We start from the raw sequence: 55,232 nt of genomic DNA on the forward strand, positions 1-55,232 counted from the left end.
AATGAAATTGTTAACATGTCAGTTGTAAGATAGGAATTTCAAAGTGTCAATCTTAAAGTTTGAATACAGTACATTTTGAATGAGCTGTGAATGTATTTCACACTTTCTATGCTTAACCAGATGTCCTGAACTGTTGTACAGAAATGGATGTCAATCATAAATATCAAAGAGGAAAAAGCAGTGAATCAAAAACTTTGATGGATGTTAAGACTTGCCAACCATCCAATTAAATCTCCTGAGGAGCCCGGAGAGAGCTCTTTTAGCCAAATCTGATATGTACAGTGTCTGAGAGGACCTTTTCTTGTAACATTGAAACCATAAAAGCACAGCTAATAATGACAAAAACTGCCTTTTTTAACTGTTATTTTGTTCATAAAAAAGCATCTTTCTACAGAAAACCTGTGACACAAAGGAAAATAATTGCATCACTGAGAAGGCATTTTTCTATCTCTAACATAAGTCACTGTATCAAATATATATTGTGAAATATTTGTGCATGTTGCTTTCTCATACTGAATTCTCATAGAGAGAACAGAAAAGTATCAGGAATTTGTCATCCTTTTCATATGAAATGCAGATTTCATAATGTACACTTTCACTTTGCAAACATCAAGATGTCTTTGATTTTTTAAAGTATGGCGCCCGATGGGCGTGCCGAAAAATATGAAACATCCTGATCTCTCTGATATATATGCCTTGTATATTAAAGCATGCACCTGAAGGGCATGCTGAAAAATGTCTGATAGGAGCTTGAAGAGCACGCTGAAAAATATTGAACATACAGATATCTCTGATGTGTATGCTTGATATGTTAAAGTTGGGCGTGCTGAAAAATATGACTGATTATTAAAGTTGCGCGCCCGAAGGGCGCGCCGAAAAATACAACTGAATGATGAAACTTGTGGCTGACACTAGCATTTTAGGCAATGATGAGCCTGTGTCAAAATTCAAAAACACACTGACCACCCTATTGGGTATTTCAAAAACATGGTGACCCCCCTATCACCAAAGTCAAAAACAGGGTGACCCCCCATGAATCCATCGCCCCCCCCCAGGCTGAAGAAACTGACCAGTCCCTTACAGACTGTTATCCAACAAAGAGATGTTCAACTGTTTTTTGATCATTTCCAGTCGGTCTCTGACAAACTCATAGAATTCATATTCAAGACTCAGGCGCGTTTTCATTACGGCCTTGGCATTTGAGTGGGTTTCTATCTTATTTGAAGACTTGTACATGATAGCGTTGTCTTTGACTTGCTTGTACACTAGGTGAAGACCCGTGAAAAACTGTGGGAATATTTTCTCGAGAACGAGCAAGGTACTGTCGAAATCTTCCAGAATGCCGACAAATGCATATTTTACTATCACATTTCTTTTAGCTCTTTCGAGTGCCCAACGACTTGGCACGTGACAGGCAGGTTCGTGGCCACAAAAATATGGAATGATTATAAATCCACCTTCTACAGAACATTCATGTTTGTTTAACAAAACACAATCCTCAAAAGATTGGTTGAATTCTTCTATGGTGCCGTTGAATCCCATTCGGGGACCTGGTTCAAGTTTGTCGCCAAACCGCTTATAATAATACCTGGAAGCGAGATGTGGAACAGGCTCCCTTATCAGATTGATCCATGAGGGCGCTCTTACCCCAAAGGTGCTGAAGTCGATGTAATATACATGCCGATCAAAAATGAACGGCGGCTTCAAAGACTGGATCTCTGCGACCAGGTCCCTCTGTTCGCTTAGCGTTAAAGTTCGTTTCAAGAAAATCCTGCTTGAATTGCCAGAGAAACCATTCACGGTGCAAAGTTGTTTGTAAGCGTTCATGAGACTACGGCTACCACTCTTGTCGACGCGGTTGTAAATGATGCGAGTCTCACTCAACGTCCTTCTCAGGTCAAAGGGCAGGGATGAGCCCGGATTCACAGAGTTCAGGTTCTCTCCGGTGACATTAATTTGTCTAAATGTGTGGTTATTGTACAGAATTGATGTCAGTTTGGAGCATATGATGATGACGTTCTTACTCACATCAATTTTACCGGACTTCGACAGGATTGACAGCAAGAGAAACAAGAAGAGCGAGGAAGCTGTCACGACAACTCGCCGACCCCTCAACAGTTTCTTGAATCTTAGTCTTAGGATTGATATCATTGCTACGACCAATGAAAGACACACTTCACCTGAAAAGGAGCATGAAAATTACTCTGTCAGTGTACCGTAGAATAAGGAAAAAACTCACGAAAATCGGCCGCACACGGGAGTAAACTAGCTGAGCAAACAACCTCGAATGAAATTTTGCCAAGCTAATTTCTCTCGTGTATGGCAGGCTTTAACAGTACAATGTCGAACTTGAACATTAGTTCTGTAATGAATAATATCGATTATATTCTCATAATTTACCCACACCTGTATTATATTGTTTTTTCCTTCCAAATTTAAGCACAGCGATTTCGACTGTTATTTGTTTCATCTTTGTACAAAGAGTCGCGCCCATTGCGTTGACAAGTGCATGGAGTGAATAACTACTCCAAACTGTTGCAAGAAACAGTGAATTTTTGTTTCTAAAAACAACCGATATCTGTTTCTTAACGGCATCTATTTCTTGTACACTGCAATATTATCAAAGTTGAAAAGGCATATATGATAAATTCTCACCTTTTTTGCCTCCTTTATAACAATGATTTTTAGTTTTCTACTGCACCCAGATGTCGTGTTCTGATCAAATATGGCCTTCCAATACGCCTATCACTGACCTTCAGACTCATTTTCAACGTGACACCTTGAGGTCAATAACAAAGATGACGTCACAATAGTGCTTAAGATGGTTTTGGTCTGTGTTGGTATCTAATACAGACTGGGCAGGTGACCCTGGTCTATTGTGTTGATGAGATGAAAGACTTTGCGACTGACCCAAATTCTACTTTTACTGAATATAGATTCTCCGTGAGGGGAAAAACGAGAAGCATTGGGATACCAAGTTCATTAATTAAGCACGAGTAATATCTCTGCGTACAGTGTTATTAGCAACTTTTTAAGAAGAAACTATGACAGTTCGCCGAAGTTATTCAAACACTGAGGAGCTTTAAGGTTTTTAAATACAGAAACGAGTTTTCTGTTGAACTAACATATAAGTTAGTTGGCCGACGCGATGGCATAATAAACTCCTTACAGGTTTGTTCCATTCTGACAATGTCCAGCTTTGCACCTTCCCTTTTTGCCCATTTCCGTTCATAATCTTCCACCGAATACGTAATTATTTTAATGGCTCTGGTTGATGCATCTCATCCTGAGTAAATAATCTTATAAAGATGTAAGTGTTATGCCCATATCGCCACTACAAAATTGTATACAAACACTATATAAATGAGTTACGTATGGTATAGCGTATTTTTCACAATCGCCATTTCTAGGATAGAGCAGATTTTCATCGGTGTATTTGCAAATTAATAAATATCTGGATACGTCGCCGCGGAGAACTTTTCAACGTTGCAAAAAATACTTATTTTATGATTGTTATATCATGATTCTCAGCTGGTTTGTACCTTGATGAGCAATCTCACTTAAACACCGCCTGAATGTCCCCGGGCCACTACATAGGAAGGATATACCCATAGTTACCACTGACTTACCCCCCTTTTAAATGTCGCCTCATGCAGAGTTTTGCTCAAGAAAATCAATAAAATGTGGACTTTTGACTCCTTGTTTTTCACTCTGGCACAACTTTTGACCGTGACCCTAATTAAGTACCTCAACCTATAACCTTGTAGATAATGTAGTTTTTGACTAAGGAAGTTGGCAAAAATGTAGCCTTCTACCCCCATTTAACGGAAGATTGTAAAGCTTGTGCTTTGTAGTTCGAACTCTCAAAGGTATACTTAATTCGGGAGTGAGGCCCAACTCTTCGGGCTACAGCGATGGAAAATTTAAGCAAGTCTTAGACTGCATCATGTAAGTCAGTTATTGAAGTTTCCTTTGCACAATGCGTGGATACTGACAAATAAACAGAGTTATGAATTACTGTTTACTTGAAGTTGTTGTTTCTCATTTCATTCAAATTCTTACATGTGCATGACAAATGAGGCGTTTTGGGGAATGTTGATGTAAATCGCCGCCAACGACAGAAACTACAATTTCTACTTGGTGGCGCTCTTATGATGTCGACGGATTGACCACTTTCCAAAATCAAAGCATACGTAGATACAAGAGCGATAAAACATGGGAGAGTCTGATTGAGTAACCGAATAATTCTGTGATGTCGTCTTAAATGGCAGGAATTCCCCTCTCAATTATATTTTTTATCGGTTTCTTACGTAGGGAAAACAGTTGTAAATTATATTATTTGTTTACATGATACCATAAATTTGAGTAGGGACTTCTACGTTCAACTCATCACTTCAATAATTGAGCTCTTGCATTTATTGGATCGACTTTGCTTTACCGGATCATGTAATATTTACCGTTTGTAATGTGCCACTACCTCCAAGATTGTTGATAACAATTTTTATACACATCCAATGGAGGATAATATTTCTGCTCTTAGTTGGAGCATTCTGACATCCTCATGACGTTCAGGAAACTTCAAAGTATACATTCGAACCATTTTAAAAGACCTGAGCTTACATTACCCTAGAAGGAATGAGATCAAAAAGAATAAACGTCTTTCTTCGTAGAAAAGACTCAAGATTACAGATAACAGAAGAAAACACACTGCCATCGATCATTAGAATTCTTTTGATAATAGTAGTTAGTAGATGTAGACAGTAGACGGCGTGATAAACCTCCTCACATCAAATACATTTTCATCAATTGACATTAGATAATTTTAAAACAAAATAGATTTATGTTTTATAGAACCCAAGAGGCTGGATGGGGCATGTACCGTTTATGTGAACTGACTTTGTTTGTCATTATCCGTATACTACAAGACTACAGATGATACATTAATAAATAATCTCAGTCTGTAGTATATGATACAATGGACTGAGTGTATTTATTAATATGCCATATTGGAACATTGACAGATTAAATGGCAAACTAATTCAAAGTGTGATCACAGCCTTTGCCTAACTAACTACTCTCATCGAAACCTTCATGGTTAAAAACGTCACCAGCACCCATAATGCCATTGTTTTAAGAGAGAGGCCACTATATCACAGACTGTTGACATCTTACCTAACAACAAGCATCATATCGACGACATTTTGAAAAGTCTTGCAAAAGCGACATTTTGCGAGGCTAATCGAAGAATTTTGCGCACAGAATCAATACTGGAAACAAGACCTGAATGTGTAGCCTGCCCTTCCTGTTTGTGTGTGTTTTTCGAAACGTTTTTATTTTAAAAGCGTGATGGTAGACATGTCCACTTTATGACAAATAAGATACAAGAGAATTGAAGTACAAAGAGTGATTAAAAACCGATGTAGTAGGCCCATGAAATATCTGCCTTTTGATCGAAAAAAGAAAGAAACAATGAAAGGTTTACTGTAATACTGGTAGTATAAGTTTTAACATGTCATGGCCATGTTTCAGAAAACGTTGCTCTGAGCGCCCTCCAGTGTTTGACTTGTCTGAAGTGAATCGAAGCAGGTGCCTCAAATATCCCAGTCTTACCAAAGTTGGCTTGCTGCAGCCATCAACGAGCAAATATAACATCTCCTTCATTCTGAGTGACATGTTTTGTCTGTTTTCAATATGAACTCTGATTACAGAAGCAATCTTTCGAATAATTGGTGTAATTTGTTGAAGTGGTCTTAATTACGGTTGTTACAAGGACAAAAACCGCTTCGCATAAAATTAGCATGGTTGATTGGTTGAGTATAAAATGTCGAGAATATATCAAACAATTAAGCACTTGTTTAACTAAACCAAACAGTTCTGATAATGCTGTCGCGTTACTCCATACTATGAAATGTTTGTTTAGGTGGAACAACATGGGATTCCTCTTTCTTTCATCTCAGTCTTTCTTGGTCTTCCCACTTGTCGCCCCAATCACTGTCACACAAGCAGGCCCCCTCCAATTTGCCCCCTACCCCTGCCTCCTTTAGCTTTATCTCAACATCTCTCGTCTTTCTGTTCGTTTCTCTTACCCCCTCCCCTTTCATGCATTGCCAAGAGATTACACCAGATGTTAATGAGTCAAACTTGGTTACTGCAGTGAACGATTGTGTACTTCCAATTTTCACAATGGCTTGTATCATGTGTTTGAGTATTTGTCAGTTAAGCAAAACTTTAAGAGTTTTCTTGTAACACATGCCGAACATTAGAAGGTAGGTCAGCCGGGTACATTGTGCTCGACGGAGACTCCGAGAAAAACAGAAAAAATCTTGGTAAAATCTCTTCTAGATTTCTTCAAAATATGCAAAAAATGTCGTGAATTATAACACGTAATGTTCGCGGAAAGGAAAGAGACATAGTTTTGTATTTTCCTTTTCCTTTTCAAATTTTAAAGGAGCCATAGCTGTAAATTTTGGCGATTATTTCATTGTACTTGTTTTGTAGGTTAATTGCAGGCTCTTGTTCTACTCCTTCAAACATGTTGAAGCACCAACTACAGCTTGTCAACACAGCGTCTATTGTGTAAACATGAGTGCATTCTGGTCCGGAATACAATTCTCTTGTCAACAATTAAGTATGTAGTCTACACATGTATAGGCTGAGTTGACAAACTGAATAATGTGTATCTAAAAAAGCTTTTGGGGGTAAAATAAGGAACAGCAGTTGCCATTAATAACGAAAATAGCGAAACAAATAATCAAGTTACATGTACAGCTACTGGTCCTTTAATTGTACACCAACAACGACAAGTTTGTTTGTAGGTATCTCCTCAGTATATTTGCATTGAACCACCTGCTTCCTAGATCCTGATTCACGTGAGGTTGCTCTGTCGCACTCGACCATTTTCTTCTGCCGTCAATCGCCCCGTGTACGGTTGACTGCAAAACAAAACACTTGTCAATATTTTCATCATGAATAGATGAGTCTTGTCCAAAATCCAATGTCGAGTAAGGAGTCCCCCGAGATCTGATATTAAACAAAAGGGGAAATCATAAACGGCATGGGTTCACTGTATGTAATTAACACATCGAAACGCTAATTCAGTTAATGACACGCAATTATCACTGATTGTGCTAATGATGTCCTCTCCACCAGCACTGCACATTTACAATAGTCTAATACGAAAGCTTTATGTCATGATGTCAAAAAAATCTAGTAATCAATGTTTTGGGTATCTTAGTTCGAAACCTACCACAAACGATAATTTCTTGAAAATCTGCGTTGTATAAGATCGTATTTCGTCTTCTTGTCAAAATTGTCACTTTTTCTCAATTCTCTCCGTTTGAATGCGTGGGGACAGTGGTGTTGATTTAGGGACGAGCAACTAAATATTGAGGTCAAACGCTGCGTTGCAAATATTGTCAAGATTTTAGCTCAAAACTGGAAATAACATGGAATTGTTGTAAAACACAAGTATGCATGCTCAGTCTGTCTCGAAAGGAAATCATGTTAAATCCGTGAAAGATAAACAACAAAGCATGTTCACATTCTCACCAGGCCAAATGTTATGTCACTGGGTATCCCTAGGCAGGTCAATAAAGACAAAAAAATCAGCAATTCTTTGTGATATTTGACTGTGCTTGTCGTGTAATTTTCAGAAATATCGTTTCTAACACTTCCGAATGATGTCAGGTGTCCGACATAAATTGATAAATGTTGAAATGTTTAGGAAGTTGTCAAATACTGAACGTTTGCATTTAACTGAACAGTATAGCTAGGTGGATTTAACCACTGCAGCCGAGCAGGCAGTCTAACTCTCTTAAAGGATTTAAGGAGGAACCGGAATTTGCACTGGTGGAGTAGTTGATGCGCATTATGTACTGTAAAGTATGAAAATTTTGGACAGCTGTGCCTTTCAGTGCAACGTGAAATAGGTCACCTTTCTCAGTTTTCAAAGCAAATTTATGTTTTAAAAAAACGTTGATATTCAGAGGCAGCCCATTTCTATACAAATCTATTACAGTCTGCAGCTATGCTCGTACATACTGACTTCGTGCATGTTACGGAAACATGGACATAAAACAGAAATACCTGAGTAGAGAGACCTTTGAAAGGAAAAGAGAAAACGGGGATGGGGGTATTTTAGGCGATGGGTAAACCTGTTGTTGTGCAGACTAACAGTCTTAAGGCGTGTAATTGTTTCTCGTAAATAATATCGAAGGGGACAGTTTTCATCCCTGGTTCTAACATGAGTCTCTGTTGACATTGACAATGGTCATGGTGTTAGTCATTTGTTTCCCATCGAACGTTTTATCAAGTTAATCATTGTGTTTTGATGTTAAGCTGCTTAACAACCCGCGTCTGTGAAAATAAGTTTAAAACGTGATTGACCAGTCTTGTCAATGATAATTTAAATTTATCCCAAAACACTCTCTAAACGAAAGCATGGGCACTTTATATCATATTATATTTGCTTCGTTGCAAACGATAGTCTTGCTAGCCGCAGACAAACCTTTTGGAGACACGAAACATTATCGAGATACAGAACTGAAACAGAAAACTGACCTTTGACTTTACGAAGATCCGATCTCCCAAGTCTTCTTTTTGTTAGTGAATTAAGAATCTGACTGGTTTTCTAAGTCAACCGTTATTTTCATCGTTTATGAAACGCCGCTGGGCAGGTTGTCGCGTTTCTTAGTCCACCTGTTTAATTGAAGTTATTGTGCAGGGAATAGTTCAGTAAACACCGGCTACCCATCGTTGGTGCCATTTTCAGTGACGTCCCTTTCACCCAAAACAGCAAATTTTATTTTAACACACATTATGGTACAAAGTGACAGTCAGTCTCATCATGTTCCACTGTGGCTTTTCTCACATAATTATTTAATTTACTTTGAATTAATACGATATTCTATAAAAGTCAGGTAAACTGATGTCGGGCGTCATACGCGTCACGTGATGCGATTTCTACAGTACAATATCGTTTTCAAGCAGGCAGCAATTACATAGTGTTGTCTGTTGTTAATCTGTTGAGATTATTTAACCTGATAGCAAAACAAAATTTTAACTTTACTATTTTAATAACATAAACACGACCCTCGTCAATCCTATGAAATAATTAACTCATGGGTATTATCAATCACTTTTATTCACATTTTTATCAATTCCAATGCGCATGCCTGGCTAAACACGTAAATTGTCTAAAGTCGAGGTCATGTACAAGAATTATACATTCACCGGTAAACCTCGCAGAAAGTGTGAAGAGATTAATGACGGGCAATGGACAAAGAAAACTGTAACAGTGGATGAAAATTATCATTTTTACGTCGGAGATTATTCGGTAGAAAATTGAAATCTTCGGAGAGCAAATGTCAGTAGATTTTGAATGACAACACAAGCTTTGTAAATTCTTCTGACAACATGTAAGTTAATTATGTTAAGGTGTATATGATACAATCTTCTGGTGTTAGTTTACAATTGTTTCACTAACGGCTATTTTCATCATAATATTATAATACTTATCAGGGTTGCCCAGGACTTTCTTACAAAAATAAATAATCGCCGAATGCCTGTTAGTCATGGCAAACCGACGGACTGCTCGACAGACTTCAACGATATGGTGATGAAATCGAAAATTTCCTCATATGTCATAGAGACGAGAATCAGGACACTAATGACAAGAATTCCCATTCTGAGTACTGGATGTCGTTTTCCGACACAGCACATTATCCCCTCAATGTCACAGCTGACGCAATTTCGGTTTCATAATTTTGTTGGATAACGGAGAAGTTTTCCCATTTTACGTTTTGCCCTTTTGCGGTTTGGAATTTGGTTTATTTCACTGGTCATTAATAACTGCATCATTTTATGCATTTTGATAGTACGACAAGTGATCACTGAAATTTCCAGATACCTGTACATGTTATTGTGACTGAGATTGCAGAAAGCTTAAGCAGAAGCCGCCACGCGAACTCTCACAAAAGGCGTGACCGAGCGTGTGCCATGGCACGTGATAAATAATTTAAATCCTGCAATTTCTTAAATTTTATTAGTTTAAGATGATCTCATATTATTTATTTGTTGCATTTATTTATTCATCTCTCTCTCTCTCTCTCTCTCTCTCTCTCTCTCCTCTCTTCTCTCTCTCTCTCTCTCTCTCTCTCTCTCTCTCTCTCTCTCTCTCTCTCTCTCTCTCTCTCTCTCTCGTAAACCACAGATTCGAACATGAATGTTACAAGAGCCATTGCCGCATGTATCTGAGATCCTTGAGCAGGAAACATCATCATCTGGTCAAACATCAGTGACGTATTGACGTTTCACCGGTTGTATTGACAAGTAGAACATTTTTGGCATTTCGTCACAACAGATTATGATCAGACAGTCAACGTTCAAGATCAAGGTGAAGTTTCACTTAAGATGATGAGTAAAAGCTGAACAGGCTGATATTATGATCTCTGTTGCTCTCTGTCTCATTTGATATGGGAATGGCTGCTGCAGCGAAAGTGTAAATCCGAATCGTTCGTTGGAAAGAAACGCTTTCTAGTAGTTACAAGTCGTAACACCAAAGTAATCCAATCGTCACTGATCCCACAGCACTCTCTGATTTGCATCTATCCCGATGAGTTGGTTGCACAAACCATGTTGTAATCAGCCAGGGCTATTTTTCCGCTCCATAAAGCTTTCAATTTTCTTGTCAAGCGAACAAAAAGGATGCGCGGGAAGGGTTTACACGCTTCGCTAGATTTGTTTCAATCTCCGCTGCGAAAGGACAGGGCGATGAGTTGCTGTTCGCGCATGACTTGTAAACACACTCCTTTTTGCATCGCCGAGTGCTCGCTTGCGAGTACATGTACGTTTTTTTTCACAGCTTAAGCTTGTCCTTCGTGACGAAAAAAATGTACGTCATGGCTGAGTACAGCTGCCGATACGCGCGTCTTGGAGACATTACGCGCGCGCGAGATTTAATATCACATTGTAAATTTCATAACAATCGTGACACCACAGTAGATTTTACAAATAATATTACGGCAAACTTTATTATTTTGAACAGCGATCTATTCTTAAGAGCCGGGATCAAGTTGATGAAGCCTCTAAATAAATAATGCTACTTCAGTGCGTTCCTTCTCAGGCGTGATCAAATCAAATGTCGTCTCCGAGAATTTGTTTTTTTCACAATCCGATGAAAGTGAGCATTAACCCCTACACATTCTCCTTCAGTCCAAAGGCCCGATCTCGCACAAGTAATGCCGCGAACCCCCCGCTTTTTCAAAATATTTACCTTTAATGATGAAGTTATCATTTTGTGAAACTATAATCGATTTTGGTTTTTACACGCATTGTGTTTGGCACCAAAGCGTGGACTGGCCTGTGTTATTATGAGTCAACGCAATTTGCTTTATGTAAAGTCTTCATTACGACTTGATTTCATTACAGGCGTGTGTGCATGTTTAAATGTACATTTGGTGTCTGTGTGCCCTTTTTATTTGAAAATGCATTGTGTGTGTGCATATATATATATATATATATATATATATATATATATATATATATATATATATATATATATATATATATATATATATATATACAGAGATCATCAGATCGTCACGATCGAAGTAACACGTGTAACTTTAGTTATGGACATTAACATTACTTTTTATTTGTAGTAATTTGTACTTAGCATAGAGAACTTGACCTGACCAAGGAAACGTCTGAAAGTTTAAACAATTTGGTTAATCTGTTTGCTTGTTGGCGCTATTGTCGTTATTATCCATACAAACTATTTCTTCTAATGTGCCTCAACTAGATTGATTTATAAATTTTGCTGAACGCCGCTCCCCCCCCCCCCCCCCCCCCCCCGAGTACTCTCATCTGGACTACGCTTACATTTTGTCACGTGATATATTTCTATGTGGTTGTTTTTGAGAGAAAACCAAATTCGACTTCTGCAAAACGGTAAGAGAGATCACTGACTATCTAATGTTAAAGTGATAGGCTAACTTTTGATAACTTTTTCCCCTTTGGTTTCTTGCAATGTTTTTAGCCTCGCCCTCAGGGCATTCCGACTGTTTCTTTTCGCTGAAGCCATCGTTTATTTATCGGCTCGGAAAGTTACGACACGAACGTATACGTGTTTTCAAGTCCGCCCTGGGATGTTCACAAGTCCTCTGAAAATGTTTGAAGTGGAGTCAGTACACACACAACAAAGCGAGTCCGCTAGCGCTTTTTCTCTTTACAACGGGGTTTTGACACTGTGCTGGGAGATTTGTGAGAGCCGCACTCGAGACTATGGAGTCTCACTCGCGCGTCCACTGGGATTCTAAATGGAGCGGTGTTAGCTTTTCATCGTGTTCATGTTCAGATCGACATGTGTGCACGCGGGGATAGATTCTCCAACATGCATATACAATATTGTAGCTTTCGTATCGACCACTGCATTCCAATTGAAAAGCCATGTTGTAACTTTTTAACGCCTGTATATTGAACAGTTTCACTGTTGGCCTGTTTTACGCTCCTTTTTTTGCGAAGTAAACTTTCAAATCATCACCATTTAAAGTGTGTTATTTAGGTTTGCCAAAATATTCAAGTTAATTTGTGAAAAATAACTAACTTTTCAATTGAAGTAATTTGCGTTATTATTTATAACACTCTGGCGCTCTGCTTTTAGCACAGCACTGTAATTTCTCTCAAGGACATCTGTAAACTTAGAGAGAGGGGGAAAGGGAAAGGGAGAGAGAGAGAGAGAGAGAGAGAGAGAGAGAGAGAGAGAGAGAGAGAGAGAGAGATTGTACAGTGATATATATATACACACAGTGATATATATATATATATATATATATATATATATATATATATATATATATATATATATACCCTTTATATATGTTTGAATTGCACCGTGTGAAGTTAAGATCTTTGATAGAAACACTTGGAAAATGTGCAATATTCATTCATCTATACATATTGCCTGTCTTAACTTTATTTCCGACCAGAAACCACTAACTTGAATTCTTGGAAATCAAATTCTCTATAGTTGGATGATTGAGTGCATTTTATTGGATTCGCAACGTGTTTCCGAAACTACAGTTTTTCAGTGGTTTATCAGACGAATACGCGAACCTCTTGTGTTTTTTCATGCCGAGTGATACGCCACTGGTGTTTGTGGTGCAATTGAGAATCTTCCTTCACTTTTTGACGGACGAGGATGATGCCTTCCTGGAAAAAATTAAAATCACTGGCATGTCGTACTATACTTTTTGCATTCATCAACTAGTCCGTTTTTGCAATTACCGGAAACGATTTGCATGTTTTCCTTTCTGGGGTTTGACCTCGTGGCTTAATATGTTGGTTGATGATGACTGCTTCATTGTCTGTATTATAATAATAGCGCGACAAGTATTTCATCATCTTCATTAAATTACCAAACAACTTCACGTGATACCTGTATAATACATGCAGGCTCACTCAAACAAACATCGGTATTGTCCTCCTTTTTTTTACAATTCAAACCTGTAAAACGCTGAGGAAATTGCCGCTACTCAAACCTTCAGAAAAGGCGTGACCGTGCCTGTAAGATGTGATAAAGCTATAATTTTTGCTGTAAATTTCAACGTTATCAATGTCAAAGAAAAGTTATTTCTTGTATAATTTATATTAGTTCGCATATAGGGCCTATATATATATATATATATATATATATATATATATATATATATATATATATATATATATATATATATATATATATCGTCTTATCTCTCTCTCTCTCTCTCTCTCTCTCTCTCTCTCTCTCTCTCTCTCTCTCTCTCTTCTCTCTCTCTCCTCTCTCTCTCTCTCTCTCTCTCTCTCTCTCTCTCTCTCTCTCTCTGCAGTTCGGATTAATGACTTTATTCGAAACCCAGTTTTACGATTTTTGAAAGTTTTAAGCCGAACTGTGTCTGTGCATTGGTTAGTAAAAAGCAGCGCAATCTTGACAATATTGAATAAACCTCTTGGTAGGCGATTGCATAATGTCCATAATGCGTCATAGCAAAGTGTAGACAATTTTGAGCTCATAGTAACTCACAGTGCAGTGACAACTGCAAAATGTTTTAAAGTCGTGCTGTAAGATTGCTGGATATCATCTACAAAACGTTTTGGAGGAAAAAAAGAAATTTGTATAAAACACTGACAGCTTTACAGCTGTGAATTGTTGGAGGGGTGGGCAATGATGGTCATGAGAAATCGAAAAATGTCATGAAACAATTGCTGTTGCATGTCGCTGTCAATGTAGTCGTAGTTATACTTGACGTTGGAAGACACAAATCATTTCGATACGCACTAAATAAAACACAACCTGGAGCGATATTTCAGACAAAAAATGTTTAAATTTATTCACAAATACATCATGGGCATAACTGTCATCAGATTGGCACTAGACTTTGCTAATATACTACCTACAGACAGAATTATTAGTGCATTTTTTGTAATAAAGTGAATTCAGATTACACAATACATCCATCAGGTGACCCAAAATTTATTTTCACAAAAGGCTGCCAATGTCTATTTCCAACTTGGAATGCTCCATCGGGATTATGACTGGCACAATTAAGAAGTGTGTTCGATATTTCACAGCATTAAATATTCATTTAATACCGAATGAAACGAAACCGCGAGGTTCCACTTGTTGAAAGTTGATACGCCGATATTCAGATCTCCAAATAAGGGATGGATTCGATGACGTCATTGCTTGCTTTCTGTTCGAGTATTCACCATCCTTCGACGGGTTTTCTTAAATGACTCCTTTCCTTGTACTCAGGGCCATAGAAGGAAGTCAGTTCGACAAAAATCGGAGGAACGGAATTCAATCTTTCATTTTTGCATTTCTTAAAATTTACCATCTCCGCTAAATGGGTGGTTCGTGTTTTCAGTGAGTGGTCGTGAATCCGTAAACTTAGTGTTCAATTTGATTAATATACTTGATATTTGAAGTAATTTGTGACTCTGTGAAAGACAGCTCAAATAAGGCCATTGTTCTGACGTATAAATCACCAAGTTGTTACGATTTTAAAAAAAAACACTTTCGGGTCCCGACCCAAACACATCCTTTTTTATCAGTAGCGTTGAACAATGAGTATTTACGATATTTCAGTTTGTTTCAAACATACATTACTTTAACGCATGGTTGGCAGCTTAGGGAAAATATTTATGTCGTTGTTTTAAATCAGGGCGTTTCATCAAAATGAGCAATTCCAGCCGCTCCCCTCCAAACCTGTCGTTCTGTGACCGGTTATCTGGAATCAAATCTCTGTGGAAGCGGGAAGATTATAATCTGAATGAAGCAACCTTGCTTCAATTCTCTCCAATTCTTAGAAAGAATTCGAGTTCTAGTTTGTCTGAGAATAATCTATTGCTGTGAATCATATATTCATTTTAGTGGTAAAGGAGGCGTCTTTGATGAAAGCAATATCAACTGGCACTACACCTCTGGTTCGAAACAGTTCCCTATTCATCACTCGCTGAAATTTAACAGGCGAGAGTCTTTAGTCGTCGACCCTTATGCAGTGCCGAAACGCCGATGAAATAAACAAGGAGCCAGAGATAATTGAAATGTACAGTTTACCATAATGAGGTAGAGGTGGTCTGCGCAATCGTGTCAAAACAGACTCAGACACAGAGAAATAATTTACTACACCAAGGAAAGGTTTTCAAACAATGATAGAAAGCATACATCAAGTTACAACTGTACACGGAAAGTTCTCCCCACCCTCAGAATTTCGGAATAAATTAATAGCAGTCAGGCATGCGGGAATCGTCATGGATACGGCAGAAATCAAATTCCGATGGAATATGATAATCCATTTGAACAAAACCGTTGGCAAGGAGAAATAATTATAGTATCTCATTGCATCGATATTGGACGTCATTTTATCACGTAATCAAGTTTGTGGGCATTCAGTGAAAGTGACACGGGCTTTCCGTAATCACTGCAACAAACACTGTTGAACCGCCTTCACACCTGATCGAAATTAGGCCCTCAAACGGACCGGACAAATGAGCCAATTTCGTTGGCCACAACTTCGTGTTTTTCTTTAAACGAGGAGCTTTCACAACGACGGGCATGTCGTCGCATCAGCGGTAATTGCCATCGCAAACCTCGCTTTCGGTGGCAGAAGCGAAGGACCTGAAGGGGCAAAGGCTAGTTAGATAGGCCACCGAGTCATTTCAGGAACCAGCGCGGCGATTACAGCAACGGAATGAGGCTTGTTAATGTTGCAAACTACACAAGCAAACTACTTCTTGCCCGTTTTAGCGAAAAGACTCGATTATGAAGGTTAAAATGCAGCTCTTTGCCGCACCTTCAATAGATATATATATATATAGATAAATGTTTATTGGTCGACCATATACATCAAAACGGAAGTCTGGTGACAAAATCCAACATCGGTGTAAGAAATTGTCTGGTGCGAGAAGTCTGAATAATTCCAACATTATGTTATATACATAAAAGATGTTTCCGCTTGTCAAAAGTTCTTCGAATAGTCAACGTGAATTCTTGTAGCTAGTGAAATATACTATGCAAGCTGGTGTTTACGTCTGGTACTGGAGCATGGGAGCTGATAGGTTGTGATGTGAAGAAACAGTGGAGTTCATCCGTAGTGCTGATAAGCTTTTGTTGTACCACTCGTCCTCGTGTGACATGTCGTTTCTCATTCCCATGTTGGTGGCCGGGGCCATCGGGGAGAATTGCGCCACCGGTGCGTAGGCCGACGACGTCATCTGTGGGTACCGGGGACTGACCGTGTTCATGTTGTGTGGGTATTGGTAGCCGCGCGTAGAGGTAGTCGGGTAGATGTTTCGCATCATCCCGTTGCATGTCGGGATGACTGGAGACAATGACTTGGCAAGTTGTTTCTCTTGTTTGCGATACTTGGCCCGCCTGTTCTGAAACCAAACCTGCAAAGAGTATGAGAAAAGTTGTGAGTTTTCTTTGTGAACAGCTTTATCGTTTTCGTTTTGTTTATTTTTGTTTGTTTTTTGTTTGTTTGTTGTTGTTGTTGTTGTTCGGTAAAAAGTCAGTGTCATTCAAAGAAATGACTTACCCCATAACATGGATCACAAGTAATGAAAGATCAATAAATTTGGAATTACGCTGCGACAATGACGAGCAAAAACAGCGCATTGAAATTGATCTGGTAAAAGTTGGAACTTGTTTCTGCATCGGTAACTTTAGGTTTTGCATATCGCATATTGATTTAGTCAGTTTCCTTGTATTTTTCTCGCGTTCTAAACACCACGAAACGTGAGGTCTGGTGTTTGCGTTCTCATATGACTCGCAAAAAAGAAATGCTAGTTGTATTTGTCAATTGCAACTGTTATGTACAGTGAGTTGGAATTCGTGAATACAATGCCTGGAGTCAACTCTGACATATACCCCGTCTCAATTTTTGACAAATTAACATTTGCCATTTAATTTTTTTTGGTACAAACTCTTTTAATGGGCGACAGACCACAAAACTCAAATATGGAAATTGAACATCGCCACGAGATCGTTCTGTAAGCTTACGTCTAATAATAAAAGCATTAGCAGAAAAATGCAATATCCGATTTTTACATACTTAGGCAATGTATAAATGGAACAGTGCCATTTGGAATGCACCTTCTCTAGACCCGCGGGAGATGTCTACTTCAGGCAAGGGCCGCGATATAGACGAGGAATGAAAACTGTTATTTATCAGACCGGACAATTAGAACAGGGCACTCCTAAAATCAATGCAAACGAAGACGAAGGTCGCGTCACTCAGAAATTACAGGCGGGAGGCTGCCATGTGTAAAAGTTAGAGCTTCAATGTGGCACCCTCGGGCAGCCGCTATATCGATCATTACGCCTTGCAGGGAAGGGGTCTCCGTAAATGGCTTCGGTTCGGTTTGTGGCCATGCCCGGACAATTTGCGCTGATTGAAGGGCAGAAAGGGCAACACAAATTTGAATCAAGTTCATGTTTGACAGCGTTGGATAGTCAAACACATTATTGGGATGAATTGGGGTTTTCAGTATTCGTCACACTGTATTTCATTTTACTAATATGTTTTGCAAAAGAAATATTTGGAACGACGTGCGTCTTGCGGTATAATTTAAAGTATATGTCATGTATAATAAACACAGAATGCTGTCGTTTATTTTAATAATGATACCATCGTTACTAATGGCAAATCGAATTGTTGACTTTAATATGCGTAAACAAAAAGATTGAATATGAAAAAAAAAATACAAATTGTGAATATCTAAGGAAGCCGCGATGAGAAAATACCCTGTGATCACGTTGTCGAACATTTGGCTAAATTTGAGGTATTGCGATATCTGACCTTTGTCATTAATTGAAAACAAAATTATGTAATAAAAACAATTTGTGAGATCTGCCCTCGATAAAGATTTTATTACATTGCTGTTCGACACTACATTGCTTCATCTGATTTACGACACGGTTTCATCGAATGCGAGACTCGAAATGTCACGAGCGTCTGAACAAGGTTGGCCAGAGAGCGGATCAAGACAAGATATCCCAAACTTTTGACAGTCAATTACAACATGCTGACAAGTTTCAAATGAGAACACCTGTAAAATCCAGCTCCTATACCTTATTCCGAAATTAATATTGCACAAACCTATGTTGTTTATTTATTGATTGATATCAGTCGACTGATTTGTATGCTGACTCTACCCTTTAACAGGGTGAGGTATGAGAGAGGGGATCCTGTACACGTATATATGCCATCTTTGAGTTCGTTAATTGTACGGTAGAACACTGGTCACTGCCTTATTAAAACGAGCATTTCCGAATATCGACTTGTAATGAAATGCTGTCATTTCTGAGTAATGAATATCATCACCACCATCATCATCATCATCATCATCATCATCATCATCATCATCATCATTGCTATCTCCCTTTTTTTCTCACTTCCGACGGATGACTCTATCATCATCATCATCATCATCATCATCATCATCATCATCATCATCATCATCATCATTGCTATCTCCCTTTTTTTCTCACTTCCGACAGGATGACTCGGGTAAATGTTCATGTGAATTACACGACAAAAAGCGTTCGTGGTAATATCACGGTAGAAATGTTCGTCGTCACATATGAATTATGCGTCCAGCGAAAGCCATAACATAACCCTGATAGGACAGATGACATTCACCTATCAATTCTCTGTGATGGCGACACAACCTATCTACACCTAGTCTCCTGGGCACGTTCTGACGTAAAAAAAATACGTCGCAGCGTTCACGCTGTTTCAGTTGTTTCGATGTACCTTCTGCAAATGTTTAGCTAGTGTTTTATTTTCCGTGAGCTCACCGTTGGTCGGCAATATACTGCAGCTCAGTCAGTTTTACCGTTCTATCACGCAGATTTGACGCTGCGTCGCCGCTGAGCGAAGGTGTCGACGTTATAAACGACGAGGCGTGTGCTGTGGTACGAATCGTGTCACTTGACAGCGGCGATTTGGTTGTTATTAATGGTGAATTCAACTAAAAATGGCACAATTGTATTACCCATTTGGCTGATACAATAAAAGTGGAGGGGAGACGGGCATTGATACTTACAAGTGGGCATGGCTTGCATTGATAATGGCAAGAAAAAGAGTGATCACTGTAATAATACCTCTAATAACAACTTATTAGATTACAGGTGAGATAGAGATGCAAGCGCGACCAGTCAAACTGTTTTTGAAACAGAACGCACAAGCTGAGGTGCAAAGGGACTCATTGCCTATTCGCAGCCCATTTATGGTTTTGTCATTGCACGTCGAGTGGCATTCAATGTCTTTGTACATGACGGTACTTTCTCTTAACCCCCCCCCCCCTCGTCGTCTCTTTCCTTGAATTGCACGATGTCAGTTGCGAAGAAAAGCTCGGATAGGAGATCAACAGATTTTTTAACTGCTAAAAAAGAGACAGTTTGAGACTAATGGAGCCATTGAAGACGGGACAATGGCAAGGGGTCTCAAAAGTGGCGGTGTTTTGTAGCATTATGGCTTCCTTTGTTCTAACCTATTTAGGAACACGTCGCGCGGTGTAAGCCAGGCTACAACTTGCCACGCGACATGAAGATCAAGTTTTCAATCCATTCAATCATAATTTACAACAAGAAACAAATTTGAACATTCTGGCGGATACATACCTAACTTCTCAAAATCTCGATTTTTTTTCCTAGCTGATAGACAGCTGATAAAAATCAAAGGCGGTTGTGAATTGCTTCTCCTCTCTACTATACACAATTCATATGCGGACTGCAATAGTTTTTCAAAGCTATTATCAAATAAATATATCTTAAAGTCTTGACCCGTTTTATTTGCACATACTTTTGCTTATTAAATTACGAAGGCAATTGGAGCTTGTCACACTCATACATAACCTTACAAACACATTCGACAAAAAGATGTCGTCGGTATTAAACAAGAATTAAGGACGTTTAAAAGACACCTGTGTTGGAAACGATTCTCGTCACGAACATTGTTAAGTTGGCCAGCAAGAATAAACACTGCTGGATTATTCTTATTTCATCGGCCAGTCTCTTTTTTCTCGCTTTTCCACGGACGAAAATTCTTTTGTTTTCTCTGTGAAGTGCCGTTCAAGACGAACGTCTGAGAAAGAGAGAGAGACAGTGTTTGGAGTGGGATACGCCGGTGCTCAGCCTTGCTGGCGATTAAAAGTGTCTAAATGGGGGTGGGGAGAAACAGTGGCACATTCGGTAAGCAGTATGGATCGGAAAAGCTTTTTAGCCACTCCATTAGCCCGTCTTCCGAAACCATCGCAGAGAGATACAAAATCTGCCGACTGGGAGTTGTATTTACATGAAAACGGCAGACACGTCAGCTTTTTAAAAGCTTTACCGATCAGGGGCCCCCTCCCCTTCAATTATGCAAATGACGCGTAGAGAACTGCGCGGTGGTCGCCAGTAAGGCCTGCGCGAACAGAGAGGGAAAAAATACTCGGGATGAAGACTGCTCGGAAAATCTGTAATTTTTGGACTAAACATTAGACAGCGCCCTTGAGAATTGGGTTGGCAAATGAAGAGTGGCAGCTCGCTAATAGACCCAGGCTCTGTTCAGTTTTTCTTCCAATTACCACAGTGTCAGCCTCATCAGGAGCATTCAGTCTTTCATCAAACTATTAGTCATGCAATGCATCAATTATCCCCCGTGGGCTGGCAAGTCGAATATTAAACAAGTCTTAAACAAATAATAAACGAAGATATCGAAACATCTACGCCAAAAAATCTCCCGAACTGACCATCACGCCGTCGAACACCTTAATATCGCCAACAGGTTTAGACAGCAGCTACGATCAAAGCTGTGCTTGAACACGGCTATCCGTTCACCCAAGCTCTGCATAACCACGTCTAATTTAACCCTAAAGTGACTTGATTAGGCTGCCCACTGTTACTTCGTTTACTCAGCAAAGTTAAACGGCTATTTTCCTAATTTCGCCCAAAAGAGACCCCTTTACAAATACACTTAAATTCTGATTTGGTTACTTTGGTAACCCGGCGAGCACGCGCCGAGTTAGCCGACCGTCGCGTTACCGTAGGAATGTTACTTCTCAAAAGAGTCGACAAGCTCAGTCGTGGCTGCTAGCTCTCGCGAAGAAAGCAGTTTTGCTTTGACCAAGAAGAATTGGCGATGTCTATGTCAATTAAACGATATGCACATCCCACGGTACTCATTACGGCTTTCAAAGCGTAGGTCATTCATATCTTTTTCCTTCCTTTCTCTTTACACAGAACGTTGTTCTAGTCTATCATATCTTGTAAAGATGAAATACAAGGTTAGGTAAAAAGTGACATTTTCGCTCATATCTTCTCTTTACAAATAAATGGGCGAATCATGAGCGAACTTTCCCAACATTGCATCATAGACAGTGGATTTGAATTATAATAGCATCGATGATATTTTTATACAAGAAATCGGTTAACAAAACGATGAAAGATCTTCAAGACCAGTTATCTGCTGCTCCGTTGACTCGGTACTGTCCCTGCCTACCGACATGGAAATTTTTTGCGCGACTTTTGCACACAATTCCCGATATGGTTGGCAAAAAATACCACAGGTGCATTGCAACGCCGCTTTGTACACTTCTTTGGTTTTAAAAGGGAGCAACGATAAAAAGAGTGGCCGATAATAGATATACAAAGGTAACATGATTCGTATCTCGTTATCGTTTGTCGCGTAGCGTGACTAAGCCCCTGGCTATTCCACGCGGACCGGCGACGAGCAACTCACCGGCACACTTCATCATCAGGGTCAGGGGTCACCCGATCGGTAGACCAGCCTTGTACACTTCCTCTGCCACAATTACGCGCTCTTCAAACCGTCGGATTGTTCTTTTATGTTGTCATGGAAATGAACAATATCAAGTATGACAGTCATGTCTGAGACGCGGTGATTCATCCAGTTATCATCTCATGCATTGGTGGTGTCTAGATTATGACACAACGATCCAGACCTTCATTTATTGGGGTCAACATTTGCAAGATTTTATTTTCTTCGACCGGTTTGAGCAAGCTGCCGACTCTCTAATGCACCACGACTGCAAGCTGGTTCGATAGTGTCATATGTTATGTGACATTTGTATGGAAGTATACACAAACACAGAAAGCAAGTTGGACTATCAGGGACAGAGTTGTAGCTATAGACTTAAATACAAAAATGTTCGTTTTACGAATCATGACAGGATAGCTCGCAATTTGCCCACATTATGAATCTATACTATTATTGCGATTGGTACATGACCACTAGGAAACAAAATACCATATGTGTGTGTGTATATATATATATATATATATATATATATATATATATATATATATATATATATATATATATATATATATATATATATATATATATATAGACTGGCGTTACCCTATAATCATAAATGCCATCATCGTCATCAACGCTACCATTACCACCTGTGATATTCGACACAATTTGAACTACCTTACTATGGAATGATTGTTTGTGGTGAAAACGCTATTTCATTTTTCTTGAAGAATACTCGTTTTTGTACCAATATGAAGGGAGAGAAAAAAAGGAACGAATCACTCGTTTTATCTTCCATCGCCATACGATCAGAGCAAAATAGTCCATCGTGTTTTTATGAAACTTGTCAAATATCACCATCATCGCCGCCGCCGCCGCCGTCATCATCGTCGTCGTTATCATTATCATTGCCGTCTTCGCCATCCAAAATTACCGGACAAAATCTTAAGGTAAAACTCCTCTGCTAAAACTGTCATGAATGGTGAATGTAAACTTTACTTATCATCGTTCTGAAAACTCATGTGTCGTGTCGTTCGTGCAAAATGCCAGTTTTGTTCTATCAATGTCTCGCAGTATTCGGGATCTATACTTTACAGATATGCATATATAAGTGTGCGTCTAACTATGTATGTATTGAGGTTTCTGTGTGCATATTACATGTACAGCCAGATATACACAAACATACAAGACCAATGCTAACAATTAAGACAATATTAGAATAAATCGTACCGGTATATTAACGTCACCGAGTAAGTGAATAATTTGAAATTATCAACTTCTTCAACAGCAAATTTAGAAAGATTTGTCAAAGAATTTGACTAACTTCATTAACTTCTAAGTCAACAATGGCTCGTTAATTCGATTCCACAATGTCAAAATATTCCAGAGTTCAGCATTTAACAAACAACTGATGACCATTCAGAAATATGAAATAGATAGACGGTGAAGATATTTTGTTATTCAAGTGGCCTTGTTAAAAATCGTTGATTTCACATTATTTGGCGAAATTAGCAGTTAACATGCGCCATTACCATCGTGGAGGGTCTGCTCTCAGTATACGAGCCATCGACCTTGCAATTTCAGTAAATTGAGATCGACCAAGAACTTCAATGCAACTGTCTTTCCCTCTGTTCAAAGGACCCTCAAAATTTTGGCGGGGAATCTGGAAACCCGGTCTGTATGCCGCTTCTATCGATGAAATTCTAAAGCCAAATATTAATCGAAGAGCTATAACTTTGAAGGAACACGCTACAAACGTTTTGAAAGATATGGTCGTAGCAAATCAGTATTATCGGCCTGCTCCTAAGAACAAACAGTACTATTCGGTCCGAACGTCATTCAATGAAGCTAGTAAGAAAAATGAATTACTTCGACAATTTTAATATTTGTAGGTGTTTGCTTTTATTCACCATTGCTGAATAACATTTTTGGCGCGATTATTCACTTCTCTCGAAATTTTCGTCCATTCGACATGAGCGACGGGTCAGCTTTTTTAAACAGTTAATCGATTTGTCCCGGACAATTTGGCATGAATCGCGTGTGTGTCTATTTCATAAATGTTGACGCTCCAGCGATTAAGATTTCCTTGTTAACGGTGATTTGCCCAATTAAAACAACAACATACAATAAACAGCGCTGGAAATCAACAAAAAAAAACGTAATTAGCGCCAAGTGATTATTAATTTGATCTCTTAATCTATGAAGAGGTGGAAGGTCAATGTTGCACATACGACGATAATGGTTTTAAGAAACTAGCAAGAAATTGTAGTCATCCTATTGTCAGTTGAAGTTGTTAATAAATTATTAATTATTATAAAACAAATATGAGAAATGTATTTTCCACTACTTGCAACGTAAATATTGTTATGGAGTCGTTGTTTTCATATGAAAATGCATTTCACAGTGACTTCAAATACGCATTCGCCCATGTTGGCTCGAAAGAATTTACTCTTGTATCATTAGCAGGGTGTACAGAGTTTTTTTCTCTAGGATTTGGAAAATTGCACTATTGTCCTGAATGCGGTTAGTCAGTAAAAGTGTACTTATAGCGATAGCTGTGGGAGACAGAGAATGAGCTTATCGAGCGAATTGTAGTGGCAGACAGCGCGCAAGATTCTTCGTCTGTGGTGAAGTGAACGGTAAGACTCCAGCGGTCTTCTTTTGTCCCAGGGAACAATGGCCTCAAACTAACCCCACTTTTTGTGCGCCCATCGTGTATAGGGAGGCATTTGGCAGACTTTACCCTCCGCACGTGGGCACAGTTTTTGTTCAGTGGCGTGAACAAGAATCGTTGGGCCAACCTGTCAGGAACTACATCGTGTACGTCCGTACTTTCAATGTCGATAAGAATAAAATCTGATGAATGAAAAAAAAGGGGAAATCCTGTCCACTTCCTTTTCAAAACAAATCCCCTTCCTTTTGTTAATCCATTGATAAATATGCGTATATTTCAAGAAATCACTGAAAACTTTTGGACAACAAATGTAACATGAATTTCAGAAACTAATGTCAACTATTTTAACGTTCTGACAGATACAATACGTCAAATCTTTAATACTACAATGTTTTTGATTTTCACTCTCATCTCACGAAGACGTGAAGTTTGAATTTAACTTATATAATATAATATGTGACTTTAAGTTCCAGCTATTTGGGATGATAAAAATAGCTTTCGAATAGTAGCTAGCGTCAAAATTGCATTATCACGAAAAATGTCAAAATTTCCGTAAATGGAACGAAAAAAGGTACATTCACAAACCATTGAAAACTTGCATTCAGTTCTCGCCAATGAGCAGGTAAACGGGAGATTCGCTCATCTGCTCAAAATGTTGCAAAGAGTGCGTGACGTAAGCCGTCATTCAATTTGACATGTTCATTTCATCATATCCATTTAACACATTTGACTATGCAGTGAATACTAAACACCTTCCACGGGTTAATAACACTCAATAAACGACAAATATGGATTTAATAATCACATAGTTATTATAAATTTAATATTACATTTGTTGTGTAGCTTGTTTTTACTCGGTAATTGCCCGTGTCTACACCTCCTTGTCGCCATCCATTTAAGAATTCAACCTCGCGACTTCTTCGTTTTTTTGAAGCTGCTGCTTTTAGCCATACGACGTTTCCGCTCTGCTACCTTTCGTGCAAAGGCCGCCATTAGCCGCGCTCTAACTCCGCAGCCTTCAATTGTTTCAGCCCGCCATTATGAAGCTTTCAGTGACAGCCATACTCCACGGCTACTTCTGGCCGACATCCATTCACATTTTTTTTTTGTCGCTGAGGTTTGGTCCCTCGAGGTTAACCTTTTTTTTCTCTCAAATTTTAAACTCAGTCGCAGATTGCATCCCCGAAAGGGAGAGAGTAAAACCGCGATGGCATCTCCTTTTGAAATAATGTGGTAAAATAGAATGAGCCTACAGTATCAAATACGATATGGCAATCATGGTGAAATGTCCATATAAGAAAACATGTTAAAGATTTTACTTTAATGGTTTCTTAGAACACATGGGCACTTTTTGTTCCCAACCTAAACAGTAATTTGCGAAAATCACACGCAATTTTACAGATATTATACTTCGTAGAACATTTTCTATTCATGTACATGTAAGACGACAAAAAGTATATGGGAGATAGTTCCGATTATGAACTAAATTTTCTCTCTTGAAAGTGTGGATTTTTCGAATGAAAGAATTCTTTTTTTATTTTGTCTTGTAAGAGATGAGAAAAGAAAGAAATTTAGTTTTTATGTTGTACAACAATGTGTTTTGCGACTTACGCGGGCACCAAGGCTTTTGGGTCATGTTTAAATAACAAAATCATACACGCGCACGTACGTGTACTCAGACTCCGTGTGTACAGCATGGGAGCTGGTGCATCCGTGGAGGAGATGCATCAAACAGAACAGTTTTGACAGTTGAACAGTGATGCAGTGGGCCAGGTTTTAATTTTGCCGCGCACACCGCCATTGCCGATTCCCGCCGGTGGGAGAAACCGATCCCTAGATTATCGCGGGGTATCGGTGCCAGCGTTTTAACCTATGTGTAAATATATGAGAGGGAGAAGCCAAAATATTTGAATGAGCAGCCTGTGTCGAAACCAAACACCCACAGCCAAAAGTATAGGCACAAATATAGAAGGGGTATATCTGTTATCATCTGCACGCTTATCAAGTTACACGGCTATTAATTGGCACCCAAACCAATCATTTATCTCTTGTTTTCGTCCCCTGACAAAATTTCGCAATTGTTGGCGATCGGATTAAACGTTTTCATGAAGTTATTTTCTAATGTTCAGTTACTCATTATTCTAACTTTACAACGGATCAGTGATTATTGAGTTTTAGGGTCACCGAGATGTGTGTTTAACACTAGGATTTTAACCTGGCTAGTGTTTGGATTTTTAAACGATACAGCTACTCCAGGAGTCGAATGATGTAATTTAATTTTTTTTGCGTGCTTTTTTGTCTGCACTGAAGGAATTTCACTTCACCGTCATTCAATAATCATGCTTGAGATCTCCGAAGCTAATAGAAAGTAAATTTGATATTAGTATTATTGAGTTTTTTTTCTAAATATTTTATGAAGAGAGTTAAACATTTACTAAATCATCCGACACGTTGCATGGATGTTAGAATCTTCGTTTCAGCACTCTGCAGTAGTAAATTTCGCATAAAGAAAAATACTTTCGAGTGCCTAGAAAATGTAATCGCGAGTACTGGAAATAACATTAATCATATTTCAGATCTATATATCTTAATCTCGGTGTCCCGATGGACTATTTCCATGGTTCTCTCCAGAAAATACTTAAAATTAATGCAATGCTATCCTTGTGATAATAATTGTTTGTTTATTTTGTTACAATATAAGAGCTTAACAACCAGCAATTGCAATTTTTGCTCTTTTTGTCTGGAGAAATAAAACCTAGTACCTTAATAAAAGGTTTTAGCCTTAAAGAAGTTATGTGCTAATCACCATGAAAATTGCCGGCGGTTATTGACGGACACAACATCCCCCGTGCAGAAAATAATATTCATTTGGTTCCTAAGCAGTAAAACCATTGTCGGGTGCTCTACTATCCAAGTCAATTTTTTCCGGTCACGGGCCATGACCTTCGATGCTTCGACGGTACATTGCGAGGACCAGCAACGTCGATAGGGCATTATCGACTTTGGACGATATCGCGGACGGACTTTCTCAGTGTGCGGATCCTCAGCGCATGTCACTTGTAGGCGCGCACTCCTTCAAACGAACTCATTTCCCGAGCTTCCAAGACCCCGTCAAATTACAAACACGACGGAGCGACTTTCCAGAAAGACCTCGATGAGACGAATGCATAAAGAGAGGGGGGAAAGCATGGGCGCGATCGTGTAAGCAGATCTCGTTGAGAGTAGGCGGCTTGTAGAAATGTCGGTGATGTGACGTGAATGTGAGTTGGCAGGACTGCATCCGGCGCAGTGCATTACCTACAGGTGAACTCAGGGGAGACAGAATGCATAAAAGACTCCTCTATACAGACATTACTTTACGAGGCTATCCCGTATCAAATGCGGTCACTGCCTGCCAAGAACACCACTACCGCTAAAAGCCCAATTCGTCGATGGCTTTCCCTCTCTCAGGGCCAGCCAAACATTTTACTGCAGGTTGCAAAACAAGAAAAAGTGATCAGCCAGAATAAGAACACTTCTGGGGTAAATAGGGGTCATCCAAAGTAAATTTTTCTATCGGAATTTCAAACGATAACAGGGAAATAAACGATTACCGTTGACGGGGAAGATAGACAGGCGTTTCCAAAGAAAAATGACTGCGTATATCGGATCTTGAGAACAAATGTCGTGCATATTTTTTTTTTTACTTTTTATTTTTTGAGTTCGTAGTATGCACGACAACCCTAATCCGCTTACGTATAGCTGCGGATCCTTTGGCTTGTACGAAAACAAACATGTATTCAAGCTGGCGTATGTTGCCAGAAAGAGTTTCTTCCAAAAATTACTTTGTTTGAATAATTACACATATCGACAATGATATCAAGATTAAATTTGGTGGTGTAAATTTTATATTGTAAATCTTATGACACATAGTTTGGGAAGATTCAAACGTGCTGTCTTTCCCTTACTTCTTTATAAATACTGCATTTTTGTCATATATTTGTTCCTTTGTCGAAAGTATGGCCCCAGACGACGAGAGAACAATCTTTTTTCCCTTGTTGTGTGGTATCCATTCAAGCTGAGGATGATTTCAAAATTCCGCACTTCACTGTCCACGTCGTGCCGATGCTCGGGAACATAGCGTCACTCGGTGTCAGTAGCTGATCATCGCGCTATGTGCAGACATTTTAGGAAATTCTGAACAACATAAACACGGTCAAAAAAATAGCACATGAATAAATCGAATGCGCGGCTTTCTGCATAAGTTGAAGTTTACGTATTCGGCTTTTCTGGAATTTTGGATATTGGATTTTTTTATCTCTGCTGACAATACCATGCTTTTAAGCATCAAATTTATTGGTTAAAAAATTACGTCATTTTGAGAGCGTTGGGAAAACGGCAAAAAGAGCGCCGATTCTCGACACCGAGAATTCACATCCATTGCGCGAAGAAACCCAAAAAGAGTGGGATAGATCGCAATGTCAAAGGCGCAAAGAATATCAGTAAAACTAAGGACGTGAACAGTTCATATCACTCAGTTATATCATTCTGTAAAGAATATGTCTGAATATCTTGTTTAGGTGATCCACATTTTGTTCAATTGGATCAAGTTTTAAGCTACACTCTAATACGTACAGAAACAAAGTATGCATTTCCTTGGTGAACGTCTCGTGTATGTTAGCTCTAATGGATGGATTTGTTCCAAGGAATCGCAACTCTATACACACAAATAAATTAAGACTCTTCTTGTTTAATAACCCAGAATAGGATAAAATGGTGATTTTTGCAGCTATTTTGGCTCACTCTTAAATGTCAAACCGAGTTTCTGTGTGTCGATTTTTCGATAGTAATTCGATTTTAACAAGTCTGAGAGAACCTTGTTTATGGAAAGATGATTTTTACCTGGATTCTAGCTTCGTTTAACTTGGTAACACGGGCTAGTTCCTCACGGCAGTAAATATCTGGGTAGTGGCTCTTCGCAAACGCCGACTCTAACTCTTGGAGTTGCTCCTGGGTGAAGGTGGTTCGGTGTCGGCGTCTGGCCGGTGTCGGGCATGTCGTTCCGCTTGAACTGCCGCTAATTGAGGTGGAATGAGTCGGCCCGGTCGCCGTCCCGGCACTCCCCGTCGGTGCCGTTGCACTGGGCGCCGTGCCGTCGCTAGGTTTCAACTTTTTGAACGCTCCTTCAGGACCTTCGCCTGCAACGACACAAAGACAAAACAAATAATCATATATGGATTCAGCGCGGACAATGAAACCACTGTGACTTCCTTTGCCATTTTATCTGGCATTCTGTTGGCATTAGGAGTTACAAAAGAGATGTTTACCGTCGGAACTTTGATGTCCATTGAAAACATGCCTTAATTTCTACGAAAATAGTAATATTTACCGCTCTGATACAAACTTCTCGGCAAAAATATAATTGACTACGAGACGCTTTAAACAAATTAAATTTTGCTTTCTATTGTATTTGTGTGTTCAGCGATATTGCGAAAATACAAAACTGATTCAAATGCTGCTATTGTCAGTTGATCTGGACAAGTCGAAAACAAAATCAATGTTTAACGTTCCATCCCCTGGTTTACCTTTTTGAGCCTATACGTTGCACTCGACATCTTTTGAGAAAACGAAAGCGTTTCTTGTTTCTTTCAAAAATCGACACACGGGTTCGGGTAACTATTCGTACATTAAGATGAACGATTAAGGAAGGGAAAAATTTAAGTTTTATTATTTGAACTCGCTGACAACAGAAAGCAATCGGATTTACTCGAGCGAACATCTTTATTGATCATGAGTTTTGACATACAGGCAAGACTGATATCATCTCTATTTCACACAGAATACCGCGCTATTTCCAAGGTTTTTTTTTTTATGATTTGACGGTGACCCAAAAAAATGGCCCGATTCAAGGTTTTGAAACATAAATGATGTAACTAAGTTTCATTGAAACCTATGCTACATCGGGATTAGTACATCTAGTTTACCCCAAAGGGGAACGCGCGCGTGCGTTTGCTTAACTCGCTATCTCCAAAACCCACCTCTGTGAAATTAGACATAAGACTATCATATTGTCCATTTCATCAGTTATTTAAAAAAATACTCTGTGGATTTCTAGACGTATCTGCCTCCCCCATTAAAGGATCAAACTTTTGTATGTGTTTTCCATTAGATGCGGTTAAGCGATACACGCACGACGGCGACGTCGCATCGCTGATCTGATATTAGCCGAATATCGACGCTGCGCAGATTTGCAAGATTCGAAAAATACGATTTAAAAATTTGTACACGCATTTCTTGTCCTTTAAAATAAGAAGACGAAAACGCTTCAAATTATTCTTTACTTTGAAATACATACTGAGAAGATAGCGAATCGGGAAGTCGCCGAAAGCGGGGTTAAAATCGAGTTAAATAAATGCCTTTCCACAAGAGAGCCATGAAAGTTTTATGCGACGGGGCGCTGACGGCGCCCAGTGCTACCATGAACACTTACTCCATCTAACGATAATGGCCTTCAGATTCCCTAAACATACACTCCGAATGTCGTGAATGTAGTCTAAGAAACGGGCAACGAAAGTGCATTAACAGGACAGTCACCTGCGACCTTACTGAGTCGCAGTTGGAGAGAGAGAGAGAGAGAGAGAGAGAGAGAGAGAGAGAGAGAGAGAGAGAGAGAGAGAGAAGAGAGAGGAGAGAGAGAGAGAGAGAGAGAGAGAGAGAGAGAGAGAGAGAGAGAGAGAGAGAGAGAGAGAGAGAGAGAGAGAGAGAGAGAGAGAGAGAGAGAGAGCGAGCTATCTTCTTTAGATTTTGGAACTTAAAAAAGTGCAGTTAATGGCAAAGTGAAGCTTGCCAAAATTGAAATACTGAGACAGGGGAATTCTAACATGATATTTTTGAACTGAAACAGATCAAATGATGAGGTAAAAATTCGGCGTGGATCTTTTTTTTAAACAAAAGTTATTTGAAAGAAGAAGTATAAGTAAAAAGACGAGTCTTAAAATATTTACCGGGTTGTTGGTAGGCTAAATACGATGGATAACTGGAGTCGTTGAATTCCGCTGGTTTCAGCATAGTGTGTCCGTTTTCCAGGTCCATAATACTGACAAGTTTCCTAAATAGTAGTACTGTGTGATCGGTTCAATTTGATCAACTTAACTGACGGCGCAGGACTGCACGTAGCTCGATAGCAATTGGCCTCACACTGGAGCGAATCCAGTAAGACGGTATGTTAATGGGCAGAGCCGACCACCCTTACAGCGCCTGCTCTGAACCTACCCTCTGCGTAAATTGGATGCCAGCTCTCTGAAATTTTAATTACTGCATCAAAGTTTTATTACCATTAAAATGCCACTGGAGGATATGAATACGACTTGCGTGTTTTTTTCATACATTTTCACTCAAAGAATATGAGAAGAGGGGCAAAACAATTCGTGGCAGCCAATGGCATCACATGAAATCAACATTCACAATTATCTGCTGTCTGATGGCGTGAAATTTACCCAAGGACGTCATTCCTTTTGAGCAAGCAAATCGAGTGAGGTCAGTTTCGCCGTCGACTTTCAGTCAAAAAAACGAATTCCGACACTCCATTGTGCAAATTAATAGCCAATTGATATTACTTTATGCCGGCTTTTGTCAATTTCGTTTGCAGAACAGCCCCGTCAATCAATCAAAGAGAATGGACGCCTGACAAATGCTTAAGCAGTTAAAAAAAGAGAGCGAGATAAAAAGCGAGACAGTTTGACAATGCATTTACTTCGAAAGGGGGTTTTCAATAAAAAAACGATTCAGGGAATAGCTTTCACGCCATCAAAGGACACAAACTGCCACACGGGGCGTCAGTACTGCCAATGTAAACAGAGACCTATATTTTATTTATAAGGAAACTTTAAGAGCAAACGACATCAAACGCCATAGAAACTTATTTGATTAGGTTTCTTTAAAGCTTGTCAAATCAGAATTGTACAGTGCAAGCTGTGTCATTGGCTGTCTTCAATTCAATGTCTTTCCACCGGAAATTTCAAGTTAATCTGGATCGTGTCTCCTCAGATCACAGAGCCTACCTTCTCGAGACGTTCATTTTCTAAAGCCGTACGGGATTGTTGTCATGTTTTTATTTATTTATTTACCTATTTATTTTGGTTGTTTTCGCGTTTATGTTTAGACGTTCCGCACTCATGCACTTTCTTTATCTTATTTCTGCGTCTCTGTGTTAGGTGCTTTGTTCATTTTACTTTTTTACATTTTTATAATTAATATGTTTACTTTTACGTTTCGTACGTTTAAGAGATACATGTTTGCTATGGTTGTTTTAAAGTCATGTTTTCTTCTTGTAAATTCAACGTCTACTAGGGTTCCCTGTGAAATCCTAGAGAGATTTTTTATGTTTGATATGAAACGATACGTGCACACGAATCACACGGTAGCATCCACACTGATGCAGACAGCAGACGTCGACACTCGGTCAATGATGACCTTCCGTCGTGTCGATGTTGCGATATGGCACGTGTAACGTAATTTTATAACTATCGAATTTCTAACCAAAATATTCGATGCAAATAGAAAGAATCGGAGCTATAGGGTCGCTATACCATAAAACTTATACAATAGAACATTTTTGATGTACTTTATCGGTTTATGAAACCATCAACTCTGATCGACATGGGAGATTTTTGTTTACTTTTTGGAAGATGGGGTCAGCAAATTTTCTACCGTAATTTAAACCTTTACTAAAATATATCACATCATATTGCTTTATGCTTTGTGCTTTACCTTCGATGATATGACATGCATTCCAAAGTTTTAATTTTGATATTAGGCAAAGTAAGTTTAAGCGTCCCAAGTTGTTCCAAATATCCAAAATGACTGTCCAGTCGGTTATGTGGTCCGCAGTTGTTTTACCAGGTTCTTGCGGGACCTTTGTACCTTCAATTTGGTTGATTGACGACTTTACAAGATTAACAGATTTTTCGATTACAGAAATTAAGATCATTAGTACTGAATTCACCCTATGTGAAGGGATTTCGTTGTTTCCTTAGTCACGTGTCACAGAGGGAAAAACACCACGCGATCGTGAGGTTGCTGCCTACCGCCTGCCGAGTCATTTTTCGCAGTCCGTCTCTCGCCTATAAAAAACCGCTTAAGATTAGGTCCAAAATTTACTCGATATTGTTTTCAAACATCACTTTGTATTGTTTAGTTATCCCCTTTAAAACTTGTTGAAAGATAAACTAACCGTTTAATGTTTCATCGCTCCAGGAAATCTCGGGGCGAGGATTACCGGCGGGGGGTGGGGAGAAGAAGTCTGCGACACACGACCACGAAAAGCCCAGCAAATGCGTTGAAACCGAGACTTTTGTATAGCACACAGCAGGAGTTCTCGGTTTAGTAATCAACGCTTCCATCATATTCCCAGCAACAAAGGTAAACGAACAGGACAGATCGAGCAGGTACTTCCTCGTGTTCATCATTACACGCTTTTCTTAATTTAGTAACGCGGTTCTAAATGTATATTTTCATCTCTTTAATTGTTCTCTGAGTGACGTGTTCTTCAACGAGAAAACGAAAAAAAACCGTTATCTCTTTAATTAGCAGATAACACAAATGATAATCAGGTAGATGTCCAAACCTATTCGCAGATTGTATCCGTATCTGCGAGACAAGTGGTGGATTATTTGCGTGTCAATAATAACATAAATAACGAATGCAGTACAGAAGTGAACGAATTCTACACAACAGCAAAGTCTGTGCATCCCTTAAAATTAGCTTAGCTGTATCGGTGTAGGGACAGTGGCCTCCATTTGTGGAATCTTTTTTTTTCAACGCGCCAGGCCAGACTGAAGAAATTTGTATACTGTAACATTTGCGTGTCCCTTTGCGTGAAATTCAATTACACCGGCACATCGTGGTAAAGTCAGTGCAGGATCCTACCAATGTTTACAGTTGCCATGTTTTCGTTTTGTCCAGGTACTCGGGTTCCTTTTTCTATCTGTTTACGATTCAGGATCCATCCTCAAACAGTGTCTGGGGTACAGGGGCGATAATGTTAGTCAAACTATTAACTTTCAATGAGCGCGTTTGGATCGTTTAGTAAAAATTCACCGCCAGGGGCCTTGTTTCTGGATCGAGTTACTCACCGTCTATGTGAAAAGACTACTGGGAAAAGTCTCGCGGACAACTTGTTGGGTTTTTTTCCAAGATAGTTGGAGCGAAAAAAGTTTCCGCCACCCAAAAAAACTTCGAGGGAGTTGTTTTTTTGGCGCAGCCAATCTTGTTTCACGCTGGAACTGGTACATTGTTTTTGGTCAGTAAGGGCGTTGTTTTGGTATTGGGATGCAAAATAAACAAGTACACCTTCTTGAAATAGAGCATTTCTTCCAACTAAAATCAAGTGTTTCCCTGTAAGTAGATTAGGCTTCAAAATGCATACAATCATTTGTGCATCGCTGGGACGCGACAGCGGAGGGGAAAAAGCTAGAAGTCTGATGAGAGATTATAAGTGGATTCGACTCCTGAAGAAACGGATTTTATTGTCAAAATTTGGTTAGCATGTTATGGGTACGTAAGGCTCCACTTGCAAAATTACAGAATGCATCGCAATGGCATATTCACCGCCCAATTTGTGCAGTTTAGTTAAATTAATTTTCTGCATCTCGCAACTTTTTTGGAAGAGTTATCAAGGGGTTGATTCTTACCGGTACCGGTGTCACCGTTTAACGATCGTGTACTGTCTAGGTAGAGAGCAGTGAAGTCCTCACACTTTCTCTTTCCCTGACTCTCCTCGGGAACCCTCTGTTCGTCAGCCATGACTGGAAAAAAGGATGAGTGAGTGGTCGGGAAAGACGAAACGCTACCTCCAAAGAACTCCAGAGTGATGCTGGTTGGGGTTGGACGATGTTGTCCCTCGCTAAAAAACTTGAAAAGGGGGGTATAATGCAACTTGCCGGGCTGCTTATTCACCGTATATAAACGCCTGCGGTCAGATTCATGTGTTTTCGACTCAACCAATGGTGAGGACTAGCCCCCTTCATTAGCGGCGCTACGCCGCTATTGGCCCGTCTGCTAATTGCCTTCACTCGGAGCACACCCACCAAGTGTTGAGCACGCTAGAGTGCTCCACGACGAGCACTCGGTTGTGCTAGTATTTAACTAAAATAGACCTTGGGCTAGCTACAGGCTTCTTTGTGAAAGGCCATTGTAAAGAAAAGGTTTTTTACACAGAAAAGAATGCCACCAGCATCCACTAGCATTCACACACACAATAGACCAAATGTCACTAAAATACTACTTAACTGCCGAGACCTGCCGGCTATTTTCATACACTACATTTTTAGCAGCTTTAGCCGTTTTCCTTTCGGAGTTAATCCCGAAATTTCGTTCAAGAGCCAAGGAAGAAAGAAAAGAGCCAAACCGTTGCACTCCGACAAAAACAAAATTCTACAAATTCCAATCAGGCTCCTCCTATTATCGAACCTTGTCTACCGACGTTTTGAGGTATCAATGCTAATTACCGAGGAAAACAAATAGTTGCAATTAATATTACTTGGGTTAAATCAATAAATTGAATATGCGTGATTCCGGAAGCAAGCGACAGAAATATGATGGACATACTGTGTATACACTTAATTCAATAAGCTCGTAATTCTTGTGTCCATTTATCGTTCGTTTCAACATCGTTTGATTCAGCCTTTTTACGGGAATTGTAAAAAGTCTGTTAAGATATATATTTTTAACCTTTCAAAATTTTTCTTTCGTTGGCACATTTCAACTTCTGTCCAAAAAGTTGGTCGCGAGCATAAATTGCAGAATCAATTTAGGGATTGAATAGACCGATAAATTTGCGATCTCGTTGGGAATTGTGCTGCCTAAACTCCCAGAAATTGACATGAACACGCGGAAATGGTGTCGAGGGATTTATTAGTCGCCATGAATCAGCGTCGTGCTGTTTGCGCACTGTGACATAGGTACAATGGAAGGTCTACCCTGGCATCGTGTCCTGAGTCACTGTGGCCGCATCAGTTAATCACATATTGTTATCATATTCAAACTGAAATGTTACAAAAACAGGAGGGAAAAAATCAAACTAAAAAAGCCGCTTCAATATTCGTTTAATTTTACTGGACACTCTAACAGACTCGATCATCGCGGTTCACGACCATCAAAGGAAAATGTATGTACACTTTGCTGGAAATACTGTATGAATGTATCATTAATCGCGTTTTTTTGCTGTGGCATGGGGGATTGGGTGGCAAAGATTAAATAAACACCTAAAAAGAGGGATAATCATGGGTTTCAAGAGCCCGACCGGTAAATGTTCTCTAACTTTTGAAGTAATTGCTCACCTAACGAAGAGTGTGTGAAACTAAATTAGGTATAATACTCTCTTCTTTTACATGATTTATGGGGCAATAAATAACTTATGCCGGTATTTAAACTCTCATTGCTCCTTAAACTGGATATCAACGGGAAATCGTGACAAATTAACGCAGCAAAAGTTTAAATGACTTGACGACCACCGCGCCGATCGGCGTGGTAGGAAAAAAAGCGTACACATATGACGTAATTATGGTCGCCTTGCACGTCCGGGTGGTACCATTGTTCGCAGATGCGGACAATTGAGCCGGGGCAGTCTAGCGAGAACTGAAACTCGTCCTGGCGTAAAAATAGTTTTCTTTTTCCTTTTTTGTGCAAAACAGAAAGAACCGGAGAGCGGTTAGTGTTTGCTCTGCTGCGCCATTGGGGGATACCTTAGGCGTCGTTTCATCTCGGAGATTTTTTGAGAGCAACGTGGGAAGAAAGGGAGGGAAGAGGCTAGGATCATATAGACGCTGGGAACGGGAAAAGAAAACCCTTCCTGATTATTGGAGCACATGTGCCTTTCTTCCTGATCCGAATTGAAACTGATTGAAATTGGGTCCAGGGACCGTAATGAGTGAGGATTGAATTCCGAAAGTATGATAAGGTATCATTGCACACGTAATGGACTGGAGAGGAAGTCATTAGAAATACATTGAGGGGGAGAGACGAGATCACGAGATGCAAGCCGGGACGGTCTTCATCAGACGGGCGGGTTGTTTTTCGGCGGGGGACCTCGGATGCGGCTCATGAACACAGGCCGTGGAAAAAAAGAAGAGAAAACCGAATTCATTCCCCTAGAGGGATCCATCGCTTCCGAAGAGTGAAGCTTTTAAAAACCTATTTGTTGTCGACGGGTAATTGTTAATAACAAATCAGGGCCCGCAGTTACATGTTATGCATACATATACGTAAAGGGTTGTGTGTGCCGCGGCGATGGGAGATCGCTTCTGGTGAAGAAATGAGCGCGAGGCGATCGATGATGACTCTGCGCTGCATCACAAGCTGAATCACTTCAGGAGCTCAAGTGATGAACCCGCACCTGCGCACCGCAGCGATGATCAATCCTCATGTCGTATACGAAAAAAAGTACGCATATCCATTCATGTACATAGACATCAAGGTTCCCTGCCTGCTTCCCTCGCATCTTCTCTGTACTTTAAATACCCACAGCGTTTTCTCAAGCCTCTGTTTGGAGTTTATTCAATACCACTCTATTGACACGGACAAATCAAACTTTCCAAGCGATATTTACATTCAGCCGTCGACCTTATTAAGCATTTTTAGACAAGCACAAATAGGAAATAATATGCAAAATTATAACCGAGCAAAAATAGTATTTCGGGTACATGAGCAAACACGATATCGGACCATGACTGTATCAGGCATGCTATTATGACACAGTTAGGCATGTATTATCTTTGTAATGGAGTTTCTAATTGAAATTATGTTCCCATTACAAGTCTATTAATCCGGCAAATTGGGGTCAAGCAAATTGACCAAGCGTAATGCGGCGGGATGATACACCGAATGGAGAATGAAGGGGCCGGGATGTCAATTCAATTTCTCCGAATCCCAAATGAATGATCATTAAGCGGGTTGATTCGAAGTTGGACGAGGAGGAAAAGTGAGAGAAATCAACAGGGGTAGTCAGCTAGTAACGGAGAAATTAACATGTCACCGCGGCGTACATTTCTTTTGTTGAATTCTGTTGCGCTATTCGTCCTCGCAATATTTCAGCTTTTAACTCTGTGTGCAAACTGAACGAACATATTTTGACCGCTTTTAGTGCGTTTGAAAGGTGATATTTCAGCTTGGAGGAGAACTTTCGAGTGATTCGAGCACGTGTCTTAATGCGTTTACAAATAAATTTATAACATCTTGATTTAACGCAAATTATCTTAATAAAATTTTCATAAATATTACCCAATTCTCTGATTTATTCACATAAAGTGTGGTAGGACTTTTACGAAACGTGTTAATTTTAAAACGGCATGTTTCAAAGTTTTATCGCTGAAAACTCGACAGATGGACAGAGGTCGCAGAAGAAAGACGCACATTTATATCCAAGCGCTAATTCGTTGTTGGGTTTTTTGCAACAAAAAATACCACAAAATGTCTTCAAACCTTACTGGGTTGAAATTAATCTTGAGACATTAAAGGGACGTTTGGTTGTGGAATCATCTAAGAATGTAAAAATTTGATCGCGATGTCGTGATTACGGAATCCTGGCAGTGAGTACACGGACTGTGCCGTAGGGATACTGTGACTTTACTTTCAGCAACGGTGACCTTACATTGCGTTGAGCCGAACCCTTCCGGAGACAAGGTCCTTACAAAATCGCATTAGCGAGGGGCTTTCAAGTACCTCGACTGATTCTCTCTCTTTCGCTCTCGCTCTCTTTCTCTCTCTCTCTTCTCACTGCGTTTCCTCGAGGCGACAACGAGATGTGTTCCTCTACGCCCGGAGGAGAAACATTATGAAAATCATATTTTCTCTTTAATATCCGTGATGTGAACTTTAAAATTACAGTTCCTGTGAAATACAGCGGTGTTTTAGGTGTTTTGACCGCTGAAATTACTGCTTTGTTTGTGTGGCAGCCTGGCGACTCGAGCTTCATTTGTGGAAAATTGGCGGGAAAATTGGAGGGATAAGGACCCTATTCTGATTATTTTGGCGACACCTCAGACTGGCCACAATCGTATCAACGAATTATCCTTTCGGCGTTCCAATGTCTCTTCGGTGAATCCCATAAAATTTACCTGGATTATTCTTCCGGATTAAATGGACAGTTAGTTCCTAAAATTAGCAGATCATTAGACGAGGGCAAACATTCTGACCAAAGCTTGACTGTCTGTTACTTAGCAGTACGCCACCCTCGTTGCCATGGCACTCGTGAGAGTTTGTTGAAGCTGGATGGCGACTGTGGTTGTTATTTAATGTCTCGAGAGCCAAGTTAGCCATAGACAACCTCGCGATATTTTTTACCTTGAAAGCGGCAAGTAGCTGTGACTTTTGATGGTTCGTCAAAATGTTTGTTTTAATATCAACTAAAGTTTCTTGTTCTACTCCACAAAGCGTGCGTTTTTTGATAAGCGAATTCTGGTCCGGACAAGAATTCAGATGTAAACAATAACAGTGCATTTTACACGTACGGAGGCTTTTTTGACAAGCCATATAGTTTGTGTTTCAACAGGCTTTAAGGAGTAGCACAGAACTTGCAATCGATATACAAAATAAAAATCAGTAAAAGATCATCAAAAGTTACAGTTAATGGCCATTTGAATCTCATTTGAAAAGCGTAATAATAGTTTGAAAACACTTAAAATGAATCAATGTAATTTTAAATAATTGTTTCAGGATTGACTAATAAATAACCAACTGTCTTGAAATCTGGAAATGAATGGGAATCGACAACAGGACGAACATTGGTATATAAACAGAAAGAGACAGTGCGACAGATAGGCAGACAGATAAACAGGTGTACACAAAGAGACAGAGGAGATGAGAAAAAACGGGCGAGGTGGAGACGGACAGTAACGTAGTCATAAAAAAGACAGCCACATAAAGACATAGACAGTCATACAGACAGACATGCTGAGAAAATACAGAAATGGCCGGTATAAACATAGACAATGCAAGTCAGAGACAAGATTAAGTTTAACTGTGAAGCAAGTCATTAAGTTAGGATTTCTATATACCCCCATCCCCGTAGAAAAGGGTTAGCGAATGGCAGTTCAGAAGACGAAACATAATGTAACTATGATGGTAAATAAACTGTCATCGTTGTTGACAGATCGAGACTCCCGAACTAAGTTAGTTGTTAGCAGACAAGCTCGGTGAAACTGCCGTGAAATCAGTGTTGTGGGAATGTAAAGCGTTTCTCTATGGCGGCATTAACGCGTTTTGTTGAAAATAACAGGGCATTGGACTCGTGAGTGGTAGAGCGCGGCCTCTTCGACAGATTGCAACACCGGTCTAATGACAGGGTTGCCACATTTTGCCACACGTTTTTCGCAGTTGAGTACACTCGAAAGGGCCGTTAAAAGGGGGAACAATTTAACGGTGTGTGGATAAAAGCCTTTTACACGGACGCTAAAAGTCACAGTCGAGCCCTCTCTTGCAGTCGCATCGTCAACACCTAGTTATTTTGTCACGATCCACAACTTCTAGAAACTTCACTACATCTTCGAGAAACTGTGGTCCTCAAAGTTAACAATGGTGTTGATGATTATGAGATGATGAGACAGAACGGGATTGGGTTGGATGAGGAATTGTGTCGCAAAGAGACAAATGACGCATGGAATCGACAGAACAAATGTTCATTACGCTTTCACTTGCAGCCTAATGAACTATGAAGTACTATCATTAATTTCACTCAAAATGTTACTGTGAAATCGACTACTGTCATGAAATCAACACACTTAATCCACATTAAGGTTGGAAAGAGAATTGTTGAAAATATGACCAGGTGTTTACGAATTCTATTTCATTTTATGTCATCCTTTTATAGTTTGTGTCCAATCGACAGCGGTCAACCTGAATTTGCCCCAATAAACTTTGAGTTTTGTTTTGTTTGCTTGCGTCTCGGTACGACAGTACATAGCTGAATTTGTTTCATTTAATAATACACGCAAGGAAAAGAAAAATTTTGACTTCGGTTATGCTGAGAACTTGTTTTTCTCGACTGGGCGACAGATTACAGGTGTGGTCTATCTCTTCTGACACAAACAATGTTGTTTTTCTGGCCACGACACAATAGAATGAGAGGATCAAATCCCCTGAAAAATGTCCACAAAACCTTGGTCGTGTAATTACGTGGATAACAAGCAAGGAAAAAAAGTCGTCCCGTCTGGCTGGGATTTTCTCTGATTGTTAGAAGGTCTGAAATGGATTATCTCCAAATGCAAACACATATGTCGATTTCTAAGTGCTGGGCTAGATTTCGCCAATTTGCTTATTAGTTTTATTGGGTTTTCATTTTCAGTTATTTCACCCGGTGTCAGGATCGCTCGCAAATGGCTGCTCGGTTGCAGAAACTTGTCGCCCATTAGCAAGAGTGAAATTCGCCCTCCAAAGGAGAGATATTAAGTGATCGCATTTGGATCGCTTACCAGTCGCGTGCTAGGCAAATCGGGCCACCCTACACTAGGGGCAGGTGGCGGTAACAGCGGGAAACGTTGTGGAAACCTCCAAAGAATTCTGCCGCCTAGGGGGTCCAACTACGCACTGAAGAGTGCCCTGAAAAGAAAAGAAGCATTTGAAAGCATGGAATTAGCGTTTGAGAGAGAGAATATCACCATTAAACAAGGAAAGCAAAGACGACCTAATTAAAGTCCTTTTAAACAAAAAAACTGTAACACTTATTTTCAAGAGTGGTGATGATGATCTATTCACCCTTTGGTGTCAAAAACAAAACTCGCATTAAATGTGGAGAATGTTGGGGTATCATGTGAATAAAACCGTACACTATAGATAATAGTCGTGATAGGACACACTTAACCTCACACAGCAACTTTAAGTCTAACAGATACAAATACTTACTAAAGCAGCCGAGTTTTTTTCCCGGCTATCTTTATATACGTCTGCCGATAAACGTCAAATGCTCGCATTGGATTTGTATTTGATATTATTTATTTTCCAAATAGTTTCCCTGCGACAAATTCTGATTTCGCCGATCATCGGGCAATCACATTTGATGTTACCAGTATTTAATTACCTTTGCATTACAACGATTTGAAGTCTATGATTGTTGCTGTCTAAATAAATTTGACAACGCTTGAGAAATAGAAGACATGTAATGGGTCGCATTCATTCATTTGTCTTTGCATTTATTTTCTCATTTTCATCATAGTGATTTATCAAATGTAAGCCTAACAGATATGTCCACTGAGAACAGAGTCACATCACCGATAAAAAGCCAGCTGAGAGCCATGGTCATGTCGGAGAGAGATAAAGTAATAGAACGTTCAAATTGAGTAACAATGATAAGAAAACATGGTGAAAATAGAGTAAATTTATGAATTTAGGGAAATCTATGAAACGTAAGAAGGCAAATTTTCAGGTTATCTCTGTATAATCGAGGACCATGACAATTTCGTGACTCAGAAGTTCTAACATCGAGATCTTTGAAAGTTTTCATTTTGAGTGTCTTTGAAAGTTTTCATTTTGAGTGTCTTTCTCCAGGGCTGTGGTGTATCAATTTAGATTTTTTCAAGTATGCATGTTTAATCCACTGCTGTCTTGGCACCGATGTGACGGGAGATGCACCCTGCTTTGATTGATGTGCCAAGCACTTAAATTTGGGAGGGGACTCCACGTGTACTTATCTACAAACAGACAGAGGAACGTGAAATTCACCGAGTCTTGCTATTTTTTCCGTACGCCCAGCTTTGTCATGGAGTACATTCCCCGAATGCTTTGCCATGAGCTGTTGTATTCAGAAATTTTCACAACAATACAGTGGCAATGCAAGGAATACTACCGCAGAAATTTTTTAAGAAAACATCTGCTGAAATGGACAGGACTCGGAACGTGCCAAAACACATTACTATTCCTCTGTAGATGTCAATTTCGATGCTTTGTCTCACAATGACGTGCCAAAGTCCGGTGAGCACATTATTAGATCGAACACCGTCGATCAGACACCACTATACATGTACTTATTGACTTGGATTGACGGCTGAATGTCAGCATGTCTGGAATGATATACTAGCATCGTTTTACAATCCACGGTTTCGGTATTTGCTTTTGAATGTTGTAAATGACTGTAATAGTGAGAATATCCCATTCATTATATTGATAGTCGTGTCAGCTCGTCTCCCATAATGGGCTCGCAGATTCATTGAATGACGATGAGCAATGTGATTGATCAAACAGGTACCGATCTGTTAGTCCCTAATTTACCCATGACTTCAAAATTTTCCTGCAATTTTGAAAAACAATCTTAGAAATCACAAAATTTGGAACAGTTACTCTAGCGTTGCTAGAATCATAAACATCTCCAACACAGTTTCGTTAGAATTTCGGGAAACTTACAGTGAGGGCGACTACTTTACTAAACCTTTCACATTGACACTCAACAAACGGACAACTTAATCCGACAGGTTATTGGAATCTTCAAATTTCCATGCTTTGAGATACACGTACATGTTTGGTATTGAAGTCGTTTTGTACTAGTTTACAACTCTGTCGAAACGTTAGTCTCAGAGAGAGATGTGGAAATAGCGTATAGAATGCGAGACTCGCTATGAGAAAGGAAGACATGATGATAATGATGGGTATTGATGGACAAGTAAATATCAGTGTCGTCACTGTGTGATACATTTTAGTCAGCTAGTGCCATACGATATAAATAAGTCGTTCCTCGTAATCGCCGCTTGTACATTTTGCTGGTTTAAAATTAGTTTTGAAATCGCAGAAAATAGCCGAAATAGCGGCGAATTAGTCGGCATTGTTTTCAGTATTTCAGATAAACTTTGTTCAGCCTATTTCCCAGCGACCCTGGATTCAATAACATTGGTGGTGCGCGACAAGCCGTGACTTGCAAGAGTCCAATTGAAACGACTCACTTCGGCGAAACGAATGTATCATCTACAAGTTTACTGTTTCTTGTTCAGAGTGCAAGACGGCCTTCTTGATCATTACTATGTAAAATCATTGAGTTCAGGGTACAGTGTTTTCAGGCTGATTTATAAAATGTATCTGGACCACAGTAAAGAGGCCAAAACATGGACTCGAAGTAAAATAAAAATCTAAAAAACTTGTTTGGTCACACGTTCAGAAAATATTAAGGGACAACAGCTTTACACTCTTACTTTTTCAGTACTTTTGTTCTCTGTATTTCATTTTTTACATCATTCTTGTTTTATTCTCGAAAGTATATTTAACTTTTCGGCATTCTCTTTGTCAACATTACCTGTATATTTATTGGAAAATTAATATTTATTGATTGTTTATCTCCGGTGATACATATTTACTGAGCATTCGTTGCAATTATTATTAGGTATGATTTGTAAAATATATCGCTCAACGCCTATTTTGCTTTGCACGAAAATTACAGAGAACGGTATTTTTTGTCTGGTCTAGACCTGTGCTTCTTCCACCCACTCTGTCTTGAATGTATTGATAATGTCTCGATCGCTTTGGTCATCTAGAATATCCCAAACTAAACAACTCACGGCATTTCTCTGTTTTATTCGGCTGAACTTTTAGTACACGCAGCGGGGCAGAGAGCCGATCAGTAGGTTCTACGCATGCGCGCGCGAAACTTGTCACTCTTTCGGATTGCTGCACACGCTTTATCAAGTTAGAGATGCACGCGATTGATTTAGTCTCCGTAACACGATTCGGATATATTTCTCGATCACCAACTAAAACACATCAAGACAAGAAGGCGGGGGGTGTCTCAGGTTTGACACGTAACTCCCGCCATTGAAATCCCAACTCCTGGAGTAGATGGACTGGCGGTGTCGTCGAGCGGCGAACAGCGTGACACCGTAATGAAGACAAAATTGTATCAGACCTCAAGAAGATCATCGATTGAACCAGATTACGTCTCAACATCTTTTATACGTTGAGCTGATTTATTTGGTATAAAGTTGCTGATCAAACTCCCGATAACAGACACCGTTCCGGTGCATGGAATCGATCCAAATTCGCCCGTTTTACTAATCACGATTTCCACTAACCAATTTCTGAATCATCTGACAATTATGTTTGCTCTGAATTAGCTCTTCTTTAGAGGAAAACGTATTCGGAAACATACTGCCCTCCACAACGTCACAAGTGTGCACTTTGACCCTCTCGTTCACACCTTCCAACGACACAGAAAACCAAAGAGCTCGACAAGCAATGAAAAAGACTTACATTCAGTTCTGCTCTCAATGTTTCACATTATGTGTTGGCGTTGCCATGGGTCGGAAAAAATGATCGCCCTCGATTTTATACAACTTTTGCGATATTTATCTCCGGCGCGACAAAATTCCCATAATTAATCGCCGTTTCCTGTTGAATTTGTTTTCTTTGTGTGTAAATAAAAAACCAAATACGTTCTTTAATATTTATCTATTGATTTACGTTTTACTCGTTTTCAAGGGGGTGCATACGTTCAAAACAAAACCATTGTAGCGAAAAAGACACAATTTCTTTCCGGACACCACATCAATATTTCCAATGACATTCATGTATGAGAGTATTATTGCATCAATTTTAAGCACGGACTGTTTTTATTAAAGCGCAGTCAGTCAGTCTTATTGTGTTGGTTGAAAGTATAACGTCAAATCAAAAGAAGTCCCGAATCTCGCTCCAGTCGTCTTCTCTTGGCTTTTGAAAGCGTCGTCGAATCGATCTTGGACTCCTAGTTTTGTCTTCCTCTAGATGACAAGGAAAACTTATTTGCCAAGGGCACAAGAGCTATGGTACCCTTTTTTGTCAGTTTGTAAACTGACCTAGGAAAATCTAATAACGTCACTGACAAAATCTAATAACACTTTTTTTCTTCTCAGTACGAGCACGCCAGCGCAGACTCGTATTTGTCAAATTTCGCTCACATTGCTTGGGGCGGGCACCGAGCCCAGTCGCACACACTGGCAAATTTGGTTTCCGCGTATTTACGCGCGGAGGAGAAAATGTGCAGAGCCGGCAAATTGGCTTTTTATACTGACTGTCTGATTAAATCGCGTTCCAATTCTCTCCTTAACGCGGGCTCGATTGGCAATCCACTTAGCCAGACCACCGGCGTGAATAGATCGACAACGTGTAATCGGCAGTATCATTAAGCAAATAATAACCATTTATGAATATTATATTCCCAGGACTGTGAAATGGTCAGACAAAGAGAGCGGGCTCAAGTTCTGTCAAATTACGGGCTCGGAGACGCTGGACTCCGCGGTACTAGTTCTTGTCTCTCACGCTTATTTGTTCGTCCTTCGATTCAGATCAGTTAATTGGCAACGTGATGAAACGTCAATACGACAAGTAACCTCTTCCTTGTCAATCTTTTGAACAAAAGAATTCTTATATCCACGTTGTGTGATAAAAGCCCGAAGTTGTCATATTCACCTGTTCACTGTAGTGCTCAACGAAGTTTGCGATACAACATTAACGGTATACAAACTTCTTCGAAATGGGTTACAAAAACTCGATACACACGTTACACCGTTCTGTCGATATCACACAAATCCGTCCTTGTGCTCTCTGATCATGGTGTAGTTATGTAACTCCAAGCTGTTTATCTGGCATGAAATCTGTGTCTGTTTTCGAGGACATGAAAAACATTATAAAGATACCTTGTCCGACACATCCACTTATAAAAAAGTGTGTTTGAATCATGAGACTTTGTATTGTTTCTCTTTATTTTGCAAATGTAATTTTTATCAACGATAAAAGTGAATTGCGCACTATGAAATCTACTTTTGTCGATTCTATAATCTTAAAAATAAAGGATAAATAAGACAGACGAAAGATTCTTTCAAATTTATTGATGGTATTGTTCGTCATCGTAGAGGGTTCGTATTATTTTCTTCTGTTTGTAGCAGCTAATGTCAGGCAGCTAATGTCACCGTTATATCTGTGTGTGAGTGAGTATTTCTGTGTCATCGATATCTCAAGAACGGCTGATTGGACCAGTGTTAAATCTAAAACATAGATTCTGTTTGGAAATGCCAAGAACTTTAAGTAGACGTGCTTGCATATTAAATTTTAATGCTAATTTGTATAATTAATTATTTAGACGTCAGATACTTAAATAATTACTGCATCAGATGTGATGTATCTTGCTGTAGATATTGATCATACAAACATATGACAGTTTCAAGGTCATTTAACAATTTGCATATCTAACGTACTTTCGCAGTGACGGATATATATATATATATATATATATATATATATATATATATATATATATATATATATATATATCGGGAGGTTTTGGCTTAAGTCGATGAAACTTGTCACGTATGTAACGAAAATGTGGTATTAGTGAAAGACATGTAGCAGTTCCATGTCAACTAATCATAAATTTGGTATTTCATGATACTTTCATTCGAAACTATCTATCAGTGACGGCAGCACTACATTTTCTGAAACTTGGTACAGATATTGCTAATAGCAACATATGGGTAAACTGGAAGGCGTGTCGCTGTTTCATGTTAAATGGCTGATAATTGCATATTCAACGAAACTTACAAAATTTTGCTTTTTGCTTTAACATTCGTTTGGTCAATTTTGACAATCTTTATCTCTAAGATGGCCACACTGCACATTTGATGATGTTTACTAATGGTTGTATCATTAAAAACATAAGCGTGTTATTGTCAGGCACAACAAGAGTCAATTTGAAGACAATTGCTCACATTAAACATATTTAAGTACGGGGGCATTTTCATTTCACATCTGGTTGTATATAGTTTTGTTCGCTGATTAGGTGATATGACACGCACTGAGCCGTAAAAACATCCTTGATTGTTTTGTCAACTTGACGATCGCAGTTGTCTTATTTTGCTCCATTCCGTGACGGTGATCTTATTCTGATTGGACGAAAAACTCTGCAAACATCTGTGGATGACAGTGATTGGTTGATAACTTAGCTTCACAGAACCCTTTCCATCCTAACTACAACCGATGTCCATCCACAAAGCTGCCTTATCCGTCTTTTAAAAGAAATGCTTCTGCCCTAACCACGTTCGGCATCTCACTGAGAAATATTTGACCAACTGTTACAGTAAAATTCTAATTATAATGCAACGCAAGTGTATCTCAATTGATCACACAGAAACTATAATGCCGCTTTTGACTTTTCAGAGACCCCTGCCATCCAGTAATATCCAGTCTCATTTTACAGCAATCCAACTCGAAATGAGCTTTTTAAATGGCAATTTATCTCCACAAACACGAGTGTCAAATGTCGAGCCATCTCTTGACCTTTCAGGGTAAAGTGTTTTGTTTTCAGTTAAACATCCATAATAGCTCCCACTCTCGTTGGAGCTGCCGGCATCATTCCGAGATGAACTAATCTCCGACTTGAAGAAGTCGATGCAACCCCGATTAATGACGATGACAACGGCGAAAAGAATTGCATTCGGGCGGGAAAAGTACTTCATCTGTGGGTGCTCTGCTTTCTGTTGTGTGGTAAAAATGAGTGCTCTCCTTGTTAATATTGTTTTTGTAGTCGTCGGAATCATCATCATTATCATCATCGTAATTATTTTTATCATAATAATCATCATCATCATCATCATCATCATTTTTTCGTATCGAAACTGCAATTCTCATTGAAAGATTGACAGCTCTTTTTATATTTTACAGACTTTACAACTTGAAACCACAACAATATATTCCTACATTTACAAACTGAATTACAAACTGAATTACAAACTGAATCACACCATCTTCAATTTCTCTTATTGGTTGGAGTGTCTTCGAATATTAGTCAAGAGAGACAGAGAGACAGAGACAGAGGGCGAGGAGGGTAGAGAGGGGGAGATTATTCACTGAAGGCTTTAGAACTCGACAGAATAATCATTGGAACATTAATTTTATCATTTTTTTTAGATTTTTCATTCTTCTGTTCCTGATCTGTCACAGGAATAGTCACCATTGCCTTGAACGTGCCATTTATTAGCTCATTTGCCAATTCATTAACTGCAACTTTCATTTATTTGATCACTTTATGTTTCATTCACTGCATCATTCATTGACAGTTTATCAAATGGTGTGCGGTGTTCTTCACGCAGTCGTTCGATAGATCATTTACTTAAACATTTGTAAGACCATTCTCCAGACTCACTGACTGGGTGTATTGGTTTAGTCACTGGTACAACTTCGGTCACTAGGCTATTTGTGGGATGATTCGCGGAGCCATTCATGAAATCATTCTATGGTTTATGTCCTTTCGCTTAAGCGAAAACTTTCGAAAAATTTCGAGCGAAATCAGTAGGTCAGATTTTTCATGGAAGGGTTTTATTCTGTGAGGTCATTTAACAGACATTTTGTTACTTCCTGTTACATTACTGTCTACTCATCTTTAGAAATTGCGTCTTTTTTCCTGTATCGACAAATAATTACTGTCTTTGACTGGAATAAGAAGACAGTCGCATAATTCTTTAAATGTGTTCACTTATGAAGCTTATTCTTTCCTTTTTAGAACTAGGGACGAATTCGAAGTTTTCATCCACAAAGACGTTCCTTTCATTCACATTTATTTGTTTTTCCTGTAATTTACACGTAACCAATGCAGTTAACTGACCTCTGTCGCTGCTCACAAAATGGGGAAGATAATTCTATCAAAGTTATCGTAGTTGGTTCTTAATTTTCTCAGGGTCATCTTCAAAATATTAGATCAATATATAACATTTATTTTATACTCATGTACAATTGACAACGAAAACTGTGTCATTAATTCTGACCAGACCTACCACTGTGTACATATGAAATCTTTGAATGTCCATACCCCGCTGCTATAGTTTTGTGATCGGCAACGCTTAACGAACCATCTGCCTGGTGTTACGGGTGAGTTACCATCGACACCAACAAAACAAAACAAAACACTGTACCGGCCACCCATTTGCAGTTTTGGCACACGAGCGTTACCCATACAATATTTTTGCCAAACCCCGGTGCCAAACCCGTTTCCACAGAAACCGAACTAAATTACAATCTTTCTGGCCAATTTACTGGAGAAAGGAAGTCGATATGGCAGTCGTAATCACATTGTGGATTTTGGCGCGTTTTTTCCTGATCGCATTATGACCGGTCTGCGTGGATACTGATTGCAACGGGGCTGCTCGTAATTGTTCCGGATTTTTATACATATCGCCGTGTCAGTCTGCATTTCGGCTAATCACGTGGTCAGACCTTTCCGTTCCTCTTTTTCTTTGTCGGTGGCGGTCTGATTAACGGCTACATTCAGGAGAAAGAAATGAACAATTGACCACTGCCAATCAGCAGAAATCGATATGGGTAATCGACCACAATGTTTCGAATGGCGCAAACCACAAAACCAAATGGCCAATTATACAAGAACTGGCCATTTCCGTAAACTATTTTCTTGTCCCTTATTTTCTTCATAAGTTTGTCTTACTTAGTACAATCCGTCCTCATGAGTTATTATATCACATCAAATCGAAGTGTTTTTGTCTCAAACATTGGGCCAAATTGCTTAGTATGTTAGAGTGCAAATACCCTTAAACGGAGTCAGGTCTCCGTTGTCAGTGTACAAGGAATTGTTAATTTTGATCGCCCCTTTATTTCATTTAATCTTGACGTAAAGAGGGTGAAAAATCCATTGCAGGATACCTGGTTAGCCGTAACGGCTTATCTTCCTCAGGACCCTCAAAACCCTCGAAAGCACAAAACGCAAAAATCAGTAAAAATAACGTAAAAACAATCGGTAACAAAAAGCGGAAACACAGCTACAGCGTGATTGTAAAAGCTGTGAGCTAAAAGCAATTCAGATTCGCCTTACTTCCGTGACGTGGTCGCTCTGAAATGACGTCATAGCAGTGCCAATCCACATTGATTTCTCGATACGTCTGTCAACGACAAATGAACTGGCAAGTGCATTGCTTTAAAACATCAACGTAAGAGTGTTTTAAATACAGGAAATACCCAAAAATACACCTCACGACCCAATAACACGCATATTTCTTTTCGTCGTCGAGAGTACTTTGATTTGCATACGTTTACGTAAAACTCGATCCGTCTGTTGTGAAGTCGTTGATTAAGTACTTCCATAATTAAGATAAAGCACACTGCGTTCATCCTCCGTTACTCTCAAATCACTCAAACTTTAAGAGTTTATGACAAAACTTAACTCACACAACAAACACAGGAGAAAGGTACAACTTTTCTCCGGAACTCTCCGTAACCACCATGACATTATCAAGATTTATATACGAGACGCTGGAAGCAACCACATTTGTGAACTATTTTCGTTGGCCACATCTACATTGTTTTCACGTGCTATACTGCTCCCCGATATACCATGGTATTTATCTTGACGTCATAATGGTAAGTTCTAACGGAGAAAGCTATGGTGAGCACACGATTTTCACTTCTGAAAGATTCTGTTAACGAGGGATATGTTGTAGCACCATGATACAACTTAAGGTAGAATGCGGCTCAATATTGCGACTCTCAATTTTTTCAATACTTTTCTGCCGTGGTCTATACAGCTTGTAGAGGTTCATTTTAAAATTCTTTGAGTGAGAAAAAATGTTCCCCCTTTTCGTTTTTCTATAGTTGAAAATATCATTTTCCCCATGGAGTTAACGCAGGGATGGCGGCCATTTTGAACTTAAAATATCGGTAAATGTTGGGTGATTTGCTTCTCCAGTACAAGTGTAAACTTTGAATGGTGATACCTGATTTTTATTCTTGATTTGGTAAGAGAAGAGTTGAAGGTTTCAATAAGGAAATTTTGAGCAAAAGTTTAAGTCTTTCACTTTCGAGGCGCAGACTACCTTAAACGAAATAACAGGTATTTTCTCCTATAGCTACTCAAACTACTAGTACGAACACATCACGGTGTGTAGGAGCACCCTGATACACTCTGAGATATACAGAAGCCGCTGCAGCACGGCCGTAACAAAAATCGTCGTCAACACCTAGTAAAGATGAACTTTCTTAAAAGACACCGTACTAAACAGAGGCGCATTATCGGTCGTCATAAATATCTATAAGAGTTAATTTTTGAAGCCAATATTACGGTGGAAGTCGTTAAGTCTAAGTCAAACGATGGAATGTTAAAACGGCCGAATTCACAGCGTTTTATGTTGTTACGATTTTGATATGGATTTTGTTTGAGTTGATACAAAGACATGTTCAATTACTTCCTCTCATAGAGAAAAGTCTGCACGGGGAGTCCCATCAATGGGGAAAACCTGTTGAAAACAAACAAGTGTCGAACTGTTGCAATTGTCCGGTTTGAAAAGATGTTTGTTTGACGAAGTTTCAATGGACTCGGACCGGAACTATTGTTCAATGTAGACACTATTCTACTAAGATTTAGCTTGACATGACAAAGAATGACTGACTTCGTTACATAAAGTCAGCAGAAACGTCAAAAGAGGCAGAATTTATCCTCACTCGAAACCTTACTCATCTAAAACACTGACGAATAGTACTCCTTCCAAATGTTTAATATAAAAGGAACGCTCTTCAGCTGTTAATCTGTTTACTAATCATCAAAGTAACACGGGTTCTTCCATAATTTGATCAGATACCGAAGGGCGACCTGAAAAGCAAAAGGACTTTCAAAATTGCAGGGTATTTCTGTCTTCACGTACTTTTGGAATTCAAAATTTCCACAGCATGAATGGTCTAGTATCTAAAACAACTGGAGATTAATTTAAACGGCATAGATTATCTATCTGATCAACTGCATTTTATTTACTTTTCCATAAATATTTGTGATATAGTATTAGAATGACTTTCTCGGTTAAATCGCACAGGCGTGTCGCTATAGTAAATATATCGTGCTAGTCCTCCGAAATTCGCCCCTTAAATATCGTGGACAAGATTCAGAATTTCGAACATTTGACAAGATAACCTGTCATTTGTTGTATACTATGCTTGCATATTGTTCGTTTTATTTTATAGGGGGAAGGGTACCAATGAATATCTCTTCCTATCTCCTGAATGAAATTATCATCTGCAGTTTTAATGCCCATGTGCTTCTACATCTTTGAAAAGTGTCGCCGTCGAAATCATCTTTTTGGGTGCCATAGTGACAATGGTACTTTTTTAAATCTATTAAGAATAGATAGTCTAGTATTCCGCCGTTCTGAATCTAGTGACACTGTGTACTTGTGCAGTGCCGAGGTTGACCGTGTCCCGGCGGCTCACAAGTACCAGCGGAGTCGGCGAGCAATGTTTAGTGAACATGGAAATTATCATCTAAGTGAAAATACCATCACTTCTCATCAATAGGAAGTCTAACCAAATGTAATTTCAACGCGCTGCCTGACCCCAATTTCGACTTGTCACTTCGTATCGCAGGCTCTACGCCGTATCTGCTAAGAAATGGAAATTGTGCGAAAATATGATTTTCCATGATTTTGATAAGGTGTCAACAAAGGTCACCCCCACACAACACTCACATCATCTTGTCTGTTTCTGCCAATGTCCTCATCTGTAATCAAAGTTCTATAGTCTGCACGCTTCATTTCATTACGCATTTGATATATTTATTTTCGGTTCACACTGAGAGAATGAAACACCGAAATGCGTGTATCGTCATCACTTAATAATCCCGAAGTTCCAGCAAGTCTGGAAGAGATTTTTTCTCCTCCCTTGCTATAGTCCTCACAGGTGTTAAGTTCTCTATGTCATTATTTGCCTCAAAGACAGCGATGAAAAATTTCATTAAATATACTACCGAGCAACTTTCATATCAAAATTACACCCCAACTTCCTAATCTCATCATGATCGAAGTCGGCAAAATAGTTGAATCCTACTGCATTCGTAATTCAGGGCTGAATCAAGAGCGTGCCGTGCCCGGTTCACTGCTTCAGCCCCGCGCGACGTTTATTTTTTAATCCTTTCAGAAAGAAACGCGTGGTTGTTGTGAGTAAGCCTTCATCTTTATTGAATTAAAAACTCTATTAACTTTCGCAAAACACAGTGGGAGTGCGAAATACATCCTAATTAAGACTACTATTGTCACATTTCCATGTTGATTTCGTGCTCCTAGCGCCACCGGCAGCCAGGTCTCGTGTCTCCCGCGTTCCGTCTCTTCCCGCACCGCCGGCGTGTTTCGTTAATTCCATAAGAAAACGAACCGTGAAATTCAAAATATTTGATAACTACAACCATGAATTTTAAAAGGGATATTTTAATTATCACCCGGAGGAAGGAATCAAAATCCATCTCGCGATTGAACGAGAGGGAGAGAGATAGGAACGAAATATCTGTGGAGTTC

At 39.4% G+C, this 55,232-nt stretch overlaps 2 protein-coding genes across 3 annotated transcripts; both read right to left on the bottom strand.

Moving 5' to 3' along the window:
* Positions 1–1,077: 1,077 nt before the first annotated feature.
* LOC139150580 (uronyl 2-sulfotransferase-like) lies at positions 1,078–2,151 on the bottom strand. The gene has a single exon (XM_070723017.1). It carries the CDS (start codon positions 2,149–2,151, stop codon positions 1,078–1,080), a length of 1,074 nt encoding a protein of 357 aa, XP_070579118.1.
* A 12,189-nt stretch (positions 2,152–14,340) lies between these two features.
* LOC139149164 (homeobox protein unc-42-like) lies at positions 14,341–35,914 on the bottom strand. 2 transcript variants are annotated; one of them, XM_070720735.1, is made up of 3 exons: positions 35,649–35,914; positions 29,860–30,155; positions 14,341–16,929 (listed from the first exon to the last, which is right to left on the bottom strand). In XM_070720735.1, the coding sequence occupies exons 1-3, from the start codon at positions 35,758–35,760 to the stop codon at positions 16,564–16,566; spliced, it is 774 nt and encodes a 257-aa protein (XP_070576836.1). In that variant the 5' UTR covers positions 35,761–35,914; the 3' UTR covers positions 14,341–16,563. The 2 variants fall into 2 exon arrangements, with proteins under 2 accessions (XP_070576836.1, XP_070576837.1); XM_070720736.1 differs by lacking the exon at positions 35,649–35,914 and adding an exon at positions 31,962–32,256.
* Between the last annotated feature and the right edge of the window lie 19,318 nt (positions 35,915–55,232).

Source organism: Ptychodera flava, chromosome 14 (assembly GCF_041260155.1).
Source record: "Ptychodera flava strain L36383 chromosome 14, AS_Pfla_20210202, whole genome shotgun sequence".
Lineage (NCBI taxonomy): Eukaryota > Metazoa > Hemichordata > Enteropneusta > Ptychoderidae > Ptychodera > Ptychodera flava.

Coding starts and splice junctions, on each gene's coding strand:
- LOC139150580 (XM_070723017.1), bottom strand. CDS start 2,151: ATGATATCAATCCTAAGACTAAGATTCAAGAAACTGTTGAGGGGTCGG.
- LOC139149164 (XM_070720735.1), bottom strand. CDS start 35,760: ATGGCTGACGAACAGAGGGTTCCCGAGGAGAGTCAGGGAAAGAGAAAG. Junction 30,156..35,648: donor AAACGGTGACACCGGTACCG/GTAAGAATCAAC, acceptor GTGTCGTTGCAG/GCGAAGGTCCTGAAGGAGCG. Junction 16,930..29,859: donor TAAACGAAGCTAGAATCCAG/GTAAAAATCATC, acceptor TACTCTTTGCAG/GTTTGGTTTCAGAACAGGCG.